The 63,168-nt window shown below is 38.7% G+C and overlaps 2 protein-coding genes and 1 non-coding gene across 4 annotated transcripts; 1 reads left to right on the top strand and 2 right to left on the bottom strand.

Annotated features, from left to right (window-relative positions):
* Positions 1-6,343: 6,343 nt before the first annotated feature.
* CTR9 (CTR9 homolog, Paf1/RNA polymerase II complex component) lies at positions 6,344-28,823 on the top strand. 2 transcript variants are annotated; one of them, XM_050897858.1, is made up of 25 exons: positions 6,344-6,402; positions 8,546-8,644; positions 9,222-9,461; positions 9,900-10,017; positions 10,671-10,760; positions 12,101-12,249; positions 14,626-14,733; positions 15,202-15,309; positions 15,428-15,664; positions 16,427-16,516; positions 16,629-16,757; positions 16,862-17,045; positions 18,100-18,188; positions 18,453-18,638; positions 18,819-18,906; positions 19,155-19,303; positions 21,372-21,488; positions 21,668-21,813; positions 23,388-23,459; positions 25,253-25,388; positions 25,918-26,064; positions 26,476-26,633; positions 26,918-27,014; positions 27,344-27,456; positions 27,730-28,823. In XM_050897858.1, exons 1-25 carry the CDS (start codon positions 6,358-6,360, stop codon positions 28,136-28,138), a joined length of 3,504 nt encoding a protein of 1,167 aa, XP_050753815.1. In that variant the 5' UTR covers positions 6,344-6,357; the 3' UTR covers positions 28,139-28,823. The 2 variants fall into 2 exon arrangements, with proteins under 2 accessions (XP_050753815.1, XP_050753816.1); XM_050897859.1 differs by lacking the exon at positions 23,388-23,459.
* Positions 28,824-48,695: 19,872 nt separating this feature from the next.
* EIF4G2 (eukaryotic translation initiation factor 4 gamma 2) lies at positions 48,696-60,758 on the bottom strand. Its single transcript, XM_050897015.1, has 23 exons — positions 60,612-60,758; positions 60,069-60,124; positions 58,379-58,489; positions 58,158-58,223; positions 57,599-57,724; positions 57,099-57,201; positions 56,267-56,398; positions 56,107-56,173; positions 55,872-56,023; positions 55,320-55,430; positions 54,640-54,723; positions 54,455-54,553; positions 54,069-54,210; positions 53,822-53,982; positions 53,281-53,394; positions 52,378-52,503; positions 52,026-52,130; positions 51,726-51,941; positions 51,151-51,409; positions 50,727-50,931; positions 50,052-50,263; positions 49,780-49,901; positions 48,696-49,524 (listed from the first exon to the last, which is right to left on the bottom strand). Exons 1-23 carry the CDS (start codon positions 60,756-60,758, stop codon positions 49,459-49,461), a joined length of 2,982 nt encoding a protein of 993 aa, XP_050752972.1. The 3' UTR covers positions 48,696-49,458.
* On the bottom strand, positions 53,081-53,239 carry LOC127017464 (small nucleolar RNA SNORD97). The gene has a single exon (XR_007766598.1). It is a non-coding gene; the product is annotated as a small nucleolar RNA SNORD97 (small nucleolar RNA).
* Positions 60,759-63,168: the final 2,410 nt, after the last annotated feature.

The following is a 63,168-nucleotide window of genomic DNA, read 5'->3' as shown; positions in this document are numbered from 1 at the left end:
AAAAAAGGGGAGACAGAACAAAAGTAAATCATCAGAGAAGAAACTATAGATGTTAGAGACATGAAAATGAATTGCTTTTTCTATTTAATTTCTATGTATAGAAGTCAGTATACAGTTTATATTATAAATCACGTTAACGAAAAGGACATTGAAAGAAACCAGCCACCCCCAGGAAACAGAGAGATTTGTTGACATATTCCCAAAAGCTTTCTTCATCTTCAGACTGATTCTCAGGCTTCATCCTTCCTGAGAATTTCAGCACAAGTGTTCATTGTTATTTTTGGAACTGACTTCTACACTCAAGTACTTGCTTGTATAATGTGTTTTCCTTTCCTTAAACTTTCTGTTAAAAACGTGGTTTTTAGAGAGCATGCACAGATTTCAGAATGAAAAGAATTGTTTTAACAGTGATACAAAGCACGGAGGAGATATTTTAAATAAGATGTAGTCCCTCCAGTACTTTCATAACATTTTCAAAAGTGCAGTTATAGTAGCAGAAGACATTGATTTCTGTACCTATTCTGTAGTCTTTTCTTACCTTTGATTTTCAGTACACAAATAACATTCCACTGAATATGGAGAGCATATTTTATTTTAAGCTTTTTATTAAAAATAACTGTCATTATTAAATTTCATTATTTTATGTCAAAGTACCTGTCAAAAAAACATTTTATGAAAAATAATTTTATCAAAAAGACTAAAGGATGATGGAGATGCTAGATCTCAGTGTTCTTGGGTTAGCTACCAATATCTCTGTTAAAACATTAGGTAATTTAGATCTATGTGTTGAGCAATCTCATTTCAAAGAACATGGTATCAGAACTCAGGAGTCCTCCTGGAAGAAAGCTTTGGCAAAGAATAATCAGTGTAGTTTCCATCTCCAACTTTTTTTTTCTTTTTAAAACTTTTGCTCTGTTCAAGTGCAAGCTTTTGTAAAACCAAGTATTTTAAAATGAGATAGAATACAGAATGGCAAAACTCATGAAGTTCATCATAAGTTCAGAAAAAATTCATCTCTCTAGGTGTAAGTCTGATTAAAATCTTGAAGACACTAATTCTTCCTAGCAAACAATCTATACTAGAAATCAGTGATACTTTCATTCTTTACATTTCAGCACTGCAATTTCATCTAACACCTCTACAGTCTTGTGTATAATCCTTGCTTGTCCTATTAATTGCTGACATGCATTTTAAATCTGTAATGCTATTGCATAATCCCTGAAAAAGCCATCACCAGGAAGAGAAGGGGGGGGGGGGGGAATATCTGCCTTTGCTAAGTAGCTCTTTGTATATGAGGTGTTTATCATTCAAATAAAATTTATCACTGAACAATTAGGTGTTTATCAATCACAGCTTCCTGGGACAAGTAAGCTTATTTTTGACATGTTACTCCAACAGGAAAATGCAAGGCTGTGACTAGAAAAAATACTAAACTTAACTCCACAGTATAAGCCCAAACCCTCTGTAAACAGAATGCTGGATAGTGACTCTGAAAATGAATCATTCCTTTTGTTGCCTGAAGGTGGCAATAATGATACCGTACTTACAAAGCATTTCATTGACAGTTTTATATTTAGAAACTTTGTGAGTTTTTAAGCATTCAAAAATTAACTTTATAGAATTGCACTTGTACTGCTAACTTTTTATGGCACTACTCATTTTCCATTAGCCCCACAGAGGACAGAATGAAAATCTCCTGCATCCTACAGCTGCCTCTCTAGAGTTTTCTAAGAGAAACTATAAAGCAAAGCAAAACCAAGACTGTACTGTTTCTGTGATTTTTTTTTTTAAACCACACTTTCATACCTACTAATCAAAGCCAAACGCAATACACAGAAGACAGAAGGCTATCAGTGCAAAAACTACCAAAAAAAAAAAAATCATCCTTTGAAAACCAGCCATGAACTGTACCAGGGTCAGACCAGGTTCTGCATCCACAGAAAAATAAACAGAAACGCTTCCCCACACCCCACATGAAGAAGGACACTGAAAAGAAGTGCAGCTATAGTCTCAGATCCACAATATTCCTGAGTACAGAGATGTTAATTTTATGCAACCCAGGCAGACTACAACCAATGGTACAGTAAATAGAAGTAGACATGTACAAAGCTGAAATGCTTGGCATCCTAGTGCTAGGTAAGAGGATCTGCAGGGTAACAGTTTTAAGCCTCAGAGAATAAACTAGAGTATTTAGACTAAGTCTAGTGTTACACCAATTTTTGTGAAGTTACTCGCACCTTTCAGGTCTGCAGGGCACAAGATAAGTTTTTAAATGCTAGGTACTGATGTTACAAATTAAAATTCAAGTTACTTTGCTGTTGGTGTTTCTGACGCTAGGAATTCAAATAAGCATATGGTTAATAGAAATGAGGGTGCTAATAAAGGCTAGCAACCAGTTAATTGACAAATAAGGATTAGAAAAAAGTCAGTAGTACAGTTAAGCATGAAGTGTAAGCGTCTCACGGTTTTGTACCTTAAATACAAAAGCATTCTCTCTCCATCTTCAAATACACAACTTGCTTGCAAAACACAAGCTACCAGACACACCCCTTAAAGTTTGTGCTTACAAAACAATTCTTTAGATTTAGGTAGCTATCTAACTCAGCAGGACATAGTTTCATTTATCAGATAAATAAGGCAAATACAATCATGTGAAGAAGTGTGAACAACAAAAAAAAAAGTTACTAATCCTAGCAGCATAAAATAATACAGTTTTTAGTAGCTATACAAAATGTTTCCTGGTCTGTAAAAATACTACACCTTCAAGTAAAACATTAACATAAAGCAGTAAAGACCATTCATTCTTACAGCTCTGTCTTGTTACATTTCACATTGCTTCATTAAAAGAAAAAGAGCTAGTTTTGTAGGAAAAGAATACCTATAACATTACACAAATTACATTTAATAGAGCCTGCTTCAGCATTCCCTTATCAGGAGGATAGAAATTCCTGACTCCTTACTGTAGCAAGTTTGAGATGCACAGCTAATTCAATAGCCTGTGTAACTAGCACAATATTGAAGTATCTAATAAAATTATTTATATACCTATCCATTCCATTTTTAGCACTTTCCCAACCAACCAACTCAGCATTTTACTAAACCTGCTTACTACCTCTTCAAGACACACATACCATATCAGGGCCTTGAGTGCATTAATAAGCTTTAATGGCCCTGAACAGCCCCACCTGGCGCATCCTGCCACACCCCTGCCTACAGCCCAGGAGCCCCATTTAAGCTCAGCCCAGGACCCACAGTCCTGGCCTGAGTTACACTATAAAAGTATTGGTCCCTACCTAGCTATAGATACCCTCCTAGTCTTGACATTTGTCTAAGGACTGATCTCTACCTTGACCTTGGACTTGTCTTGTCAGTAGGGACCTTCCTGGCAATCACTAGGCTGCGTTAGACCCTGCCTCACTGACTGGCACTTCCAGCTTGATGTCAGACCTGCCTCATCACTGGGGACTTGTGTAATGTCTGCCCTGCTCAGGTACTCTTGGGTGGGTCTCAGCTGACAAAGCCCCTGCCCTGCTGGCTCTATGTGCTCAGCTCCTGGGTTCCCTTCCTGAGGGAGCAGCAGCCCTCACTGCTCCCTGATGCACAACACTGAGCTCTTCAAACCACCAATGTAGGATCTCTTTTTTTCACAGCTCAGAATGGGAAGATGAACAAGTGACTACTGGAATGATGATTCACACTGTTAGAATGGAATTAATTTGCACTCTGAAGATTTCTAAAACCATACCTATCTTTACTCTTAAAAAAACTCTGAAGAAAAAAGGGTTTTTATTTTAACAATCAAAAGTAAAATTTTGCTACGAAAATACCCTGCTCTGAGCACCCAACTGTTCTAAATGGAGGCTTATTTATTTAAGCATACACACCTCAAACATAAATGGTAATTTGCTTGCAAAGAGTAGTGGTCAGGTAAGTAGAGGCCTTTTTTATTATGTTATTAAAGTAGCTTAGTTGAGCTCAATTTTCATTCCTGAAAAAGGCTTATAATTATATGTGGTAATAAAGTTTTTAAATATTATTTTTCACTGTATATAACATATCACAAGTGGAAGTTCAATTTGCTATAGATTGCTTTCTGTTTATATCAGAAATACTGATATTGATAACAATCCAAGTTTAAAAGTAGTAATTTAAATTTTCATAAGAATAAATTCTAATGAAATAAAAACAAGACAGTAAGATAAAACAAGTGTCTTTTCTTGAAATGTTCCTAAGCACTCAGAAAGTAAAAAAAAAAACAAAACAACTTTTTTCACTCGAACAATATTTCATACATTAAAGAGGTTCTGCATACCCAATAGTGATTGTTATCAGTGTATATGGAAAAAAAGGAGTCTTCCTGCTTCAAACAATATAAAAGTCAATAGTTTGCATAGTACAGTAATAAAATTTTAAACAATTTAAAATGTTTCTAGTAGGTTTATACCAGGAAGCTTTTCCCTCTTTAACTTCGGTTTACTACTGACCCTATAAAATCTTTCATTTAAACTAGTTTTTGTTCCGTGAGGAAAGCTAGTTTACTACAGACACTAACTGGTGGACAAACACCTCAGGAACAGACTGCCTTTTCAGTCCAAATTGCTTCAACATTAATTAAAATATCTAAAAAGTAGTTTATTTCTGAAAAATCAGCCCATAAATCAGAAAAGTTGGCTTAGGAACTCTATTAATTAGCATCTTGCTCTGCATAACGTTGGTTTTGGCATGTTTTTAATGAAAAAAAGCACACTCTCTCACTCCTATTAATTTCAATGTCACTCCACTTTCCTGCCACATGCAAAAGTTTCTCTACAAAAGGTATTTACGGCATGTACCTACTCAAAGACCTATACGAGTAGGAAAAATACTAGTTACACTTCATTGGACCAGGTAACTCAGTTCAGAATAATTAGTGCATAAATAAAAATCAAAAGTTGAGATTCAAAATGTTAAGTAATTAGAAATACTACTTGCTTCAGCTTCAGAGAACAGGTGACACTGCAAGTAAGCCAGTCATTGCTACTATAATATATGCTATTATAATAATTCATAGTTTTTAAAATCAAATTTAGTAATTTAATGCTTTATAGTTATGACTATAAAGTTCAGTCAAAATTCTGTATTCTGTGGATGGTTAGCTATAGGACAAAACTAAGTTTGTTTTAGGGTTTAATAGGCTGTGTAAGTAATATATCACAGATTTAATTTTTTTTTTAAATCTTCTTAGTAGAAATGTGCCAGAGGATCATTTAGTCTTACTACCCCTTTTTTTCCTTGGTACAGCTGCAAAAATAACTAAGATTGGTCATATGTTACTATGCATGCTGTGTTTTATCCAAACTCATCAGTGCATCTGCCATCATAGTTGGAAAAAAACAATTTAGGATCCCAATTTTGTAGTTTCTTCTTTACTTGTGCACCTCCATGTGGCTGAACGCCTCACACAAAACAAGTTCCAGGATCAGGGCCTAGGTTCAGGATTCAGAATTTTATCAGATTTGTAATTAGAAACACTTAATTTGAAAATAGTCGGCCAAGCTGTGGCTAAAAAACTGTAAATATGTATTAACAATATTATACCACCTAAGCTAGTCGGATAATATGTATTTGGATTTACACATTATTTCTTTTTCCACAAAGATAGGGAAAATCCACACATTTTAAGGCATTTGGTTGGAAATCTTAAACGATTTTAAAATGACATGAGAAGAGGCATAGCCTGAGGGAGTCGTGGTCTCAAGACCAGAGAGCAACCAGGTGCAAATCTATTCAATTTATCAGTGTGTGCGTGTATAATTACACAGCATTATCTCTTGGTATTTTATATATATATTTCTATAGGTAAGTATGTGATATATATGTATAAATTAGCGGGACTAATACCTGTCTGCAAGTCCCCAGTAAGCCCTCACTCTGTCCTGAGCAGACTGCTCACGTTTTAAAAGGCCACCACACGGAAGACCGCTGCGAACAGCCCTACAAGAGGTCACACAGCGCAACGCGAAGTGCTCCAGCCTGAGGTGGGGACAGGGCTGGCGGCTCCCGCCGCCCTCCCGGCCCCGGTGCCCCGGCCCGGCCCGCTGGTGCCTCGCCGCTCGCTGAGGGGCGCCCGCGAGGCCGCCGTTGCCGCAGCAACACGGCCGCGCGCGCACTGCCTCGAAGCCCTCCTTCCTTCTCACGCACGGGCGCCTCGAGGCTCGTGCGTCGCTGGGATTGGCTCGTTGCGCCTCGGGGGCGGAGCCAGCCCGCCTCCCCCGCACTTTGCCCGAGCACGTCCGGGTCAGTCGGTGTTTGTGAGGGGAAGTGCGCGCGCGGCGGTCGTTGTGTGCTCGCGGCTCGGCGGACAGCGGTGTCGCCATCATGTCGCGGGGGTCTATTGAGATCCCTCTCCGGGACACCGATGAGGCGAGTCGGGGGCTGGGAGGCGGCGGCGCGGCCTGGTCCTGGGGGGGGGAAGGAAAGGGTACGCTGTATGGTGCGTGCCGGGGCGCGGGCGTTTGTCCCTTGCTCTCGTAGTTTTGTCCCAGGCTCGAGGGGGAGTGTCGCTCCCTTCCTTGAGCGGAATAAGTTGCTGGGGTCACAGGCGTATCACTTTGCGGAAAGAAACCCAAACCTGCCTTCGCCGGTGCCCCTCGGCGAACGGTGTCTGCCCTCTGCTAGCCGTAACCTCCCTGTCCTTGCCTAGTGGCTTGCTGGTGAAGGAGAGCCGCTGGGGACAGTCACGCAGCCTGTCAGGGGTCCTTCGGTACCACGTCTGTGAAGAAGGGGCAGCCTCTTCCACAATATATGCTTCAAGCATATGCAACCCTCAGGAGTGAAGACCCTGCTGGGAACAATATCTAATCTTTAGTTTGTGCTTCTGTACGGTGGCCTTGTCCAGCTGAATTCTCTCCTTAGTTCGTTAGGCGCTGATTTTTCTGACTGCACTGATTTGTAAACAGCATGCATGTTCCTAAATCAGCATATAGACACAGGTGGGGCAGTTGGTCCACTCTGTAAAGTTATTTCAGTGTGGATTTAGAAATGTATTTAACTTTATTTAAGGTAGACTGTCACAAGCTAAGGTTAAAAAGATTTAAGAGAAGTATTTGGAAATTTACAGGGTATTACAAAGTTTGAAGTTAAATCATTCCATAGCAGATACTAAATTAATACCGTAGCTAAATAAGGTATTGAAACATAGTGCTCATAGGTTGAAGAATGGTTTTTGTGAACATATGTATCCATACGCTAACAAATTTCCATATAACTGCTATTGAGTTTTTAAGTCTCACAAAGGTACTTTGCTCTCTGTAGGTTACATGTTGGAGGGCTTTTTTCTCTGTGACAGAAATTTCTGTCTGAGGTGTCAACATGAATAGTTGATCTTGGTGCTGCTGTTCACGTTATGGCTAGGAGTATCTGGATCCTGAAGTTCTGAATTAATCACTAAGAATTGCTATAAAATATGCTTTTTTTTTTTTACTGCCCTTTTTTACTTCTGTATTTATTTGCTGTGTTGGTAATATCTATTTCTCATTAATAACTATTTTAGTTTGTGGATGAGGGTTGCCCAAATTTAAAAACATCATTATGCACAGGAGACACTGTGCAAGACAAACTCGAACTAAAAATAACAGTAGTAGCAGAAATATTTTTGCTGGTACTCTCAAGTTTTGCGTAGTCAAAACTATAAGCCTTTATAAACTGGATTGCTCTAATCCGGTCTTCAGAGAAAGAGTCTCTGCATTGGTAATCAGGGGACAAGCCTGGGTACAACAACTGCACCTCTTCCTTGCTGTAAAATTAAATTGTAACGTAGATGACTAATATTAAAGGCAGCATGACTGAGTAGCAAGTGAACTAACAGGCAGTTAAATTGTGTTCCCAAACATCCCACCTCGGGAGTATCTGTTCCTTTTTCCTCATTTTCCATATCAGAAGAGTAGATCAACATGGGAAAATAGTACTTGCAAAATAATGCTTGCATGATGAAAAGTTGTTGATGTCATTTGCTCATGATGACTATGGCTGTTAATATTCAGAAATTTAGTCTGTTCTTTATAATGTTTGCCACTTCAATAGTCTCTTAATTTTCTGGGGCATAAAGATGACTTTACGAAATTTCAGGGCTCTGAGATAAGTCTTAGGTATTGATTCTCTGACACCCGATTACTTCGAAGATTTTGCCTGTATCCTAGATCTTTGTATTACCTGTAGGAAAAGTTTTAGAAATTCCAGTGTGCAGTCAAATTGGTTATTAGCTGAACTGTAAAAATTCCGAGCCTGAAGTCTATAGTGAAAGAAGTTGAATTAGCATCTCTGCTTATTCTCCCTGACTAGTATCCCAAACATTGGGCTGTCTTTTCTCTGATATTTGTGAGAGGGCATCACTTTTGTCTTGTACAGAATACAATACATTATCACTTCTTTCTTTGTCCATAACCTTGTTTAAACACAAATAATTATTTACGTTTTGTGCTCTGAAATGTCCAGCTTCCTTTGAGCTTAATGATAGATAACATTGTTAATGCTTTGTGAAAAGAAAATCTGTATTGTTTGGTTCTAGGTGATTGAGCTTGACTTCGATCAGTTACCTGAGGGTGATGAAGTTATAAGTATACTGAAACAGGAACACACTCAACTGCACATATGGATTGCTTTAGCGGTTAGTATATATACAAATTGTATATTTAAATATAATATTCAGATAATCAAATAATAATTTCCACTTCCTTACTTTTATGACCAGGGATAACTGAATTCTGAACAGGAACTTAATGGGGTTATTCAGTCACTGATTCTAGGCCAGATATTTCTGATTTGACAAGTGCATATTAAGATTTTAATTTTATCTTTTTTCATGAAACAATGCTACTTGAAGCCTGCTTTGTAAGTTGTTTTTTTTTTCTTAGACCATAGTTTTCCTGGTTTGTGCCTTTGATTATGCACTTCATAAAAAATGAGGGGGCAGTATCTGTACTATGGAAAGTATGGTGAAATGTGCAAAAAGTCAAAGAAGTTCAGAGGAAAAACAGTTGATTCTTCACTTATAAATAGCTGTAAGACTTTGTTTTAATGTAAAAATACTAAACTGGGATGATGACAGAAAAATATTTGGCAGTATCAGAATGCCTGATTTTTTCCCTACATTCTGGAAAAAGAATCTGTGTGACACCTAAAGCATCAACTTGATATGTTACTTGCTGGGGTAGTATTGTCTGTTAAAACTGTATGTTTTATAGCTGGAATACTACAAACAAGGAAAAACAGAAGACTTTGTGAAGCTGTTGGAAGCTGCACGCATAGATGGTAACTTGGACTATAGAGACCATGAAAAAGATCAGATGACGTGTCTGGATACTCTGGCAGCATACTATGTACAGCAGGCTCGAAAGGAGAAGAACAAAGATAACAAGAAGGAGCTCATTACACAAGCTACCTTGTTGTATACTATGGCTGACAAAATTATCATGTACGATCAGGTAAAAACAAAATCTGTTTAAAAATCCGTATTTGTAAATTATTTAGTGATTGTAAAGAAAACAAGTATCTTCACTAAAGGGAAGATAGAAACTGCTCAGGCTTTAAAGTCCGTTAGTGTAGTACACGTAAGCAAAACTTGCAAGTATCTGAAATGTGTGCGATGCCACCAGGAATAATTATCTCTAGTTTGGGACACCTGATAGAACTATGTCATTCAACTTTTGGGGGCTGGGAAGGAAGGATTGGTTGTTACTCTCTTGCTTGATAACATGTGAACTTTAGAAGTGGATGATAAAGACCCTTTTTGTTTTATTTTTCATCCTGGTGTAAGATAATCGTAGAAAGCATTGTAGCATAGCCAGTTAATCTTTCGCATAGTCTAATCTTCATATTTTACAAAGATAAATGTATTGCAAATTTTTTTTTTCCTTATCTAGAATCACTTGTTGGGAAGAGCCTGCTTTTGTCTGCTTGAAGGTGATAAGATGGACCAAGCTGATGCACAGTTCCACTTTGTGCTCAACCAGTCTCCAAATAATATTCCTGCCCTTCTCGGTATGAGTTTATGGGTATTTGTGTAAAAACCTGGTCTATCCAGATGAGTTTTGGAATGAATTATGTGCTTAAGAAGAGGGTGCATACGTGAGTAGAGAGAAAGAATGTGATAAAGAAGTGTGCACTTTTGACCAGAAACACATGACAGAGATTACTGTAAACTTGGGAAGTATACGTAGGTGGAAGAGCTAGGAAAAAGTATAATGCTAGCTAGCATCTTCTGAGACCTGTGGGCATACATCCAGTCCAACTACTTATATTTCCCTGATGATGCCAATGAAGCTGTGTACTCTGTTGAAGGTGAAGATACCAGTAGTGAGGGATCAGTGGGCTGTAACACTTGTATTTTAATTTGTTCGCTAATTAATCTAGTCTTAGTAAGTGTCTTTCCTCTGGACCAGGAAAGAATTAAGTTTCTGCAGAAAATCATGAAAATGTAAATTTAATGTGTTCCCATATTTGATTTTTTTTTCATATACTTGACATCATCAAAGATAATAGAAGTTGTAGTTGTCTGAATTTTCTGTTAGTTTTTAACTGTAACTTTTGAAAATCAGCACAGCCCAAGTTTACCAAATAATACTTAAGAGTTTCTGATTTATAATTGCTTTGTTTATATTTCTGATTTATTCATAACTGGTATGTTATAACAGGTAAAGCATGCATTTCTTTCAACAAGAAAGATTATAGAGGAGCCCTTGCCTACTACAAGAAAGCATTGCGTACCAATCCAGGTTGCCCTGGTAAGACAGAAAGTATTTGCTAGTGGAGGTATTTGGTGTGCTTGCAGACTAACTCAAGTCTTCTTAATTCAAATACCTAAGGGCTTTTTTGTGATCTATATCTGTCAAAAGAACCCCAGCTCTCATTATAGAGGAGTTCAGGTGTTTGTTGACTTGAAGTGTTCCTTAATTATTAGAGACAGAAATTGTGTTTAGGAAAATACTTTTCATTTTTTCTAATTATTACCTTTTAAAGAGCTATTAGAAAATGAGAAGTTGCATGTAAGAGAAGTTAAAATTGTATGGGGAGGAGGGCAACTGTTCAAGACTGTTGCAGAACCTATCTGTGAGCTCTTGGAATAAGGGTTAAGAAAATTATGTCTTAGCATTAATAATGAAGTAAGACATGAAAAGTAAAATTCTACCTATAGTGCATTATGTGAGTTTTCCTGGTGTTGTATGATTTTCTTAATGCAAAAATCTGGGAAAGCTATCAGTAACAGCTGTAAAAGCGATGCATGTGATTTAGAGATATTAGTTCAGGGTATTTGCATTAGAATCATAAATACTCTAAAGTCTCTTGAGAGAAGTGGTATACTTTGCCATAAGCTATCTGAAAAAGAATTTATTACAAAGTTGATGTGTATTCTGTAGTCTGGTTTAGCATAAGAATCATTGCTGCAAAAGTGGATTTAGAAATGCAAGCCTTACTTTTAAACAAACATCTTTCATTCCCTCCCCTTTTTCACACAGACACAGATTTGAAATTGCTGTAGATAAATGTCTCTGTATTCTTAGTTCACGGGCAGCCTGAAAGGGCAATATGATGTGAGTTCTGGATATTAGTTCATCTGTACATGATCATGGAAGTCAGAGGATGATAAACAGCATTTTGTTAGCAGTGAATCAGTTGATCATTTGAGGAGGAATGTCTAGCTAACTTGTTTATTCGTCTGTGTTTTCTGAAGGCCTGCTAGTCTCAGGTGAACTTACCTTGCCTAAGAAATTTCCAGCCCTTTCATCTGGCAATTTTTTAATGCCTTTCTCTATTATTTTTTAATACATTTCCATGAAAGTAATTTTTTATTTGTTTAGTATCAGAGTCTTTTGGAGATACAGACCAATGTTCTGGGGTGTATGAAGAAATAAAGTCTTACTAATCTGTTAAAGTTAGTTTTGCTGCCAAGTGTGGGAGGCTGCCTTTAAAAACAGCAAATCGTTAGATGGCTTTACAGGTTTTAAAGGAATATTAAAAATTCTGCTTTCACTTTAATTGATGTCCAGAATGTAAAAAAAAAAAAAAAAAAAAAGTCATAAAGTTGAAATTTTGGGATTCTGAATGGTATCATCTTGTTCTCTAGCTGAGGTTCGATTAGGTATGGGCCACTGCTTCGTGAAACTGAACAAGTTGGAAAAAGCTCGCTTAGCATTCAGCAGGGCTCTGGAGCTAAATTCAAAATGCGTAGGGGCTTTGGTTGGACTGGCTGTTCTGGAACTCAATAATAAAGAGGTGGGTCTGACTTAACAAGAATCCATACTCAGTTTACTTTCTTCTTATCTGAAAAAGCGAACTTTTTATCCTTTGAAAGGTTTTCCATTTTTTAAAAGGGGTAATAACTTTTGTGGTTAAATCATTTTAAGTCTGTGTCACTATTGAATGATGTTATAGATATGTACTTGTGATGTGAGCAGCACATCCTGAATAACTTTCTTCTATTGTTAAAAATCTTCAACTCTGTTGCTTATAGAGGTGTTAAGTACAGAAAAACAGTGCTAGGTTAACTGTTTTAATTAAAATAGTAAAAATCCGTGGTGAGATTTGTGAGTGCCTGTCCAATCACTTAAAAAAACCAAAAGTGCTGATTTCAAAATCTTACTTTAATGAGCAATAGTTATAATATGTATAATAGCCAGCCTTACTTAGTCATTTGTGACTCTGTGAAGGTTAACTAAATCAGTTTGTACTCAGGATGCTCTGAAAGTCCTCAAATACTTGGAGACCTCACTTGCAATGGCAACTGTATTCCAGAGCATCAGGATTTTTTTTTGAAAGAGCATCAGGCTAACAGGAAGGTCAAGGTAAAAGCCATACTCCCAGGAGATTAGTCCTGGGTTTTAAGGAACATAAGCTTTCAAACAAGTGTTAAAGTTGTATTCAAGCTACCTTGGCTTGCATGCCACAGGGGACCTTTAACTGTTTAAAAAAAAAAAAAAAATTGTTACATGATTGTATGTTGCTAAAATTCAGTGTTATTCAATCTATAGAACACGTAGCTCACTAGAAGGATCTTTTGTTAGCACAGAATGTCTGAAAATTACTTAGTTTACTACGTCATGGGAAAAACAACCTGTTAAGACTTCCATGAAGAATTCCAAAAAATCTGGGCACGAGAGTTTTCTTTCCTAAAACTACAGAGACAACCAAAAATATTCTAAAGCCCATGGAATTATTTATTAAAATTTGATGAGAAACTAATGAAACCTGATATCTTTCTTTTTTTTTCCTGAAGGTCTTTTGACTAAAGTCAAGGGATAAGCCCACTCACCAAGCTTCAAAAACCTGTGATTAAAAGCTGACCCACTCCAATATGTTTTTTGATCTTTGTAAGAAATGTATCATCTGTGCTTTACTTCAAACTGTTTTCACAACTTGCACTGCAAAGTTAGTATAACATTGAAGAGTTGACATGGTGGGAGGAGAACACTTTCTCTGGGGAGAAGATTCTCTCTGAGCTGCAAACTACGAATTGACATCTTTTCTGTGCTTAGATATTTCTAATGTTTCTCTCTCCTAGAAGATGTTATGATGTCAAATCAAGGTTGAGATTACACTGTGTTCTTATTGAGGTCTGTCTTATCTCTGGTTTTCTTTAATGAAAGTGCTTAGGAGCTTTGAGACCTCTAACCATCTATTGGATTTGGTTGATTGGATTGGATCTCTCTCAAATTATCAGAGAACTCGGACATATACGTAGTGTGATTATAAAACCTTTGCCTTTGAAAATTAAACCAAGAATGATTCAATATCTCCTAATCAAGGTATATTGTTATGCTCGGTTTGGAAAGACAGTGCCTTTTCAAACTGGAATTATGTTTTTTAGCTGCCTATTGGACTTAATCTTATGTCTAAACTTCATAAAACCTAATCTGTTCAATAAGATAGCTTTCTGCTAATTGCAAAGCACAGATGTTACATGATTACTAGATACCATTTTTTGTGTTTCTGTTCAGAAATAAATACAGATTTAAATTGACGTGCTTATGATACAGATTTCATGGGTGTCCCAAATAAATAGCAATTATTTTATCAGTTATGGATTTGAACTTGTAGGTAAGTCAAATTTGTACCCATGGAAAACTTCCTTTGAACTGTAAAGTTTCTTTAGAAAAGAGTATATCCCTATGTAAACACAGCAAACTTCTATCATTTTTTAAATTAGAACTTAAGTTCTAGTAGCTCTTAATTCAACATCTGAACTTCTTGTTTAGAATTTGAACATGAGAATATTTTCATTTTGCTGTTGAACAAATTGTATAAAAGGTTGAAACCTAAACCAAGCGGGAACTGGGGACATTGAACAGTAGAAGGAAGGCTATCAGGGTGTGAGTGTGAAATGTCAAAGGACACCAAGACTAAGGGGTTGGTTTTTTTTCCTAGAAAGTCCTGCTCTGCTTTTTTCCATCCCTGTGTGGTGGCTTCATTTCCCATTTTCCATGTGTATGCTGCAGGGAGAAAAGCTAGTAGCTGAATTTACTTTTTTTTTCTGTGAGCCCAGCAGGGTTTTGTCAGAGTTCCTGCAGCAGCCTAGACTGAAGAATAGTTTTGAAGATGTTAATAAGATAGAGCTATTGAGATGCTGCTGATAGCTGTCAATGTTTCATTTAGGCTGATTCCATCAAGAATGGTGTTCAACTCCTCTCTAGAGCTTACACAATTGATCCCAGTAATCCAATGGTGTTGAATCACTTGGCTAATCACTTCTTCTTCAAGAAGGTAAGAGATCTATGGAATTTTACAGTTAAATACTGGATAACCTCTGAACAGCAAGGATTCCAGTGTTAGATTCAATCTCATTTCATCAGGCTAAGTGGTGCCTAATATGGAACTGTTAATCTAGATGAACAAGTGTAAAGTTTTTGACTTAAATTTTGTATAAACTTTTCTCAAGAAAGCCAAGAAAAGTTACACTTATTTCTTAAGTCAAGGTCACCTTTGTGTCCTGAAGGCTGTTGGGTTTTTTTTTCCCCTCCCCTTCCAAGCTTTAAAATATGAAGTAGAGAAAACACTGAACCACTAAAACCACTTTAGTAACCACTAAAACTAAATCTGTTGTTATTAGTTTAGTCAGTGCTATGGCTAAAGCTTTCTTGTATTTTCCAGCTATCCTTGTTTAAGTAATAAATCACTTGGCCATAAATAAAGTGAAGGCTTTCAAATTTCATTTAACTTCCTTTTTTTCAGGACTATGGTAAAGTACAACACTTGGCTCTTCATGCTTTCCATAATACAGAAGTTGAAGCAATGCAGGCAGAGAGTTGTTACCAGCTGGCTAGGTCTTTTCATGTACAGGTAGGGCAGTCTTTAAAAGCCCCCTTTGATATTACACTTAAAATCTGTGTTATGAAAGTTCATACAAAGCTTACCTGTGAAAACACTACCTGTTCTTTATTTACTTCTTTTTAATTAGGAAGATTATGATCAAGCTTTCCAGTATTATTACCAGGCCACTCAGTTTGCCTCATCTTCTTTTGTACTTCCGTTTTTTGGATTGGGCCAAATGTACATTTATCGAGGGGACAAAGAGAATGCATCACAATGCTTTGAAAAAGTTTTGAAAGCCTATCCTAACAATTATGAGACTATGAAAATCCTTGGATCTCTTTACGCGGCTTCAGAAGACCAGGAGAAACGGGATATTGCAAAGGTGAGTTTTGCTTCTGCCAGCATCATACTTTTACATACAAGAGTAGAACTTGGAAATCAGACTTGAAATCAGACTGCACCTTAAGTTGCATAAAAATCAGGGTTACTTGGCTGTAGGTATAGAATATTTAATATTGGCTATCATGAGAGATCATCCTAACTGTGGAAAGTCACAACTTCTGGACAGAGCTGAGATTCCTACTGGGCTCTGGCTAAAGCAAGTCCAGGAATTTAGAGGAGCTCCAGCCTCACATTTGTATTTGGTACTATGAAAAGGGCAAAATTCTTCCCATATATGTTAAAAATCTCTGAAGATGGTAAGTTAGCTACTGATTTCCTGAAGATTGCAAGTTAGCTAGTGATTTCTAGAAAACACTTGTCTTAGCTTATCTGGAAGGACAATGTTATGTATGTTTGTTTGTTTTTAAATGAAAGGGTTTTTAAATCTAATGTTGGGTAAATAAATGCAAAAAATGTTAGCCATCACTTTTCTAGCTTCTCGTGTTGGTGTAATAGTTTCTGCTTCTCTAAGACTTCAAGCAGCTGTTACATTCTACAGAAAAATACAATAATGAAGGCAGGAAACTAATGCAATTTTTTGGGAACCAAATTGTGCAGGTGTTCAGGATGTTTTCTTTTGCTGTATGGTGTAGCTTTCTAGTGTTAAGGTTAATACCTTCGCTCTTTCTTTTGATTTTATTTATATTTTTTAAACAGTTTGTGTGTCCACAAAGAGGCATAATTATTTTCTGCTGTTTTTCAGGGACATCTAAAGAAAGTCACAGAACAATATCCTGATGATGTAGAGGCATGGATTGAGCTAGCCCAAATTCTAGAACAGACTGATATACAGGTATTATTAGTATATGCTTGGTGAGTTATGTATGTGCTTTTCATAAGAGCACATAGAGCTCATTCCCTTATTTCTTTCATTTTGTAATGAAACTTTCTCTTTCTTTGTAAAGGGTGCACTGTCAGCCTATGGTACAGCCACACGCATTCTGCAAGAGAAGGTACAGGCTGATGTCCCACCAGAGATTTTGAATAATGTGGGTGCTCTGCACTTCAGGCTGGGAAACCTAGGAGAAGCGAAGGTATGTAATTACTCAAAGTTTGAATTGAGTTTCTTGATCACCCAGAAGTTTTCCTTTAAGAATATTCTGGAGTGCTTTATTCCTTTTTTCTTTTTATACTTTAGAAATATTTTTTGGCATCACTGGATCGTGCAAAAGCAGAAGCTGAACATGATGAGCATTATTACAATGCTATCTCTGTAACAACGTCCTATAACCTTGCCAGACTATATGAGGCGATGTGTGAATTTCATGAAGCGGAAAAGCTGTATAAAAACATTTTAAGAGAACATCCTAATTACGTTGATTGTAAGAAACATTTGGTATTTTAGTTCCACAGTCCTCCTTATAGTACCAAAAATCTTCCCGTTTACAGTGTCTTCTGGTCTCCCTATATCTATCTTCACTTCTTTTCATAGTAGTTTTGGGGCCTGCTTACCTACCTGCTATTTTCCCTACCTTTTTTTTTTTTTTTTTTTAAGGCCTGCATCATCCTTATAGTCCAATCTCCAGCTTTAAGCCTTCTAATTATTGGTAAATCATATGGTACTCCAAAAATCTAGCAAAATTAGCTTGTCTAGACTTGCATGCCTTTGCTCACTTGCTCCCTACCCCCACCAGAGCCTTAGCACCTCAGCACTCAGGTGCAATCAAGGCCATCCACTTGATATGCCCAGGCTCTGCATCTCTCCCTATGTGGGTGGAGACAGAGACCCTTTGGGAGAATCACTTTATCTTGGATCTTGGCCTTACTCCAGGGAAGAAGGGCTGTTGAGAGCGTTAGCACAGCTTCTATGGCACATCCTGTTTTTTCTCCTCACTCTGCTCTTCCTCCTGCCCCCAAGTAGCTGACCTGTGATATTTGCCGCAAAGGCGAGGTGGTAGCCCTTGCTCAGCAAGCTGCAGCACACAGCATGCCCCAGCCTAATCTATAGCCTTTTCCCTGCTTGTTTTCCATTGTCACCTGCTAACTGATACTCTTCCCAAAGCTTGCAGAGACGGCAGAGGTGTTTAAAGTGGAGGGAGGGGAATTGTGTAACTGATGTTCCTTCTTTCTTTGAGGTTTCTCAGTTGTCTTTAACTTATGAAACCAATTAAAACATTTACGTTACTTTAGCTGTTAGAAATCTGCAATTTCTGTATCACTATTGTGGATGGACATTCCTCTTCACATGGTGTGTCTCATTGTGAATAGAATATGAAAGGTGTCTTAATGTTTGCTGTCCTTAGCAGATCAAGAAAAAGATTGCCTTTGAAATTCATGCATGGCAAGTATTTTCTTTGTTTGAGATTACTTTAACCTGTTTCCTGACTTTTTTTTTATTTTTTTTTTTTTCCCCCCCTTTCCTATTTTTATTTTTAGGCTACTTGCGCTTGGGAGCTATGGCTCGGGATAAAGGAAATTTTTATGAGGCTTCTGATTGGTTTAAAGAAGCACTTCAGATAAATCAGGTTTGTAACCCTTTAAGTGTTTAAACACTTGAAATACTAACTTAACTTAAAATTTTATTTTCCTTTTGTTGCACTTCTATTTTGTTTGTTCACATAAACTAGGGGAAGAAGAGAAAACTACTGTAATCTGCTCTCTGTGTGTTTTGTTTGTTGGGTTTTTTAAAATATGGAATTCTATTTAAGAAAAATAGCATTTTATACTTGAAAAAGTAACCTTGCAAGGGAAAAGGATGCTTTTGCAACTTCCAGTGAATTTTTATTTAGGACCATCCGGATGCTTGGTCCCTGATTGGCAATCTTCATTTGGCTAAACAAGAGTGGGGTCCAGGACAGAAGAAATTTGAAAGAATATTGAAACAGCCCTCCACACAAAATGATACTTACTCCATGCTGGCTCTTGGCAATGTCTGGTTGCAGACTCTACATCAACCCACAAGAGACAGAGAAAAGGTAATGGGCATCTGTCTGCCCTGTGTGTGGTTTTATTTATTTAATTTTTGCATGCTCTTAGCTACTCAGAGCCTTTTCTTGATGCCTGTTTGGCATCTGATAGTCCGTAAAACTTCTGGGTAGATCTTTTAATACCCCATTATAGAAATGAACGATCAATTGGGATACTTCTTTCTGCAGGAGAAGCGTCATCAAGACCGTGCATTAGCGATCTACAAGCAAGTACTCAGAAATGATCCAAAGAATTTGTATGCTGCTAATGGCATAGGTGAATATTAGACTAGTTTTCCTTCAGAGGTGATATTCTTATGTTTCATGCTTTAATATAGAATTGTTTTTGCAGGGCCTGAATGCTAGTAGTATGCTAGCAGAATGCTAAGAATAGCTTTCCTATGGCAGCTATGTCACTTAGTTTTTAATGGGGAACTTTATTCAGGCAATATTTTGTTTTCTTTGGTAGGAGTACATAGTACATGAACCTGGAAGCTTACACTGTACATATTACTTTCCCCTTAGGAGCTGTCTTGGCGCATAAAGGATATTTCCGTGAAGCTCGTGATGTTTTTGCCCAAGTGAGAGAGGCAACAGCAGATATCAGTGATGTGTGGCTGAATTTGGCACATATCTACGTAGAACAGAAACAGTACATCAGTGCTGTGCAGATGGTAACATCTCTAAATTGAACTACATAATATGTTGGGTTAGATGACTTCTGGAGGTTTCTCTTCTGTCATAGCAACTGCAAAAGTTTCTGACTAATATTTTAACAAGTTATAGGTCTATTTCTAGCATGCTGTTGGCTGTCAAGTCTAGATTTAAAAACAAACTGCCAAATATGGGTAAGGGGTAACAAAGCACCTACCAACTTGTACACTTGTTTTTTTGGTAGCAGAGTTAAAACATAATTGGGTTAGAATTTTGGTCTTGGAATTAATTTTTAGTCAGAGAGGTTTCAGTCAGTGTAGTTACTGTATGTGATTTACATTCAGACGTTACTGAAGTAAGTAAATGCAATTTGTTGCTGGTTTTTTTTTAATAGCAACACTTCCTATTTTTGTTCTTGCAAATGATTCCATAAATAACAATCAGAGCTGTCTGAAAAGCTGATTGCCATGATTTCTTTCACTACAATTAACATCACAGGGTAGTTCATGTTGGAAGAAATCTGTTGAGGTCATCTAGTTCAACCTGCTCAAGCAAGCTAACTTCCAAGTGTCAACCTATTCTAACTAAATTGACTCAATTAGTTGATCAAAATTATACAAGTAAGCTAAAAAAAAAAAAGTATGTTGAACGGAACAGAAGCTCAGAACAAACTTGTTTCATTGAGATAGAGTCCACATTGCGACTCAAAAATACTTAATTCAGAGCTATCCTGAAGCTTTTTGTGATGGTTATAAGGAAGAGATACTGGGCCTTTCTTATCTGATCAAGACCTCAGTAGTTGCTGTCCTCCAGTGAACTACTGTTAAAAAGCTTTGGTAACACATCACATTCATTCTGTTGTGTTTGAATGGGGTCTGTTGTCTTTTGAACACCTTATCTGTTTTTATTGACAAAAAGCCTAACGAAAGTCTAATTTTAGCAATTGTTTAAGCAGTGAATTACAATGGGAAAATGGGTATCATTTTCACCTTTTGATCTGTCAGAAAAATATTGTACTCATTTGCTAATATATTTAAGTAAAGCTGTTGGCAGAAAGGTATTTACTGAAGCGTTTTAGTGTTCCCTGGGTTGTGCTATGCAGTCTGTACAAGCCCTGTATCTGAAATACGTGATGTTGGACTCAAAGGGAGACAAATTGAATTTAATAGCCTAGCTTACTGCAACCACAACAGTTATTCTAGTGAATTCTCTACCATAAAGCGTACAAATCCGAGGCAGACTTAAGCTAAATACAAAATCTTTGACTCTAAAGGTGAGTGAAAATCGGGTGCTCGCAACACAGTGTGATCCGAGAGTAGTGACTTCAGGCATTACAATTCAGGGCAGTTTCTGTATTTGAGCTGGAAATAAAAATTACTTTGTATTTCTTACTATTTTTGAGGTTTAGAAAGAGTAATGATCCCTTGAGAAAAGTGTGCCAAACAAAAGGCACTTGTTACCAAAAAGGATAAGTTTCATAACTGTTTGAAGTTTTAATTCTAGGCCCACAAAATCTGTAGTAACAAGTCATCTTTTACACTTTAGAACAACTAGATATCCCTTGGCATGCCATGTTATTCAGCTAGGTGGACAGAACAAATCTGACGTTATCTGAAAGGTGTGGATTTTTTTTAAACTAATTGCATCAGATATGTGGAATTACTACATTAAATATATTTCAATTTGTAAAATATCTTGTATGAATAAAGAAAATAGTTGTTGGTTCCCCCCCAACCCCCCATACTGCAGAGAATAATTGAGTGCTCTTAAAATGAGTCACGTTTGTTGGACTTCGTTACAATAAATGGTACTTGCAAAGTATTCTGTTGTATTTTAAGACCTACAGAGCCTCCTGGACTGCTGCGATTTTCCAGAAAAATCAAGTACTTGCTATGGAATAGCAGAAAGAATTTTCTGATTTGGTGAAAAGGAGGCATCCATGTCGCATGACACACTTCTTTAAAAAACAAAAAGCATATTAGCAATAATGCTTTTTAGGAATAGAAACATTTGCTGGACTTAGCTAACAAAAATACCTAACCATTGTCACTTCTTAATTTGATTTTTTTTTCCCCCCCCCCATTTCAGTATGAAAACTGTCTCAGAAAGTTCTATAAGCATCAAAATACTGAAGTATTGTTATATTTGGCCCGGGCGCTCTTCAAATGTGGCAAATTACAGGAATGCAAACAAACTTTGTTGAAGGTATGAATATAAAACATTATATATGACAGAATAAAATTACTCTAAGTTGATGCATGTTTGTGTCTCTTTAAATTCGGTAGTCTGGGATTGAAATAATGGTGCTTATTCTCTGTATGGCACTTCAGTATACCTCTGTATCACGTTGTAGCATATCTTAAAAACATGCTTTTTATTTACAGGCCAGGCACGTAGCGCCAAGTGATACAGTCCTTATGTTTAATGTGGCTTTAGTGCTACAACGACTAGCTACCTCTGTCCTGAAAGATGAAAAAAGCAATCTAAAGGAGGTGCTTAACGCTGTGAAGGAACTGGAGTTAGCCCACAGGTAAAGATGATTTATTTTTAATCATTATAATCTATTTTGTTGTTCCCTTACAGTAAATTTGCAGTATAGGTCACAAATCTGGTTAGAGCAATCATCTCCTATAAGCACTGTATGTGATTCTACAGTTCCTAATAGAAAACAAAGATTGGGCCTGACAAAACTACGTATTCAGACTTTGCTCCAGAGCCAGTTTTGTTTGGCCAGGTGGCCAATATGTATTTCTCAAAGGGTTTTGTATTACTATGACCACGATGCACTTCTTCCTGGAAGAGCATAGTTGAAAAAAAATGTTGAAAATTATTCTATGATTTTAATACTTTTTTTGGATTATTTCTTTCAAAACAACCTATAAGGCTCAAAAGCAAATCTATTTATGTTATATGAGCCTAGTTAATGACTAGTAGTCCTTGAAAACTAATTTCACCCTCCTGTTGGCAAGTAAAGCCTTAAGTACTCTCATGGCTTAAGAACAGAAGTAGTTTCTTAAGTGAGTTTGAGATCTTTTAGTTCTCTCTCTCTCTCTCTCTCTCGTTTTTTTTTTTTTTTAAAATTCTGGGTAGAAAACAGTGTGATTAATCTGATCCAATCATCACCATCTTTGAACAGAAAGCTTTCAACCATTTATTCTGCTCCTAGGTGTTGGTGGTGTAGCTGGTGCTTGCTTTATGCATTCCTCACTCTCCTGTTATGTCGAGGATAGATGTTGCCTTTCAGTAATTTTGTCAACTAAAGCAAGCCTTTCATACAAGCAAGCATTTCACAATTCTAGTGCTTTACATAATGCAAACTAAACATTCAAACACAAAGTCTAACTTAAATTCAGTTAGAAGCTTGTTACTGTCTTGAGAAAGTTGCATGAAAGCCTTTATTTTTACCCATTAGATAAAAATTCAGATGTCTATCACATTTTGGAAAATATTTTCCATAATCTAAAACTTGAGCAAGGGATTACTTTCTTCATATACACAAGAATTTTTAGTTCAGTCTGGCACAAAACCACTTCATTTAGAATGCCTCTGGAATATGGGAAGAAACTGTGGCCACCTTGAAAGTTAGAAAGTCATTTTCCTTTAAGTGAATTGGAGAAACTGTTTTCAAAACACTGATCATCGTAGCTTACCCATCTACTTGAAGGTTTGTTGTGTTCACAAGGGCCTGTCAACTAGGTTCAAGGAGGCTGTTCTGGAAGGATTTTTAAAAAATAAGTTTTCTTTCCTTATGCTGGTTTCAAGCACTTAGGCTGTGACAGATAAGGAATAAATCTACTGGGGTCAGCAATGTACTTATTCCTAGGAGCCAGTAAATGAAATCTTAGAACTCTCTTTAGAATTTTTCTGGGTTTTTGTTCTGCTCTAGAGTGGTTTTAGAATGTTTTAAATTTGGAGAACTCTGAATGTAGTTTTATACTGTTGTATTAAAAGGCGCTGCACACAGAAAACTGGTGAGATTTCCTCATCTGTTGAGTTTTATAGGATTGTAATTCAGGAGTAAATGCTTTGTTGTAAGGCAAAATTACAATAAATATGTAAGTAATGCCATATTTGCTTAGTTTTGTTTGTTGTTTTTTCCTCCAGGTACTTCAGTTACTTGAGTAAAGTAGGTGATAAGATGAGATTTGACTTGGCACTTGCTGCTACAGAAGCCAGGTAAAAAAAAAAAAAAAAAACAAAACAAAAACCAAACCAAAGCCACAAACAAATCCTTCATTCAGATACCAAGTGGAATATTTTTGTCTTGTTCTTTCATACTAAAACTGGATTCCAAAATTTCAACTGACAATTTCCTAGAACAGTAGAAATACAAGTGCGGGGTTACTCCCTATTACTGTTTCATTCTTTTCCTGTCTTTGCTTTCTAATGTTTTTGTGTAGTCTAAAACTCTCAACATGTGGTATCTGCCATTAGCTGGAGCCTGCAAAACTTTAGTTGTTTTAATGGCAAATTTTCCATCAGTGAGTGTGCAGTGACGTGTATTTAAACATCTCTAGCTCTCACTGTTTTGACTTTAAACATAATAATGTAACAACAGGTTTGCTTTCCTGGAGATTTTTTGAGGTAGGTCATGAATGAATAGCATGGGTCATTTATTGAAACACGATAAACTTTTGTTTTGCAGTATCTAGTCTGCTTTAACTTTTGCTCAGGGTAATGAGCTTGTACACAAGCCTATTCAAATCAGTTTCCTTGTAAGCTTATTTCTTAGGTTTTCAATCAGTATGCCCTGTGTTTCATTTCTTGCACATTCTTCTAAGATTTTCATAGCCATATACAAATAACATCTGTTGGCCATCATGTACTGTACATCTTAAATGGGTATCATTAAAGCACTTTGTACAGAGAAGAAAATTTTAATCTTAATATTAAAAGATGTGTCATTGTAACATTAGCTAAGGAGGTGTCGTGGTTTAACCCCAGCCAGCAACTAAGCACCACACAGCCCCTCCCCCTCCCAGTGGGGTGGGGAGGAGGAAAGGGGAAAAAAAAGTAAAACTCATGGGTTGAGATAAGAACAGTTTAATAACTAAAGTAAAAATAAAAATACACTACTAACTAAGAATAATAATAATTGTAATGAAAAAGAATACAACAACAACAACAAAAAGAAATAAGAAACCAATGATGCACGATGCAATTGCTCACCACCCGCTGACCGATGCCTGAGCAGCGATCCACGCCTCCCAGCCAACTCCCCCCCCTGTTTATATACTGGGCATGACGTTCCATGGGATGGAATACCCCTTTGGCTAGTTCAGCTCAGCTGCCCTGGCTCTGCTCCCTCCCAGCTTCTTGTACACCTGCTTGCTGGCAGAGCATGGGAAACTGAAAAATCCTTAACTTAGGATAAGCGCTACTTAGCAACAACTAAAACATCAGTGTGTTATCAACAGTATACTCACACTAAATCCAAAACACAGCACTGTACCAGCTACTAAGAGAGTTAACTCTATCCCAGCCGAAACCAGGATAGAGGGTATTGAAAGCGCCTTGCTTTAATGTTTCATGAGACTTGAAGAATACATTATGCAACCTTAACTCTTACACAGTTGGGTTTTTTAAGATAGAATTTCTACCTGCCTTTCCGATTAGGTGTGCTAGTATGTTGTGATTAAATACAAGTTCTTATTAACCATACTTCTGAAGCTGTCCAAATTAGTTGGGATGATTCCTTTTATGTTCATGTGGGGTTTTTTGTATATGAATTGGCTAAATTTTAAGTGTGAAGCAATATGTTCTGAAATTGTGTATTGCAAGACAAATTAGCTTACTAGAAAGTGCTTTAGTTTACTCAAAAATCTGTACTACTCTTCTATTGTGCTATTTCAAGTAGCTTTTTTTCTTTGTCTGTGATATGAACATAGTGTGATAACAGTTTATAAAACTGTTCCTTCTTGTAGTATGTGTCTGCCACTTCCTTTACTTGAAAACATTGCATGTTACAGGCAATGCTCTGACTTACTGAGTCAAGCCCAGTATCATGTGGCTCGGGCACGCAAGCAGGATGAAGAAGAGAGGGAGCTGCGTGCGAAGCAAGAGCAAGAAAAGGAGCTGCTTCGCCAAAAACTACTTAAAGAACAGGTTTTATTCTGTTATAGTCTGTGTACTATATTTCAAAAAACTTATTTTTTATTTTTAAAAAGTGTACATATCAACAATATATATACTCCTGTTGCTCTGTGGTGGTACCTGGTGTTACTGATAAAATGTCTCGTAGCTATTTTTCTTAGTTATAGTAAGCGCTAGCTTACTATTATTACTGTGTTATTGCTCACAGGTGATACTCATTCTTTCTTCCCCATAGTCTCAGAAATAGATTTTTATTTTTATAATGAAATAAAATTTGTGCCCCAGAAGGTCTGCCATCAAATTTCTGTACTGACAGGCTGGATGAGGAAGCACTTGGTACAACAGTTCTTTCGGACTTTTGCCTACTCTAGCATAGGCTTGTAGAAAACTTTTTTTTTTTGCCATGTGGACCTTCTGCTATGACATAGACTGTCAAAAGTCATTTTTCCAGTTACTTCTCAGCAAATAATTTATACGTCTGTGATTATAATCACCGCGATGCTGCAAATACAATAGTAATTGTTATTTTTTTCTGTTTCAGGAAGAGAAGCGCCTAAGAGAAAAAGAAGAACAGAAGAAACTTCTGGAACAGAGAGCTCAATATGTGGAGAAAACGAAGAATATTCTGATGTTCACTGGTGAAGTAGAAGGATCAAAGGAGAAAAAACGGGGTGGCGGTGGAGGCAGGGTAGAACGGAATTTTTTTTTTTTATATCTCCTTCATATTCCCTTTTGATATATGGTCTCTTGCAGTAGCACAGGTTTTTAATTTCAAGCTCCTAGGCTCCACTGAGTGAAATTGCACAGGTTTAATACTCAAATGTAAAAGTTGAAAGCTAATACTTAAAAGTTCCAAGCATGGTGGCATCACCAAAATCCATTCTATTCAATTGTTAAAATAACAGAAGAAGATTATTTTATTTTGTGCAAATTTGGAATCAGTTTCTAAATGATATCAATCTAGAGATTATGAGAAAGCTGGCACAAGATCTGTATTTTCATATCTTAGAAACTTTATCTGAAAATGTTTTCAATGTTGAATTGTTTTCTGGTAGCTTTTTAACTGGAAGGTGGATAATAGGGCTTTTATTTATTATAGCGTTCCAAAAAAGGAGCAGGGGAATTTGATGAGTTCGTCAATGATGACAGTGATGAAGATCTGCCCATGTCTAGAAAGAAAAAGAAGAGGAAGGGCAGTGGTAGTGAACAAGATGGGGAAGAAGAGGAGGGTGAGAGGAAGAAGAAGAAGAGGAGGAGGTAACTGATACTCTAATGTTAGACCTCCTTGGGAAATAGTATAGCTTTTAAGTATATTCTTATGCAGTCTTTCATAACAGTTTAAAAAATGAACTGTAGTCAAGAGGTCATATGATTAATTTTTATTTACACGTGCACATTATAAGACTTAAACAGCCACTCTGCAAAAGAAGTATGAGTAACACTTGATAAACTGGACATTTCTTGAGACTGATATTTTTGCATGTGTTAAGTTTTTTTGTGATGATATGCTTTCATCATATGCAATATGTTTCTCTTTTAAGACCCCAGAAGGCAGATGAGGGGAGTGATGATGAAGAACATGAAAATGGTCCAAGACCTAAAAAACGACGTCCACCCAAAGCAGAGAAAAAGAAGGCTGTAAGTTAAATTCTGAGTAACTGCATCAATTTCTAAATATGCATTTAGAGTTCAGCATTACCCTAGTGAAGAGAGATTTATTAATGTTGAAAATTACAACAAAACTTCTTGTAGCAAACTGCCTTTGAGCTTATTTTTATCCTCCTCCCCTGTTGCTATTGCTGCTTCAAGGATGAAAAGGATATTTCCAAAGCCATCTAGAATTAAGTGATAGCGAATGGAAAATTTTTTAAAAGCATATCTGGTTTTCTGAATATGTTTCTATGTTTGGGCACTATGCTTTAACCAGCCACATGAACAAGCAACCCTTTTGTTTTTCCCCTTTACAGCCCAAACAAGAACGTCTGCCTCCTTCAATGAAAGGAAAGATCAAATCAAAAGCCATCATTTCATCAAGCGATGATTCTTCTGACGAGGATAAACTCAAAATTGCTGATGATGGGTAAGAACCTTAATTAACTTTGTATGTACTAAAGTTTCGATGCATGCTTTCAAGAGAAACTGCGGTGTTAATAATAATGAGATAATGCGAAGATAATGAGAAGCCTTTCATTGTACTCACAACATCACTTTCCATTGCAAATTAATTCCACTCATTCTTCTTATTCTGATAATGCTAGTATTACTCAAATCCTGGTGTCTCATTTTATTTTTAAGCTAAGGATAGCATCTTTTAATACTGTTGTTCTTGTTTTTGTTTTTTTTTTCCCTACAGACATGCTAGGAATAGCAACAGTGATTCAGATGATGGGGAACAGCAGCACAGTAAACGCATTGTTTCTGATAGTGATTCTGATAACAGAAACAAATCTGGTAGTGAGGCAGGTAGTCCGAGGAGGTCCAGTGTTCACCCGTCTGAGGAAGATTCTGACAGCGACAGGTCGGCTAGAAAAAGGAGGCGATCAGATTCAGACCAGTCAGACAACGAGTCTGTACAGTCGGGGAGAAGTCGTTCTGGTGGTTCAGAAAATGAATCTCGCCCAGCTTCTCGCAGTGCTGACTCAGACAGAGATTCTGAGAGAGGTTCTGACAATGAGGGTTCTGGCAGAGCATCTGGTAACGAATCTGAACCAGAAGGATCCAACGATGAGGGATCTGAAGGTGGTTCAGATGACAGTGATTAGATCTAAATTACAGACCATCTTTTTAAAATGTTCATGTAAATATATTTCAGTTATAGGCAAAATCCAATTTTTATATTTGAAAACTGTGATTTAAAAAAAACCTTAATGTTTTAGTAAACTGTTGTGAGACCTTCCTGTGATTCTTTCTATTAGCAACTAATGGATGTTTCTCTAAGTTGGCTTATGGTGTATTCTTAAATTGAAACTGCTGTAGATGAAGAACAGAATCTCTGTACTATAATCAGCACACCAAGGATGGAATGCACGTAAAAACTATGGAACATAAAATCTCTGTTTAGGTGGTTCCAGTGTGGCTAAAACTGTGTGTTCTGTGCTTACACATGCATAGATGGATCTTAAAATCCTACCAAATGGAACAAAGAGCTGTGGATATTTATCTTTTTCCTCATTCTGAATAAAGGTCAGTAGGGAGGTTTTTCTTACTTTCTATTAAAGAAAACATTTGCCATGATGCAACTCCTTATGTTTCCAAGAGTTTGTTCTTTTGCTTTTGTTTTTGTGTTAAATCAGGTGAAAAGATGCAGATATTAAAGAAATTTTATAAAGTAATGATGTGGATGTAGATGAAATATTTAAATTGGCAGGTAAAAAAAAAAATTCAGAGAACTCCGTATTACTTGAGAAAGGTAAAGCTGCCAGTGTCACAATAAACTGTTCCTGCTTATTTGCTTGGAGTGATTTATTTTGCCCCTTAAAAGGTATAAGCAGAAAACCTGAAAATGTTAAATTTGACAAAGGAATCTGTTTTGAGGAAGTAGTCTTAACATTATTTTAGCTTAAGTACATGGCTTTTGGAATTAAGTCCTTTTATATAATGTGTTCAGGAACAACAAAGAAAAATTGCTGTGTTGTAGACTAAAGTGAATCTGATTTCTCACTGCAGTTCTGAAAAAATCAGTGTTTTGCACCAGTTCAAAATATTTTTTTCTAACTTTTTTTCATGGGTCATCAAGCCTTATGTTAAGCATTTGCTAAGAGAAGATTATGTAGATCTGGATAGTGTATTACTACTGTTTTTAATAGACTGTATAGCCTAAATTATGTTGCTTTGTTTTTTAGAAGGTCCGGATTGTCACTACTGATAGTTCACTTCAAGTACTAACTGAAAGTTAAGTTTCCCATGCTGCTATTTCTGGTTTGCTGTGAGCATTAGCTGTTCTCATTGTGTATGTTTTTTTTCATGTGTTTATGGGCTGTTGGTAACCACAGCAGACAAAGCAGAATGTAGAACAGTTGAGATGTCTCTTTTTGTGGCTCAGTTAGGTAAGACCACATATAGAAACTTGATACCAAAAACTTATATGCTTGGTAACATTCAGAGTAGAAGAACAGCTATCATGCTTGTTGGGTTAGAGCAAAGCTGAATCTTAACTCAGTCTTCTTGTTGATGTAGTCGCTTAGGTGGAAGACTTGCGACAGTCCAAAACTGGAAGCTAGATAGCTTTGAAAACATGCACTTGAGGAAAATTTGTGGCCCTTGTAGGAAATGATTCTCCTATCAAGAGAATCATGACCCAGGTGCTCACCTCTTTCAGAATCACAAGGAAGCAGTGGATAGATGAGGTATGTACGCTTGATGTGACTCTGCTTCACTTATGAAGCTATGAAGAAGTGTGAGAAAATTAATGCAACTAAGGAAAACTAATACATGCAAGGTGAAACAAATGGAGCACTGGCAGAAATGGCAAGTATGAGAGTAACAAGCTTTTAACAATAGGAAGGAAAAAGAAAATGTACAGCACTTAGTATGGGATCTTAGAAACTTTTTTTCTCCCTCAGATACATCTCCACTGTCATAACCTCTGTATCATGTTATTGTATCTTTCTTACGAAAGATCTTAAGGTCTTGGTTTGGTGTTGTATGTAGCAAAATCTATTTTCTGTAGGTAAAAGCTCTAGTAAAGTGCTGAGTGGGTCTTCAGATCTAACATCCAGTTGGACAGAAATATTTTCAGTAAGTGTAAAATAAAAGGGGTTTCCATACATTTATTCTTTAAGGAGTAAGTGCATTTTTTGAGCTTTCCACAGTCAGAAAGGAGGCTTGTAAGAAGAGCTATGACTTGAAAGGGCTTGAAATGCATGATATACAAAAGGCCGATCAGCAGGGAAAGGAAAGGGAAGGGATGCTTTTGCTTCTCTCTTCCCCTGCTTTTACTGAGCAAAAGGGGGGGAAAAAACCCCAGGAGTCAACTCTTCTTTTTTTCTTCCCTTTGATTAGGAGGGTTAATGGGAGGATTAAGGTTATATTTAAAAGGTCACATGTTGCTGTAATTGGAGAGAAAGCTGTGTTTTAGCTTAATTCATATTTTCTAATGCTTGTTTTTTGAAAGTGCAGTGGTGGAATAATGTTGCAGTCATTCTCTCTTGGCAGCATTCCTTGCCTTCTGAAGTAGGTGGTTGGCTTGCAGCTATTAAATTCCTTTATTTATAGCAGTAATCTATTCCAGAATAAAATACAGGGAGTTAGAAGTGTAGTACTGCATTGCTATAGAAGTGTTTTATTCCTAGTTTCTGTTATACATCCACTAACAAGTTGCATGACTATGAAAAGAGCGTTTCCTATTGAGCTCTGTTGCAGCCTAGCATTTTACTCTCCTCACATGTGAGCATGTCTTCTCTAGAATAATGTAGAAAAGGATCGCATAGAGTTTGCTGTTAGCAAGCAGTTGATTTAAAAAAAAAAAAAATTTACCTCATTCCTGAAATTTATAGGCTAGGCCCTTCACAGAACAAACACTTCAAATGTAATTCAAAAATAATTAAAGTCGCTGAGTTGTTGCATGGTTTTGGGGTTTTTGTTTTGTTATTTTAATCCACCTACTCAAGTTTCTCTTCCAGAAACTTTTCCAGGTCAGTATTTGGTGGGAAGGAGTAGCTGTCACTGCTGAATAACAAGGCATCTGCATAACGAGGCATTGATTCATTCTCTTTCTAAATATCCACTTCTGCTAATTTAACTCTGAAAACAACAGTGGTCTATCCACATAGAAGCAAGGTGCAGGAATATATTTGGGAATGTGCTGCCAAGGAATACTTTGGACAAGGCAAGACCTATGGTAGGAGCGCTACAGCTAAAATTATATCAGTTCTTTTTATTAGGAAGGGCCTCTTTCTGGGAATAAGTTGCTTTTCATGTTAAATATTTCACTGTTTAGAGCAATGTTTGTTGTAGCAAGGCATTTCCTCCTGCACAGATTTAAACACATTAGGGGTTGATTAATGCTGTTGACATCTTATGTTAAAACTTGCAAACTTTCTGAAACAAGTTTCCTCCCTACTTTGTTTTGTGCGGTTTATTTGCTCTTACGATGTAGTGCTCTGATGATCTACTTGTTTGATAGTAGTAGCTAACTTACAGTAAATGAATCTTGAATTCAGAAGTTACGTAGAAAAATTCCTACAGCTGGAGCTGCAGTCAGCAAGGGCAAATTCAGTATCAATATGGGTAACAAAACAAGTTGACAAAATGGATGTGAAAAAGGGTATGTAACCAAATACTTACTGTTCTCATAGCTAGTCGTACTTGCCACTCTCCTAATAATAGTCTTTTATTATTTAGCTGAACACTGTAGTTGCTCTACAGAAGAGCGTTTGAATTGGAGACAGAATCTAAGGGAATACCAAATATGGGAATACTTGGAGAAATTCAAAGTAAGTATACTGAAAATGTGTAGTATTTCTATCCTATCTGTGAATTGCAGTCCACATCTGCTCAAACTTTGTGTGGGTTATACTAGAAATACTTGAAACTTTAGGATTTTTTAGTCTTGGCAGAACCTATAGAAGTACAGTTGTATAGTCATGCAGCTCATAACAGATCTTTTTTTTCCCTTTGGTCCGTAACTACTAGAGAAGTTAAGAATGCTCATCATAGTTATGTTCTTCTTTGAATTAAGCTTATTTTATTGTCAGGGATAGAGCTGTCCCTCTGGGTTGTTCTCTTCCCCTTTTTAATTTTTCCTTTACCCTTAAGCAGAAACTCTTGCTTTCTCTGCAACCTCCAGACCTTGGGACTGGCTAAGTATTTGGCCTGCAAACTATGTCATATTGGCACGCTTGATTGTGTTTACCTTTTTCTTATAGCTCTATTTGAAATGATACATGCTAAAGAGTCCATATTGCTGCTTCTAAATGTGTATCATCCTTATCTTATGCATGTCCCTGTATCTGACTGTTTGGACATGCCCCCAGCATTGTTACGGTGTTGCTGGAACTCCAGATGTGCTGTGTTTGGCTCAATAGCATACAAGAGTCTTACACCTTTCCACCCATTCCTTGTTGATTAAAATACAAATACCCTGCTTTAGCCAAAGAAACAGTTTCTGTTTAGCACCTTAGAGCGAGTGTCATGTGGCATTGACTTCAGTGGTGTTTTCTGTTGCCTTAAAAGGGTCAAAGCAATGCTCTGGCTCTTTAAACGTTTTTGAACCCTTCAGAGTTCTTAGCAGATGAATCTGCTCTCTTGCCTCTCTTAAAGGCTGTGCAAATACCATATGCTAATTGCAACAGCCAAAGCATTCTTGGACACATTGAAGGAGTATCATGGGTCCACTCCGGTTTTTAGGGCTCAGATCACTGGCCTCCTGTCAAAGGTGCAGTTCACTTGTCACGCAATACCTTCAGTGACAGATATAGTCTGGAATGTTCTGGCTTAGACCTATTTTCTAATGCATAAGTGACTTTCTAATTTAGGTCACAGAGCTAGTAGTAGAGAACTTAATCTTTGCTAGCTGCTCATTCTGTAACAATAGGACAGAGGAGGTTGTAGTTTAAGAAGAATCTCTTGCAATGCTACATTTCTTCTGGCTGTTTCCACAAATCTATTCAGAGGAAATTGTCTTAAGAGTCTTCTCCCCTTTGCACCTGAAGGTTCTGGCTATACTGGCACTGCTAAATCACCAGACTGCTTTAAGCAGGACTCTTCCGAGCAGAGGCAAGATACTAATAAATACCGCTCTTGACTTTCCTTGCACTGGTGGCAGTTTACTACCAATTTTGAAGATGCATCAGAGAATATGAAACATCTCTTCATCCATCTCTACTCTTTCAAGATAGATAACTCTGTTTTGTTCCAACTTTCAATAGAGTTCAAACTGCTCTAAACTGGCTCTTCTGTCTGTATCTGCCATGCTGTACTAAATTATGTCTAGTACATGTCCCATTCTCATGGGAGTCTGTCTAAGCAAAAAGTAACGTTCTTTTTTCTTGTGGGAAGCTGTCCTGGACCAGCTGGAGAAGAAGAATTATTGTCAGCAGCTATTTTCTAACACTAAAAAGGAAAAAGGAATTATGTCTCATTTGGGTTTGCAGGAACTAAGCATATTCATGCACAAATTCACGTTGGTGGTTTTAGTCAAAATGATCTTGACTTTCCAGGCACATGTATTTTTAACCTCCAGCGTACCTATTTCTAAATTTCAGGAAGGACATACTTGTTAAGAATACTTGCACTTAGTGGTGGGTATAGACTGCTGCTGGGACATATTTGTCTGCTTTTGATGATGTCCTAACAGAGGTACTCAACTTGTTCACTCTCCTGATGAGCTACAAGAAGTTGGAATTTGTCTCTCAATATCAGAGCTACTACTTCTGGTCAGACCTTCTCTCTTTCAGATTATTATCACTTTGCTGAGTTTCTATTAAATGCTCCTTGTAGATGAAGACTGTGCTGGTTAGACAGTAAAAAGTATTTCCGTAGATGTATACCTGGATGCGCTGGGTTTTCCACCTAGTATTCATACAGACTAGTCCCTCTCATCTTCATGCATCTGTTTTGTTTTATGGTCACTGCATCAGGGGAATGAATGTGTACTTGCAGGAGTCTTAACCCATAACTCTTTCTTGAAGTGTTCCTCGTTTCTTTCTTCAGTCTGTAGGCTGTTCATGGTTTGTGCAAGGCAAAAGAGCCTTACAGGCACTAGCTGAGTTACGGATATAAGGTAATTAGGTGTTGCCATATAAACAAAATGGTATTACTGGAAGGGACAGGGAAGGAAAGAAACAAAAAGAAACAATGTGTCAGATTAGTGCTTAAAATAGATATTATTTATGGTCTTGCTACTTAATTACTTGGGTCTCCCTATTTTGAACTTCGATCTTCTATTTTGGCTTTCTTTTGCTCTACACTTACTTATTCATAATTAATGCCCAAAGAGACACTCACTTTGCCCATGAGTGTTTCAATTTCCATTGTCTTTAAACAGTGCAGGGGAAAGGATGTTTTTTTTCAGTGCATATGCAAGAATATTGATCTATCCAACTGTAAAACCAGAGAGTGGAAATTGTAACAGTAAAATCAAGAAAAAATATACATAAAAAAATAGAAAAAAATACATCACAAAACACATAATCTAGAGACAGAGTGTCAGTCACACATAAGAACAGCACTCCATGGTTGCAGTTGCAGAGGTACTTTCTTGTATAAGCCGCCGCATTATCAGTGGAGTTATGAGCATTCCTAAGGGAAAGTTAAGTTTAAATGGACCATGCGGTGAAAAATATGCCTTGACCACCTCTCTCAACTGCCATGGTTTATCTACGTCATGGATCTAAGCTGATTTGTCCAGTTCAATCAAATTGTGCTGTGATCCAAGAAGAACCCGAGGCTCACATCAGCTGGCTGCAATGCAAGCTTGTACAAAAGAAAAAGGTTGGTAGTATCTATACTATTTACATAGAAATTATTCTCAGTAAACAAGAATTGCAAATTTTAAACTTCTCACTGTCTTGGTCTAAATTGCCTACAAACATTAGCGGTTACCTTCAATTGTACTTTTGTAGAATGTCCCGTTTCTTTATTCCAGCTGAAGTGATGTAGTGTTTCTTACTGTTTTCATACATTTTTGTCTTTGATGTTACTTTTAAGAAATGTGTAAGAAAGCATAGTGGCCAAGGACATGGGCAAAGAGGTGGGCTACAAATTGTCTATCGGGAGACCTGAATTTCACGTAGCATATTCTCACTGATACCTATGTGTGGAGGAACAATCACTCAGTCTTTTTATCGCTTTCACAATTTGGGTGACTTGAATAGAATTTAAGCTGCTTTGGGCCAGGATGATTTCTTACTGGGTTGTACAGTACCTAAAATACTGGAACCCAGACTTGTTCAGATCTCCAGCTAGTGTTTTAAAATCTTATTTATTATTTCTTTAACTTTTATTGTTGTTGTTTTTAATAATAATGCAATAACATGTTTTGCTAAACTATTGTACTGTTTGTAACCATTTTATTTTCTTGTATTTAATTAGACTAGTGAAAGCACATATAATCATTACTGTGGGAAAAAAATCACTTTCTCACTATCTAAAAAACAGAATAATACAGATTGGGTCAATGTTTTTCACTCAAATTCTAAGATGACTTACCCTTTTTTAGCCATTAACTCACAACAGGAGAATATAGTCTCCTATACGTCATGTCAGACCCTTTTTGTCTGATCTACAAGGTCCTTGGAGCATAAATTGTATCTTACTTGATTATAAAATGGCAAGCATTGTTGCTTGATTAATAATAGGATCCTGTCTCCAACATGTACAACAGCCTCTTTCTCCTCCTTCATAGCGGAAAGGCTAGTGAAATGGTCTGGTTTTGGTTTTGAATGGTTTAATTTAAAAAGAGAAGAATATAAACACATAATTTTACTATTAGAAAGGTTGAAATCCTGGCCAAGAGTATGACTTGCAAACAAATTACGGCCAGAGTTGCCTTACAGAATTAAACCTTTATTGCAAAAAGCTAATCTTCATTGTTGATCTCCACATTGAAGAGCTAGGGTTTGGGCCAGGCATGCCTTGATTCAATTCCTGTCTTAAGTAAACTGCTACAAAGCTGCTTTGCTTTTACAAAGTACTTTCTGTAGGCAATTAATCAATATCTTCTGGAAAGCTTCAACATAGGCTGTGGTCATAGTTGCACAATCGTTGAGGTTGCCAAATAATCACATGCTTTTATTTTGTTTGTGGAAACTTTCCATGACGTTTTAAAAAAAAAAAAAAACCAAACAAAAAAACAGCCAAAAAACCCCCCAAAAACCAACCAACCAACCAACAACCCCCCAAAACCAACCCACAAACCAATCATTGGGAGGGGATGGGATGCAGAACCTAGACCTGCAAAAAACCTCCCAAAACCCAGATGAGTGTAAGTCAGCAGCTTGTAAATCACTTCAAGACTGACAGCTAACTTACTCTAACAGAATTATCATGCTGTAGTTAGCTTTTCTAGTGTAGAGGGAAAAAAGAAGATACTTTCCTGGTGCCTGAAGCATACTGTATTGGGTTTGTGTGGCAAGGTTTTGGTAGTGCGGGCGCTACAGCGGTGGCTTCTGTGAGAAACTGCTGGAAGCTTCCCCTATGTCTGATAAAGTTAATGCCAGCGGGTTCCAAGTCGGACCCGCCGCTGGCCAAGGCCGAGCCAATCAGCAATGGTGGTAGCGCCTCTGGGATAACATATTTAAGAAGGGGGGAAAAAGTTACTGTGCAGCAGCAGTTGCAGCCAGAGAGAGGAGTGAGAATATGTGAGAGAAAGAACTCTGCAGACACCAAGGTCAGTGAAGAAGGAGGGGGAGGAGGTGCTCCAGGTGCCCCAGCAGAGATTCCCCTGCAGCCCATAGTGAAGACCATGGTGAGGCAGGCTGTCCCCCTGCAGCCCATGGAGGTCCACGGTGGAGCAGATATCCACCTGCAGCCCATGGAGGACCCCACGCCGGAGCAGGTGGATGCCCGAAGGAGGCTGTGACCCTGTGGGAAGCCTGCGCTGGAGCAGGCTCCTGGCAGGACCTGTGGCCCCGTGGCCCCGTGGAGAGAGGAGCCCAGGCTGGAGCAGGTTTGCTGGCAGGACTTGTGACCCTGCGGGGGACCCACGCTGGAGCAGTCTGTTCCTGAAGGACTGCACCCTGTGGAAGGGGCCCATGCTGGAGCAGTTCGTGAAGAACTGTAGCCCATGGGAAGGACTCATGTTGGAGAAGTTTGTGGAGGACTGTCTCCCGTGGGAGGGACCCCAAGCGGGAGCAGGGGAAGAGTGTGAGGAGTCCTCTCCCTGAGGAGGAAGGAGTGGCAGAAACAACCTGTGATGAACTGACCGCAACCCCCATTCCCTGTCCCCCTGCACCACTTGGGAGGAGGAGGTAGAGAAAAATCAGGAGTAAAGTTAAGCCCAGGAAGAAGGAGGGGTGGGGGGAAGGTGTTTTTAAGGTTTGGTTTTATTTCTCATTACCCTACTCTGATTTGCCTAGTAATAAATTAATTTTTTTGCCAAGTCAAGTCTGTTTTGCCCGTGATGGTAACTGGTGAGTGATCTCCCTGTCTTTATCTTGACCCATGAGCCTTTTGTTATATTTTCTCTCCCCTGTCCAGTTGAGGAGGGGAGCGATAGAGCGGCTTTGGTGGGCACCTGGCATCCAGCTGGGGTCAACCCAGCACACATACTAAGACTCACCTGGTGCCTGAGGTAACTAAGACTTGTAAGGTTCCAGTTCCTCTGGTACTGGCGCCTGTAGTGCTCTGAATCACTTCAGAGGTAGCTAGTACAAAGGGTTCCAGTCATGCCTGAGTAACCCACATTCCCTGACAGCAGGGGACATGACAGACATCTTTCAGCTTAGATGTTTCTTTCAGAATTTCTTGAAAAGCTTCACTAGACAAACCTACAAGCTCACGGATGATATCATAATCAGTGAATCAGAACTACATTAGATGCAGTCTAGTGAATGTATCTCTCCAGCCTTATGGGCTTATCTTAATATTTAGTATCCTTCCCCCTGCCTTCCAATTTGATTTAGTTTAATGCCCAATTGTAATCTTCTTCGCTGTGAACTCACTGGTCAACTGTCTTATGATGCTGTTAATTGCTACAAATGCAGACATCACTTCTATTAATAGTTATGAGGATGCATTTTTATGATCTATTTTTAAGAATTAGTAAATCTGATATGACTAAAATGAGCTAGTGTTATAACTTTTGGGTTATGGAGTAAAGGTACAGCAAGGCTGGTTATTCCATAGCCAATAGATTTCTTTTTCTGAAAGTAGAAATCCTTCAGATTTGCAATTCTCTGATGGGGATGACAATTTTGATCAACACGTGGAATATACTTTCTTGTATATGCTCTAAGTAGCTCATGGGATATATATTTAACCAAAACCAACCAACCAAAAAATGAACACTGTGAGCAGGATTCAACTGCAGTTTTTCTTTTGAGGGGGCGGGGGGAGGAGGAGGACGAGGTTAGAGGAAGGCATGCACTGATTAAGCTTCTTCCCTTTCATGTGAACTGGTATGCACGCTGCCTTGAGAGGCAAAGAGTACTACTACACATGGTAGTAAATATGGTAAAGCCACACTTATTCTGGGATCAGATGTTTAGAATGGGAATGATGTTTAGAAACTTGTTACTTGGCAATTCTTTTAACAAAAGCAGTCAATAACAGTGATTTGACAACTAAATTGCTACTGTGTAACTTCACATTAACCTATGAAGTTTAGAGATGCAAAAGGGAATGCTCTTGTCACTTTAGTTAAAGGAATTACAGCCATGATTCATGTCAAGTGGAAAAGAATTATTTAGAAAGCAAATTGGAATTGCACAGAATAACCATGAAAACAGTTATCTTAGAGAACAGTCATGTAGAACATGAAAAGAATAAGCTAAAAATCTGGCTGAGAGAATCAAGGGAGGACAATTCTAAATTTAAAGAAAATTAAGCTTCTTAATTAAAAGGTATCAATATATATCTAGTGATTTTTGTCAGATTACAAGACTTCTTTACCTACTGTCTACTTCACAGGAGTTACTTTTGATTAACACAACTGTACCTGAGAAACAGAGCATCAAGCTTCTGTATTGCCAGTATTGCCAGCTTGTTTGATCCTGATTCTTGTTTTACCTGGTGCTTTCGCTAAACCTCAGCTGCAAGAATAATAAAAACTAACACTCTTCGGTGTTTTGGAGGGTTTTTTGTTTGTTTTGTTCTGTTTGGTTGGGGTTTTTTTGTTTGTTTGGTTGTTGTTCGGGTTTTTTAAGTGTTTAGCCCTTGTGGTTGCAGTGAAAAGTTTGAATTTCTGAAGCAAAGTCCCCCAGAGATATGAAACTGGAAAAGCAAATAAAAACAAACCAGTATTTACTATGTGTCAAGATTTCTAATTCGAACCTTCTGGATTTAGGTTTTGATGGACCCATCTCACATATTTGAATGGCTAGGATTGAAAGTGAGAGAGGAGGAAGGAGATAGCACATATACAGGGTGATGCATGGAGAAGTATGCGTGGATTTCTTTTCCTTTATGGTGATTCTGAATTTCCTAATAACTGTCTCCCTTGGACTTACAGAGAACTGTCTCAAAGATACAGGGCCGCAGCAGCTGAAGAGGCTGTAGAGAAAGCTAGGGGGCTGACGGGAGGCTGAAAGGCAGAAACGCTTACTTTAATAGAGCAAAGAAGAGAAGGGGAAAGAATGTGGGTTATAGATGTGGAAATACAGTGTTTTTGGAGAAACTCCCGAAGTCTCCAGAAGAAGAAAAATCAAGAAGGAAAAACAAAAAGACAAAATAAATCTGTATATAATGATTACCAATTTGATAAAATGAGCATTTGAAAGGAGACATTTAAAAATATTAGAGACCTTGAGAGACATTATGGTCAAGATTTTCTTTATGTGTATTGCTATTTTTGTTTTCCTCATGTAGATGTATGTATTTCCTGCATCACATCTCATTTTTCTTACAGGTCACATATCTAAATTTAAAATGCTAATTAAATGGGTTACTGTAAGTGCTGTACAGAGAACATTCCCACGTTGATTTCTAAGTTTCTTTCCCAAAGATGAGTCAATCTAAGACTGTGATCAGCAAAAAGAAGAGAAATTTAAGGTTGGATCAATCCAATTCCTAAATGTTCCTCTAACAACAAAAGCAAGACAAGATTCAGTGACTAAAAGTTGAAGATAGATAACTTCACTTAACCAGGAACTAAGGCATAAATTTTTGATAATGAAAGTAATAATTGAAAATTGGTGGGGATTGCCCAAGTATGAAAGTCTCAGTGTTCCTAGCCAGTCCCCAGAGCGGGGCTTAGGTTTTCTGTCTGGGGCACAAACTAAAAAAAAAAAAGACTAACTAACTCAAACAATTTGAACTTCTAGCAATTCTAGAAATCTAGACATTTGTATTTCTAGAACACTGCTAGAAACAGGTGGTTTAGCTGGTTCCACCAATACAGTTTGAAACTGGGTTTCGATGTATATTCTTCCCCATGATGTTCTCGCACTTTATTTTGTCCTATCAAAACACAATAAACGTTATTTTTTAAAACTTCGTCTTGATGAACCAACAGGCACCTATTAATGCTAATGCTTTTCGGGGACAGTTGTGCTATGCCTTCAGCAGGTGTCAGAACATGGCCGGGCCTAGTCATGGCACAGCACTGGGACAGCACACGATTTGTGTACAATGCAATTATGTGTTAATATGGAATTATGGCAAATTTTATTTCAGTGTTATATGGCCAGGTGACTTCTTAGATGAATTTCATTTATCTTCAGACATCTAAAAATTAGCAGTCTAGACGCCTTGTACAGGCCCATGGACTGGCATCCTCAGAGGGCAAATCATCCTATCCTAAGATAATTATCTACGGTAGGTGGAATGAATCACTTTCTGAGGAACCTGCTTCTGTCTGTTGCCTAAGGAGCGTATAGATGTCTAGACACTCAACATTTGGATAGTTTAAGTAAGAGAAATCCCACCCGGCAAAACAGTAGCTCAGACATTATCTTTGGAAACCAATTCAAATGAATAACAATTTTAGACGTAATTTACCCCTCTCCTTCCCCCCCAAGAACAATCGGGTAGGACGATGTTTTTGTGAGCCTTGATCACACTCTAAAACTTAAAGGGAGATTTCCAAGAACAGGCTTGCATACAGTTGGTGTCCATCTATCAGTTCCCTTCATATTTTGGCTTTTATGAGTTGTCCTTTTCGTCACATTTAGGGTTCTTTCCAAATTGTATTTTAGGTCTGCTATTTCAGCAAATGTCAACAGCAAGCTTTTTCTCATAGTGGCAGCTAAACTTAAGAATTACTTCTTGTGCATCTGTGAAGTATCTAGCAAATCAGCATCTGAGAAATCAAGATGGAACTCTCAGAAGTTTTGCAGTAAGTATGCAAAGACAGTACAGTGTATAACTCTCTTTCTTATCCAAATTTTTAGTGCTGCAGTGAGTGGGGGACTCTTCCTCTATGGGTGTATGTACTGGTATCAGAGGTCTCAGGCAGACATATGTATAAGATTGAGCTGTTCTAATGCATGCACTATGTTCTATAGAAGAGTCTGTACTTATTGTAGTGTTTCCAGGGTGTAGTGTCCAATTTCTCAGCTGCTGGTTATGTATTTTACTGCACAGATAATAGGTGGATTACCAGGATTCAACTCAATCTTTTTTATTATCATCTTGAATGTTCTCTATTTAAAGATGAAATAACAGTATTACCTGAATGTATATAGTTTGACTGAGGAACAGTCTGTTTATAAAAGCAAGAGGGAAAGGAAGAGTGTGAATCAATGAAATTTCCTCTTATAAACCAGATTAAGTGTGCAGAGTCTTCTAGGAAAATATGTAAAATACTAAATTATTTGCATGTTGGTGCACTTCCTGAATTGAGTTCTTTTTCAGTCCTTCATGATGATTACTATGGAATTTGCATTGGCAAGAATTCAGTAAGGATAGTTGATAAAGAATACGTTATTCTAATATGCCTTATACTACTGATATATTTTATCAGAGATATTCTAGCCCCTGGACTGCTGCAGTCAGTGTACTCCCACTGATAGCAGTGGGCCTCCACAGGTTTAACCTATTGAAGATAGGTGCCAAAACGCAGAGACAGGAGTGGTTTTTTGCTTTACTGCGTTATGATCCCTACCAACCTTGTAAATCTACTAAGCTATTTATCTAATTGAATTTATAAATGGCCTTTCATCATATCCAAATACCTCATGGTCTTGGAAGTTAATCAAGTTGGTACTGTCATTACATTAATTCCATAGATAGAAAACTATGGGAAATTGCAGGTCACCATGGAAATGTTCACTGGAGCAGGAAATGAAACTGATGTACTGATCTAGTGAGTAATCAGTTATCTGTGTCCTCCTGAAAGGAGTGCAGTACACCTACCCTAGCTTTCACTACTTCGGCATGCTTGGCACTTCCTCTAGAAGTCTGGCTAGGGCTCTACTTTAACAGTTTTCTTTGTATGAAATTGAGGCAGTCCTACACTTCTCAGATTGGCTCACCACAGCACCTGTTTTGAGAATATTTAAGGTTAAAATGTCAGCTGTACCCGAGTACAGTTCCTGTTGTTTTGTTGTGTCGATACTGGGAAGGGGGATGAATATTAATGCTTCTACTATTAATCAGAATCTGAAATACTAACTCAGCAAGCAATGTAAACTTAAAATAATTGAGTAACTGAATAGCATTTGTCTAAAAGGAACAAAAGGAATACAAGTAAATGGAGATATGTGTAATATGTATATAATGTGCACATACAAAATATACATGTATTTGTGTATATATACATATAGAAAAAACAAGGCCTTAAGTACTTCCCTTGCTTTATGCATCTGGCTTGGAAAGAATGCAGAGCTGGCCTAACGCACATGCTTGGCACCTTGTTTATTACTTTGCTGTGGAGAGCAACTGTTTTCTAAAGGAGCAGCTGTGAACCGATTCTCCAGACTTCTATTTGTATGACGTCACCTTATCGCTGAATCATAATGGCAGTGTAGTATCACAGGAATCTGCAAAGTTCACTTCCTCAGAATGTAAATTCCCAACACAAGTGTATTAGACTTTAGGTTTATAATTTGACTAATACATAGGAAAAATGTTAAGAGACCAATTCCAATTATTTTCAAATACCTGATCATACCATGGGTCCCTGAGCCGATGCAGATGACAGTACTAGCTCTGGCTAACAGCAGAAACAAAGCAAGCCTCTACCACAGTGAACCCTAACTTTGGTGTAATTTAGTATTATTTTGAATATTTAATTCAAATCTGCAAGATTCCTCTCCGAGAAAGGAAGGCCAGTCACCCAGTATTCTGCACTCTAAAGTGATTAGATCTTCAACTGTCTATGAAGTCTGAAAAAATATGCAATCATTCGTTAAAGGGTTAAGCAAAATCACCATAGAAATACAAATCAAACTCACCCATATTTCAACTCTAACATTCTTGCTAACTTACCCTTCATTTCTCAATGAAAATTACCTTACCCTTCTTCTTTTCACTTTGTCCTACCAAAAACATTTATTTTATAACAGAACAAATTCTATAAACTCTTCATCCTCCACATACTTTATCAAACCAGCTAGAGATTCCTTCTCCTTTCACAAACTTAGTGTTTTGCATAGCTTCTTAGATAATAAAATTCTGGGAATACTTTACACATCAGATCCTTCAGGCACTTCCACTGCTAACATAAACAAAATGTAAGATTTATGTTGTTATAAACTTCAAAATATTTGAAGATAAAAATCACACTCAGATAGTTGCTTTCCTCACTCCAGCCATGTATTTATGCCAAATGTAACTCTGTTGTCATGGCTGCCTAGTCAACTCATTAAAAATAACATTTCACTAGTCTGCAACTACCAGCTGTATGGAATTTGTTAGAGGAAATGGATGGGGGCTCTATAAAGTGAATCCAGATGAGCCTGTACCACTTTAACATCACCACATTAAAAGCCACACTATCCGAGGAACTCCCTCTATCTGAAGATTCTTATTCAGGCCCTGAACCTCAGAGGTAAAGGCCTGATTTTGTTCCAGAGGATTCCTGGTCATTTAGAAGTGAAGCTTATTCTGTAATACCTGGATAGGAGTGGATCCAGGGAGATACTGGAACTGGTTTGTATATCTTACCTGAGAGCGAAGTTGCTGCATGCAGCTACTTTCAAAGCAATGGCAAGCTTGCTTTGGAGGTCTTGTCTTGGTTGGTGTGGAAGCAGATACAGAACACTGCAGAAATCTCAAAGCCATATTGATACAGTCTCCTTTAAATTACTAGTTCTATTGAAGCCTAATATCTGCAACTATAGATCTGCCATACAATTATTTTCTTCCTTTCCTGTTACAGTGAGCAGCTTAAGTCTCAGCTGCATATGTTTATTTCTATTTTGCTTTTGAAGATACAACATATAGGCACATCTATAAATTGGTACAGTTACTCATAAGCAGGCTTTGCCCCCCTGAACTGAGACTGTATCTGCCTGTACAGGCAAGACAACTGCTGAATACTTCTGGTCTCTGCCTAACATCATTCAAGATAGAAAACAGCAACAATAAGGTCACAAGAAGATACAGCAACTTACGTGAGGGAAAAAACTAGCTTCACATAAGCGCATTTGATAATTGAATACTCTGTGTGTGACATCTTGACGCATTCTGCCACTAGTCTCACATTCTAATTTCCATTTTCCATATTTGTTCAAATTATAATTGTATGAAATCACTGGCTTCCAAACTGGTTTGTATTCAATGCAAATAATTACTTAAGCAACTCTTAAACATTAACATATGGGTCTCCCATGATGAGATTAAAAAAAAAAAATACTTGAGCCCAGGCCCTGTTTTAACCATGGTCTACTTTATGCCTCAGCAATTCTGTATTACTTCATCATAAGGTGGCATACATCACCCTCCTTTTCTTCTATAGCCTTCCCCCTCCTTCCAGGAGGGTGCAAAGCATTTATTGCTGCTTTGTTCTCTCCCAAACACACCCCATTATCACGCTTGCTTCCCTCGCTCAGTATGGTACTGTGCCCCACCCAGCCCTTCAGCTGTTAACCTCAGCCAGAGACACAAGAGCTGCAGGGAACTCCTGTAATAGCCCCACATCAGTTCCCCACCCTAAAGTGGGCATGGTGGAACAGGGGAGAACACAGGGAATCATAGGAGTTGCAGTATTGCTATTCCTCAACTTTCAAAGTATCAACCTCCCCCTCACGATTTGTTCTAGGTTAGGGGCATACTTGTGACATCAGTGATGCCACATACTCGTAACACCCTGCACACAGGACAATGGCAAGCCAATGTACTTGTTTGCCACAGTTAAGGCCTTAGATGAGCAGTATCTGAAGTAAGCACTGCAGCAAGCAACAGTTCATAAATGCAGGTTTCTCCAGGTACATGTAAGAGTAGGCTCTCCCCTTCAGTTTGCAGCACTAGCTCTGTGGTAACCGATTTTAGCGAATGAGCTTATTGCCAGTTCATGCTTATTTTTTAATCAGTCACTGCAGCTGCTAGCCTGGATTGCAACATATGAATTATTATAGCTTGTTTCAGACACTTTCTAAAAATTTAGAGCAACCATTATTAAGATTGTACTGAAGTTATCTAATCATTGTTTGGATTTATTCACAGCTCTAGAAAAAACTCCACATCTAAATAGCATTCAGGTGGAAGCTTCCATCTGCTAAAAGCAGGTCAGGTAAGCCACACTCACAAAAATTCTGTTCTGTACCCAACCTCCCCCCCCCCCCCCCGTAAGGCTTCTTCCTGTAATTTTCCCCCAAGAAAAATGATGCCCGTGCAGAGTTACAAAGATGTTTTGACTCTTTGAAACTTTGATCAGAATACTTTCCTGAAATATCTAAGTTTAACATAACTAAGCACCAGGGACAATTGCAGCTTGCAAAAGACATCTAGTCTTCTACCGGTATAAACAGTGACAATGAATAGCAGTCCAACAATTATCCTTATTTATTGGAAAAGGTGAGAATTCACCGTGACTGCTGATTTTCAATAACCCGTAACTTCTCTTGCCAGAACCTTTAAATCTGATATGGATCAACTCATTTAAATGGACATGCTTTTCAGCACTTTGCTGCCAAGTACACCAGGCAACTCCAACACGTCAAAGTCATTTCCTGAATGGTAACCACAACCTAGTTCAACATTTCAGAAGGTAAACTTCATGACCATAACAGGTATGAAATGTGTTTAATATGCAATTTTTTTCCAGTCCTCCTGTGAGTGTTGTTATAACTAACATTCAACAAAATACTAATAAAAGCCATTATCATTGATCAGTTATATTGGTTTAATTTTGACTGACTTTACTATTTAAAATGGAGTATGCTCTATTGACATTTAAAGTACAATGCAACTCATAGCTAAAACCTACACAGAAGTCAGATCAACTGAACACCCATCCCCTTTTCCAGATTGGCTTAATCACAAGCACTGCAGTCAAGCACTAAAAACAAGTAGCTCAAGTTAAGATGCTCCCATTCCTCAGCTATAGAAATACCATTTTGATATATACACTGCCATTAGAAGAGCTGTTTCTATACCAGTTTCAAGAAACCAGATCTGTTCACACTAACTGCATGTAAATTTTGCAAGGGTCTCATGATGGAGATTAATTCTACAGTTTAGTGATATTTTCTACTGCATATGTTCTATTCCACATTTTTGGTCATGGCTCTTAATAGTTCTACTCTTCTCTAACAGAGTTCCTAACTCAGTGACTACTTACAAACAAACCAAGCAGCGAAGCCTCCATGCACAAGTACTTACTATAGTAATTACATTTTAGACTGGGCAAGAATACAAGGCTTAGTTATGCTATTCAAAATCTACAGCTGCCAGCTTAACCTTCTCCAGAACTTTGGCAAAAAAGTTAGTTGCAGGTTATGGTTCTATTCTCCAAGTTTTGACTAGGAATTGTTTTACTTGCACCTCCTTCTTCTACTATTGCTTTTCTCGCACCTTTACAGTAAATTTAGTTGGGAACTGCTGGTTAGGACTCTTCTTTCATGACTTGTGGTTCCTCCCTGTCTTCAGCTTTGCAGCACACAGGAATGAAGTGCATTGTTTATCTAATAACCTATAACTGAAGTACAAAAAATAGTAGTATTATGGTGCCATGCACCACTAAACTGATCAGCTGTAACAGCAGAGTTTAAACACAAATGAAACCAACATACTTAGAGAAACACAACCCTGTTATTGAAACAACGCTAAATTTCACTACGCTCCATCTTACTACACTCAAACCTGCACTTCTCAAACAGCAGAATTTGGAATTAATTAGGAGTAAATGAACCTTGAAACTGTACTTACGTTCCTCTATCCCAATAAAGGGTATTTAACTGCAGAACCTTAATGAGTATAAAGGACATCCACTTGAGAAGCATCTTTAGCTACCTGAGAACAGACATGAAGCAAGGGGTAAACCCAGCAGCCCCTGTAGATCTAGCATCAACTATATTACTCTACAGATAGGAAATACTCTCATAAATTGAAGACTACTCTGCATCATGACTGGGAACAAGACACCATTAAGAACTTTTTTGGAGAACCTATGATGTTGCTGCTTGCCACTGTTACACAGAAGTTGCAGCTACATCAAAAGCAGCCAGCTCCTGACCTCAAGCTGCTTAAGTGTAGTTAGTGCTTTCCTTTCTCTCTTAATTGGAGTCCACAGAAATATCCTGCTCTGTTTACTGCTAGATACACCACATATCTGAAATGCAGAGACAGTGTTTTAAGCGTCATGGAATTTTTGTTAACATTTCAAGAAGCTAAATACCTTTTATGAATGTCATTTGGTTTACAGATGCACAGTACCTTGATTTACTAGGCTACACATTGTACAGCAAGTTACTGAGGCATCTGAAGAAACTCGCTGAAGGAATTTAACTTCCAAATATACAACAGGCCACTACTCATAACTGTAGATTAGGAAACCTGCCTTTCACAGCAAACTGCCAGCAAAATGAGAGAAGCAGATCTGCTCCCCCAGCCACAGCACTCTAAGGTGCATAAATGCAAACTATCCCTTCTCCTCAAAGCAAGCCCTTTTATGATCTCTAGTAGTTTTCTCGTGCTCTACTTTTTCATCTCCCATGACGCAGAAGACAGTATGTAGTCTAAAGCACTTCCATCACTGGCAAAAACAAGTTTCAGTCAAGGAGACACTACTGTTTTGCCATTACAAATACATCACCTTTCAACAGTGATCAGATCTTTCAAGTCTGAGTATCAACGGGGAAAAAAACAATTTCACTAGGGACAAGGTTCTAGGAAGTAAGGTATTTTGAGTATTTAATAGGTGACATTTCAAGCCTGTACAATGCAACATCATTACACCCTTTTGTGGGTTTTTTTTTTTTTTTGCCAATTTCATTTGAGAAACAGGCAGCTGATAGTCAGTGCCACTTGATTAAAGAACACAACATGTGACCCGGGGAAAGTTCAAAAGCACATACTCACTGATAAAGCATACATTGGACCACAAGGCAAACTCCTACCATTTCTTCAGAATTTCTTAATTTTCCTCCTGTCACAGCAAATCTGTAGTGTCTAATCTTGTCTGCAACCTTATTTAGAATTCATTTGCATGTTAAGACAATTATCATAAAAACAATCTTACGATGGTCCCAGTCTAAGTCGACTCCCACTGTTGTTTCCTTCCATAAGTAAACTAGTTGTCAGTCAAAGCTTTTCTACTGGGAGACATTCAGAAACAGGTCAAGTATCACAATGTTTATTGATAGATACAAGTATATAAAATCAGGGCATGAACATGTCTTGATAAATTAAGTAGACTTAATTTCAGTACTATAATAGAGGGACCAATTCCAATTTCTCACCATGTCATGTTTCACACCCACAAAAGGGCACCTCTTCCAAAGGGCATTAAACCATCTCTTCAGCTGATCAGTTTTTGTGCAAGTAAACTGTTTCTTTTAAAAAGACTTGTGCACTTGCCCAGGCTCAAGGATATTAAAACCTAGCACATAAAGCCCATTACTAGAGGTAGAAATACAGGCAATATACTATTACGGCAACAACCATCGATTACAGTTAAGGATTCTCTGTAACAACCAAATGGATAATCAAATATTGCAACAACTCAAGTATTACACTGAGCAAAGTGCATTTCTACAGTATTCAGTGTTGCTATTCAGTTTTCTAACTTAAAAACAGCCTATGATAACTGGCAGCAAAGAAGACCCTTGCAACAGACTGCTTCTGCTCGAGAACTTATGATGTAATTATTGCATGCTGCTAATACACTGTTATCTAAACATTAAAGATACTCTAAAATATTTTTATTGTAGACTATTAAGACATACTACAAAAACCTTTTGCAGAGGATATCCTATTGACATACTTCTGCTTTAAATATTGTGAAACATTACAGCGGAATGAATTTTCGCAGTGGTTAGGTCAAATGCAGTTACATCATAGCAACAGTATGTTTGCACAATTTAAGGCTTTGGCTGGTTCTTTAGTCAGCTTCTTCTTCAGATTCTTCTTCTTCAGCAGTTTCCAGCCAGGTTAGCCACTGGTTTACCTGCAGTTACATAAAACTAGTTTAAGGGAGCAGGAATTATTTCCCCACTATGTACTTCTGCAGAATACTGCTTTCTTCCCAAACTGATTTTAAAAATCTTTCAGCCACACTTTGCACTAAGTGTAGGTCTTAGTGAAATACCCCATGAAGTTTCTAGATATTAACAAGTCTTAAACACTGTCTGAAAGTGTTCTCAACACTCCAGTGCAGCAGAGATCAAACAGCAAATCTCTATTCTAATGTTAGCAAATTTACCTGGAATAAAGCTTTGCCTTTCCCTGGAAACTCTTGAGTAATATCTTCTTTCCATGCCAAGAAGGCTTCTTCTTCAATGATCTCCATGTCATAGAAATGAACAAAGAAGCGCAGTAACATGCCTACAGAATTAAATTTAAACTTCATTAGCTTTACAACCTTCCGAACAGCTGACTTGTCACTACATTTCTTAAAGCCAAGCCTGAAAGCGACACACAGACACAAGCAAGCAGACACAAGTTAAGTTTTGGATAAGCTCTTGATGCACATACCTTTTGGGAAGTTATTGTTGTAGCAGTGCACCTGGAGCGCATATAAAGCACTCACTTGCAGATCAACATGGTCATGGAGGAACTTCTGCATTACCGGCTTGAAGGAAAGAAGCAGTTGTTTTTCCTGCTCTAGCTGCTCTTTAGATGGAGCAGATGAAGAATCTGATTCGTCACTAGGTGGGTTTACTTCACTAGAAATATACTGCAAGAAACTGGACAAAAGAAAGGTAAGTTCTGTAAACTAAGATATAGCAGCTAGGTTTCATGTTCGAAAACAGTAAGACAAGTACTCTCAAGTTCAGTTTGCTAGCTATTACTAAAAATACCCTCCAGCAGTTAGGTGCATGCACAGTGGATTAGTATTGTGGTTGACTGTGCACCACAAAAATCCTAGTTTTGCTTCTGTTACAGCTCCGAAACATTTTAGAAAATGAATACACAGGTCTAGACTTCTCCTTCCCAAGCAAAAACAACACTTCACACTGATGCAAGCCTGGAGACTTTTCTTCTCAAATACAATGGGTGTTTAATACAGGGGAGGTTCACTCAGAACAACTTATCTCCTTGTGCACTCTATCTTTTTCTGCACAGAGCTACATGTCAGCCTTTACAGTTAGTGACTTATTGGCAGCTTAACAAAACATGTGCCTGAACTACATCAAGATAGCATCTCACCTGGTCATCAATATATTCACAAATCCCTTATCTACATGAAGTTTGGGTGAAATGTTATCCTTAATCCACTTATAGATGGCTTGAGGGGATGGATCCGATTTTATTTGCTTTAGCAGTTCCTTCTCCAGTTTCAGAAGCGGAAACAAGAAGCTAAGCCCCTTCCCTTCCAAGATCTCCAGCATGCGGTCCTTGTTCTGGTCAATTTCTGACAAGTAAATAAGACAGACACACTTAAGTGCTGGTGCTAATCAAAAGCTATAATCAATGGTTCATGGGTCTAACCACCTCTTAAGAAACACCATTCTTAAGAATCATGACAGTTGATTGCATCAAAATAACCATGTATGTTATTTTACTCTGCTGCAAAAAAACATCTTGCATACACTAACATGAGGTGCCATAAGAGCTATGTGCTAACTCTTACCTGGTAACATTTTCTGCATATTCACTTTGCTTTGTTGGAACAATTCTGTTAGCCATTCACGATCTTGTAACTTAGCTAACTGCTGAAGGCAAAGCAGGAAGAGAGGGAAATGGGTGCCACTTTCCAGTGGTTGAGCCAGTTCGGAAATGCTCACCAGTTCTGAAATAATGGCACGGGCTGCAAACTGTGCTAAGTAGGATTTCACCAATGGGATGTCTACCTCCAGTTTGGGGCACTGGTCCAATACATTCAGGAATGCCTAAGAAACAGTAAACACACACAAGTTGACATTCTGAAGTAATTTTGTTATTGTGCACAGTAATACTCTTACTACGCTGGAGCCTCACTTTTCTTTTCTGCATTGAATCACTTGCCAAGAGATTCCCCATTTCCAGTTCCTGAAATCCTGTACCTACAGTCTTCTTCATCACTTCTTATGCCCCTTACAGGTTTATACAATATTTTTACCTCCTCAGATCAACAGGACTTAGAAAAATTTGTACACTGCCTGTACACAAGCTAAACACCATGAACAGCCAAGCAACAAGAACTGTGAGCCTATTAGATTGCCGTACCTGCATGAAGTTGTCACTTGTGGCTATTCCCTCCTGCTTGAGCAAGCTGATCAAAGTACTTGCTTTCTCTTTGTCTTCATCTGATCTATCTAGGGATTGAATGATTACTTTGCTCAGCATCTCAGGAATGAAGTGTTTTGGAGCTCTCATTTCTCTCACAGTATTGACAGCATCATTAGCATTTCCATTGTTCAGATATTCAGTCACAACCGCTTCCTAGAGGAAAAAAGTATAGTTAAACATTCATTTTTAAAGAGCATATACAGGGCTTCAGGAAGCACTATTACATACGTAACTTACAGTTTGTTTAAGTAGCTCTTCTTTAGAAGGAGGTGGTTTCTTGGTAGTCTTTGCAGGCTTTTCTTGTATAAGCGGTGGATTTGTTTTAAGACCAAGTTGAGGAGGCTGAAAAAGGTATCAGAATTTGTTTCTTTGTAGTACATCTACCTACATTTATATCAAGTTTAAGAACATTAAATACCTACAAAGGCAAACGGAAGTCAAATTAGGTTTTCATACATTCTTTTGATATATCCTGCTCTGTGCAAATGAAAGACTTCTCTCTCCCTTCCTATATTAGAAACTGGTCTAAGTTTTACATGCATGAAGAAATTAGTTATAGCCAACAATATACAGTAATTTTTATATTTACCTGTCCCAAAGGTGGCGTCTGAGTGCGTGGTGGTTGAGCACTGGGAGGAATCATAGTTATCTGGGGCTGAAGCTTTGGCACTTGGTTTTTATTCATTAGAAAAGACTGAGCAGGTCTCAGGCTAATCTGTAAACAGGTAAGTCAAAAAACTCAAAACTGTTTCAAGTATTCTAACCAAGAATACACAGCCATGGGTTCACACCAACTGATCCCACTGAAGCATGACTTTTCCATTTCTACAATGTTAACACTCAAATACAGATTAAGCCGCATGTGTACTGCAATTCCCCCAAAAGCACGACTCGATGAATCACAACTTCCTGCAAGTTACTGGTATTTAGTTCCACTGGTATCAAGATCTGGAATTGCTCCTTTTAGATGCAGTATGTTAGAGACCCAGGAAGATACTTAACGTGTTTGCTGATGTATTTTATAGCCAAGATAAAACTCTACCAGGATACAATTCTGATTAACACTCAAAACAACAATGCAGTTTACTCTGCATTTGACATTTTGCCTATTAGCCAGTTCTTAAAAAAAAAAAAGAAAAAAATTTAGCCTGGTCCAGCACTTCAGGGTTTCTAAAGTTCACGATTTTCTGAAGCTTTAATTAAATGTATTGTTCTCAATATGATGCATGGGAACTGATGTCAGAGTAGTGTTCTTGGGGAGGTGTGGGGGAAGGAAGGGACACCCCAAGAAATTGCCCTCATATCTCAGTCTTGCTCATAGGACGCTGGATACCCTAAGGAAAGGGAGGGGTAAGGTACAAAGAGGAAGGGATAAAGAAGGAGGAGGAGGAGGAGAAAGAGTTCCAGCATTAGTCCTCATAATAACGCGTCTTTCTATAATCATTGGGCAATATTTAGAATAGGCTTTAAGTAATGTAGGCATGTAATGTACCTCATCTGCATTAAGCTGTCCTTTCTTAGAAAACCGAGGTGGCATATCCTTCGACTGTCCTTGTTGCTGGGATAAGAGTCCCTGATTCTGGTTATGGTAGAGCTGGCTTTGCCCCTATTTCAGAAAGGGAGATATAGAGAAAGAAGTGCAGATGATGGAGTGGCGTACATCATATGGTAAGTAGTACCAGAGGGACCAGAGGAACAAAGATTCTATTTGCCAGGAAGGGAGAAAGAAGGAGCAGGGGTGGTGGGAGAGTAGCATCTATCCCTAAGAACATGGCTATCTTAAATAAAACACACCATTCTGACCCACCAAAGCCACATGCACCTTTTCTTGCAGCAAAAAAAGTGTATTCCCTGCATCTCTTGCACAATTTAAAGAGTGGTTTAAATTTTTTCTATCAGCTGAGCATCAGTTCTTATCAGAATCAAACCTGAGGAAGTCTTTCAACATAAGCAGACTATAATCCATAACATACGCATCTGTAGAAGAGCTTCTAAACAAGGTGAAGTCACCTTGTGAACAACATCTTCCTTACCTGACTTTTCAGAAAAGATTTGCCTAGTTCGCCAAACTGGGATTGAGCAGAAGGCATGAGGTGACCCCCATGGCCATTGAAAAGTTGGTTTGAACGATGGCGTCCCATGGTGGGTGAAAATCTATCCTGAATAACCCCTGGACCAGTACCAATTCCGCTACCTGTATTATTGAGACAAAAGAATTTTAGTTCTTGTTCAATACAGTACAGCCACAGTCATCACATTAGCCTCACCGTTTCAATGTACCTGGCATTTGTCCAAACATATCAGCAAGCCCTCCAAGTGGGTCCCTGTCAAGTTTCATCCTGGGTGGCATAAAGGGTCCCTCCAGAAAGAAGTCGCTTCTCATCCCTTGAGACATAGGAGCAGGAATAAAAACTCCCAGATCCTTTAAAACAGGAATTATAATTTTGGTCAGTTTAGAGTAACAGTCCCTGAGAAAGTAAAGTTTTTAGCTGTGAACTATAAAAGTCCATCTGATTTTAACCCTTAGCCCCTTACTGTCACACTCTGCTGCAAGAACTACTTGTAAGTGCACAGCATAAGTTTTGTGACATGGACTAAACAGCGTTAAGGATTCACTTTAACACTTAAGCAAAAGCCAAGCACAAGACTTCACATGCAACACTTACTTTTACTGCATCTTGACGGATTTGATTGATAGTCTTTGGTCCATTGTCAAGAAAAGCTTTGCGAGGAACCCAGTTGTGTTCTCTCAACTCCACAGTATCCTTAGAACATAATGAATTCATTATTAGGAATGGATTCAAGGCAACTTTGTGAGAAAAGGAAGCAGTAAGCCACTTTATCATCATACCTGCAGCAGGAAACGAATCCTTGCTGGCAATTCCTTACTTGACATCAAGGAGCGCATACGGGCAAAGTACTGATCCATTAAGGACTGCAGGAACAAAAGTGATGTTACAAGTGAGGGCTAACTCTATCAAGGTCTTGAGTATTTTCAGGAAAGGTGACCACATTCAAGACATCTAAGATCAAATAATAGAACAGACTGCCCTTTCCTGCCATCTCAATCTCCTTGATGGCACTAGAGCTTAGGGAAAGCTAATGCATCATGACATCTCATCTGAGTCAGATGAAAACCTGCCAAAATTCTCATTACTGTAACACCATTTCAAGTTTACATTCAGAACTTGAAAGTCAAGGTCCAAAATACATTGTCAGATCACCTACTTGTGTTCAGAATAGACTTCCTCACCACATCTTTTCAAGCAGCACTTAGAGAAACAACATTCTTGCCTTCATGACTTCTAATGACCCTAACTGCATTCTGGAAAAACATTTAAAACCATTTCAAAGATTGGCTCCTTTTGCTATCAAGCGATTTGATGCAGGAGCAATAGTTGGCACTCTTGCTCTCTGAAAGTCAGACCTCAGTTTTGTACTTATGAACACTGAATACAGAAGGTTCAGGCAAGTAGAAGTCTTAGCCATAGGATTTAACTAGTTTAATGACTGCAGTAGGTATGCACATACCTTGGCTTTTGCATGGTCTAATCTAGGTCCCACTGTCCTCATTATCTGACAGAGGCACTCCAAATCCTCCCCCATATCTTTGAGTTGGACTCTCTTCTTCTTTTCCAAAAGCTGAAATATTAAAGGGGAATTGGGTATTTCAATGTATTATAAATTACAATTTATAGTAAGAGACAACTTTGTACACAGGCACATGCAGAAACATTTCATTTTGTTCTGAAGACAAATGGTCTTGAAAATTAGTTTTTAAGAATTGCTAATTGAAGTACTTATTACTCCTAAGGGCATGTACTTTTTGAAGTACCTGTGGTACTTCTGTCTAGGCCAAACTACATCTTCACTTGGAGACAATTCCCATGACTATGAACAAAGCCAATTTTACTTCTTACTCACACCAGAAGACTGTATTTCAAACGGGGGGGGTAGATATTTAACAGGAAACTTTTTTGTGGTATTTTATGCTCCAAGATTCCCAAAGCAGCATAAACATTTATGGTTTTTAGTTTAGAGGTCCTGTTTTGCTCTTAGCCCCCACCCGATCTGAATACTCACTGTTTTGATGCACTTATGAAGGATAGATTCATGAATAAGATCAAGCTTGCCAAGTTCTCCAATGAATTTGATGTTCCCCAGCATCTTGATCTTGGCAATGGCTCTCTGTTCCTCCTCCTCAGGGAGGAGGGGACCATCATGCTTATCATAGACTGGAAAACAAAGAAGCCTGTTTAACATGGCTGTGAAAAGAGAAGATAAGTAAGTTCTGTATTAAAGTGGTTTTAAAGCTTACTATCAACATTTCTGGTTCGGTTTTCAAATTCATCTTGAAGTTTAGATATTAGGAGGCGTCTGAATGTCTAAGAAAAGAGAACAAACAAAATAATTAAGCTAATGAATGCAACCATAGATGCTAACAAAATTTATCATTCCAGATTGAGAGATATACTCACTGTGCTTTGCTTCTGTCCTGGATGACTCTCTGCTGATGGGCCATCAAAGTTGGGTGCATCTTCTGCCAGTCGCAGACATAGTTGAGCATACAGTGAGCTATACTTGGGCTCTTCAAGGGCTTTGTCTACGATCTAAATAAATTTCAGTAAGGTAGCATGTAGCAGGATGCAAACGTTATTAGGAAAGTGAGTTGCAAGACACAATAGAATATTACCGCTCTACATCATCTAGAACATCTAACTACTTTTTGCTATTTCAAACATACAGAAATAACAGATTCTGTTTTAGCACCAGTCTTAATGCTGAGGCAAAGGAAAAAAGCTACTCTATGCTACCAAAGAGCTTCTATAATCCTTAGCCAACAAATGGGACAACTTTGAAGTTCATCATCAGAACACCGAAGTTAGTACCACCAACCTGATCTCAGATTAAACAAAGTGACATGATAGCTAAATCAGTGTACCAAGAGGTCACCTTCGGTAGCTTTTCCAAGACCATTAGGCTTGTTTGTCAGGAGAACGGGAAGAAGGGGACCAGGGAAGTAAGATTGCTAACTAGCATCTTGGATTATTAAAAAAACCAAACAAACAAAAAATCCCCAATCACATTTAGTAATTCTTGAGACTTCTAAAACAGAAAGTTAGAGCATTAAGTCTACTTCTTCCCCAATATATCCTTTTTACACAAAAGGCAGGAATGGTATTTCTGTATGTTTGGATTATCAAACATCACATTAGCCATGTTATTTCTGTATCCCATCAAAACCAGCCAACCTCTTTATTTTTAACATGCAAGAAAGCTAGTAGTTAAAAAGAAATGCAGCCAGCTTACCAGCAGTATGACCCCTTTTAGGATGAGCTTAGATTCTACACCCACATTGAGGAGCTCAAGGCATAGCTTGTCAAACTTTTCAGGAGTAAGCTTATTTAGTATGCTGAAGAGCAACAAACAAAATAAAAATCCAGATTACAGATATTGTAAGCATACTACAAATAATTTTAGACCCAAGTTTACCTTTACTTTTTAAGTCTATTAAATAAAAATTAAATAGTGCAATTTCATTCAACTATTTTTTGGGAGATCTTTAGAACGTAAAGTATTATTGAAAAGATTAATCCTCTCACAAGAATTACTTCTCAAGTGTTTGCTGCTGGCCTATCAGTTTCTACCTCCTTCCCTCCAAAGGACACCACATGCCCTGCCCACCCCACCTCCTCCCCCCACAACTCAAGACCCACATGTCTTCCTTTCCTCTAGCCTATTTATTACAGATATACATTACTGAAGAAAACCATAAGGAAAGAAAAAAAAATATCTTACGAAGAACTTACCCTCTTACTTTCCTGAAGATTGCATCATGTCGTTCTTTGTCATTTGCGGAGTCGTCATCTCGTCTAGTGCTTCGTGAAGGAATCCATTTCTGAGCGTTTTGCCCTGGGGTTTTCCCCAGGAACTCGCTGTACAATTTTTAAAAATATGATTGTTAAACAGAAACAATTTCAAGAACTGGCCTTTTAACCTTTCAGTATTGCCTTACTTACGCCAATTCTGTTACTAGCCTTAAGAGCACGCACTTACCCCTCCCAACATTGCAAGATCTGTTGCATAGTAAAGTATTCACTCAACAGTAATAATAAAGAAAAGACACCCAAAAGAACTCTCTAAACTTTAAGTGAAATGCACAAAGTGTCTGTGCACCTCATATCACTCATGATGCGCACTTTCAAGATTATATGCTATCCTGCCACAGACTGGAGAACATTAACATGTCGTGAACTCAGTATGTATTCCTTGTACAACTTTAAAGATACTCCATTTTCAACTCAGTATTCACCATTGAGCATCCTCTGCCTTTCATATAATGCCAAATCGAAGAGCAAGATGACATACCTGTTGCTGGCAGTCTTGGGATAGTGCTGAGGTGCACCCCTACCACCTCCTCCGCCTGAAGAAGCACTGTCGAAAACAACCACGTAATTTTGTGTTAAGTTCAAAATCCCAATACTTTCAATTACATTAGTTTTGATATAAATACAAGACAAATTTAAATTCTTCTCAAAGGACAGCTTCCACTGCTAAGTGTTCGTCAAACAACAAAAAAGCACTTGTACCTGAAACGAGAAGCACCCCCTTCTGCAATCGCACTCTCCACTTTGGCGGCTTGACAACGAAGAATCTTCAAAAGAATAAAATTAAATTGACGGGGTGGGGAAAAACAAAACCTAGAAAGACAAATCAAGCATTCATATTATAGTTGTTTTACTAGTAACCATAGTATCTAACTCACAATAAAAGTACAAATGTTTGTTAGAGAAGGGGAGCCCTCAAACACTAAACTTCATAAAAGGTAAGAAAACTCTTATTTATGCAATACTCAGGACACTCACAGAAAGGCCAATTTCATCATTATAGCCATGTTTTCCAATGGGGGTGAGGGAGGAGATAAGGGAATCATGAACTGAGAAAGTAATAGCCTCAAATTTACGCTGTCAACCCCCCAAAAACACTTGCAGAAAAAAAAAGGTGTTTTTTTTCTGCTAGTACAGCATAATTAAATGAATCTTTTATTGATATGCCTTACAAACTACAATTAATTATGGCAAGACAAAGTAGTCAAGTTTTAAAGTGAGAAGTACCAGACCACAAAATGCACACTTCATATAGTAAAAGGGATGTATCTACATCCAAGTCCAAACGGCTAATTAAGCTACTAAGTAATGAAAAAAACATCACCCCTCCCCACCTCCAATTCTAGCTTGCAAGACAGCAGCAGGAAGAAAAATTTCACTGCACTGCTCATGTAGCAGAAAGCTAATCACGGGGATAAAAACTCCTGGGGAGCACGTAAAAAACCCACAGGCATTTTGAGGCTCCACCACAGATCTGCTCCGAGACATTATAGTACTGAGCACACAGTCACCTCCTCGGAAAACCAGCCTGAGAAACGCCCAACAGAACGCACCTCCCCCCATTAAGGCGGCGGCCGTGACCACCGCGCCCCAGCTGCCCTCCGCACCCCGCCACCGGCCGCTCGCCGAGGCGGAGGAGCCAGCGCGGGCACGAGGAACGGCTCCCAACATGGCTGCCGCCGAACAAAAGGGCTGCGGGAGCGGGAGGGGCGCCCCCCGCAGGAGGCAGGCGCTACCCTGCCGCATGGAGCTGGCGGCTCCGGGCGCACCGAGCCGCCTCCCCTTCCCCCACCGGGCGCCGCCCGTTTCCAGGCTCAGGCGCCGCCAGGAGCCCGGCCGGCTCTTTGTTCTCTGCGACTGAGGTGAGCGGGCTCTGCTCCTTCGCCGCCGGCGCAAAACGGCGCCCTCCACCCGCGACACTCCCCCCGGTCAGCCCGGAAAGGGAGGGAGCGGGGAAGCAGTCGGTACCCCCCCGCTCAAGCAGCGCCTTCGCTTTCCTCGCCACCCAAGCCTGAACAGGAAACATACGCGAGGCTGCTGTCGACAGACACGGCTTCTCGGTAGTCCGCTCTCCCTTCCACGAGGAAGTGAGACAAAAATAAATGAACGAAAAAACCAACCCTCTCGCCACCGACTCTTGAGAACAAACAACTTCCCGCTCACTCCCCCCCCCCCCCCCCAGCAATGTGGATCCTAAAAGATCCTAAGACTGCAGCCCGCTACGTGTACCGAGGCTACTCCTCTCCAAGGGCAAACCTCTCGGGCACCCGGGGCCGCCAGAGACCGCAGGCAGAGACAACGATCCTGCAGCCAGTCTGATACCCCGAGAGGCATAGCTACGCACCGGCACTACCCGACCCCATCCCCCTCGCTGCAGATATGCGGCTCTAACCTCAAACGCTCCTGCTTAGCTTCCCTTCCGCGCCTAGCGGGGGCTGCCGATCTCCTCTACCCCTTCGCTTAGCATCCGCGGTAACCGCACAGCAGACAGCAGGACCAGCCATCGACCCGAGCCGCCATTTTGTGCGGAAGAAAGCGAGAAGCCGACGACGAGAAAATGGCGGCCACTTCGGGTAGCCGCCATTTTAAGCGGCAGCTGCAGCACTACCCGTTCCCTCCCGGCCCCGTATCACCCTCCCACCACTCCCGCATTTCTCACCTTCCCTAAGGCCTTGTCAGCTTCCCCGGGTCCCGGCGGCTACCAAGGGCAGGGGAAAAGGCAAGAGAAGGGGGGGGAGGGGAAGGGAGCCGGGGACCGGGGCTGGGGAGGGGAAGGGGGGAGCGCGCGAGGCAGGGCGAGTCTCCGAGTCACCACAGCAGGAGCAGCAACGGCCCAACACTTCCCTCCGCCACCTCCATAGAGAGCCGACTCGCTGCCGCGTCTAAAGCGCACCGAGGCAGCCCCACTAACTTTATTACCCTTCACGCAACCTACCCCACCTCCCTCAAGCAGCCGCCAATCGCCGCGAAGGGCTCCGCCCGTCTTGCCAATCACAACCGAGAAAGGAGGTGGCCTTAACGTCGAAGTGGGCGGAGGAGGGAGGAGGTTTGGTTGAACTGTGCCATCGCCGCAGTGCAGCATCCGTATTCGCGAAAGCCGTTACGCCACATGGTTGGCGGTAGGGCCCAGGAGAGAACGGAAATTTGCGCAAGTGGCGTACCCCGTTAATGGCGGCTGCTTGGCTGTCTCTTTACTTCGCTGTTTGCTCCTGTGCTTCAACCATCACAGAGCCCCAGTTCTAGAGGCCTAGAGTGTGAGTTATAGTTGATTCTGGCACGTTCATAGAAGAGTACTTTAACATATATGTATTCTCATAAGGTTTTCTGGTTTGAGGTTTTTTTTATTTAATAGATTTATTTAACCCTAGGTTTCCCTTCAGTTAGGGCACATTTCAAATTTGGTTGAGGTAAAAAAATTAGCTGATTATAGACTGTAGTCCTGAGCTTGCAATCAGATCCGAAGGAGGAGACTAGCCATTTGAGCTCCAGGAGCCTGTCAGTACAGATCCAATTTCAGGTTTGCTTTCTGGGTTTGGAAACTATTTCTATCTCTGCATGTGCTTTAAGCTATTAACTGGCCCATCCGTGGCAGGGCGTCCTGCAGGCAACCCATGGACGACCAGGATTCTTGAGAGATGTTTTTATGTATTTATCATGCTAACCACACACCTGGTGGGGTTTTTTTTGCTCCTCAGTAAAACAAAACAAAGATGGCCAGGCTTTTAGCTGTAGGTGGAAGTTTGAGTCATGGGAGACTTCCAGAGGCTTTTACCAGTGTGAGGTTTTATCCTTTTAACAGTCAGGTCTCAGTCCCAGATTGTCGCTGAGGTAGCAACTACGTGGACTTGCCAAAGATTTGAACTTACTTGCCCTAGATGGGGCAGGACAGAAAACAAGAGCTAAGTAAACCTGACAACAAACTCCACAAACATCCACATCTGCTTTGTTCACATATATACCTTCCGCTTTCGGTTTGTATGACTCATAATTCAGATGACTGGGAGAAAGTGATACGTGTAATAACTCTTGAACCATATAGACAGCAAGTCCGAACAAATGATACTGCAGAACTGCCAGTTTCCCAGAGCCAACCTCATTCCTAATGCTTTCAACACACTGTGCCACAATGTCCCAAGGGTTACATAAGGCCTAAAGGGTGCTGTCATGTTCTTATGTAGTTCTTATGTCACATCTTATCTGGGATGAAGTTTGTTCAAGATAGGTTTCCCCATCTCATACCCGTAAGCATTAAGGACAGTTTACTTATCAGATTGTGTTACGGAAAATCTTGAATAAACTACCTGAAAGTAAGTTTTGAGCACATACGTGTTGCATAAGGGTGAACATAACTGTGACAGGTACTTGTCATACCAGAATTTTTATATAATGACACTTTGCTGCATTTAACAGTAGTCGTATCACTGCAAGAGCTTGGACCTCACATGTGAATCTGCAAGAACAGAACCGTGCAGAACTCCATGGAAATCAATGGAATCCAGTTTGAAAGAAGGGGTCAATGGGCACAGAGGCAACAGCAAAGTCAACAAGATTTAAACCAATATTAAAACCAGTTAATATTATTGAAATAAACATTCTCAGAGTAAAAATAATAAAAAGTAACAAAAATACTTGCAAATCTTAAGAACTGAAGTGAAAGCAAGGATTTTGTTTTGCATTGGATGGCAGAATATTCTCGTGCAGTGTTTCCAGCATAAGCATTCCAACACTGTTTAGGGCAGAGACCCCATAAGTGAAAGTTAAGGAAAATTTATCTTTTTTGGAGGGGAGGGAGGGAGGGAAGAGTAGAGAATGGAAAACCTGCAAAACATGGTAGGTACATATTGACAGACTAAAGTATCACCTTTTTTGTTTATTTTAAAGCATACTATAAAATACTTATTACTATAACAACAGGAAAAACCCCAACATTTGGTCGGTAAGAGAACAGCAGCAAATGATCACTGTTTTCTTAAAAGTGTGATTGTTTTTTTAGGACTCAATCCTGCATTATATTAAGACCAGCAGGATATATGCTATTCCATAGCTCACACTGACTTTGGCAGGTGGGAACCTAAGAAGTTTCTGCGCTTGGCTGCTCATAGCTTTCCTTCACATCTGTGCCACACTTTGTCAGCCTCATAGACCAGCTGCACTACTACAATTGATGAAGGCAATGAACTGTAGTACAGAGGACAAAAAAGATTGTGAAATGCTTTCTATTTTATACATCTCACCTACTTCTTAAATTCCATAAACTAATGTGGAAGACACCATTATTCATGTCTGAGAATGTAGCAGCCCAATTGTTTATATGATTATTCAGTAACGAATTTACCTAAAGAATTTTTTTAAATTTGTCCCCTTGACTTCACAAAAAAAAAAAAAAAAAAAATCAGCAAATGGAATTTAATAGCTATCGGTTTCAGTATCACCTTGGACCCATGCAGTCACCTTTCACCGTCAGTGCATTGTCCAAATTCCCCCCCCCCTTT

This window comes from Gymnogyps californianus, chromosome 5 (assembly GCF_018139145.2).
Source record: "Gymnogyps californianus isolate 813 chromosome 5, ASM1813914v2, whole genome shotgun sequence".
Lineage (NCBI taxonomy): Eukaryota > Metazoa > Chordata > Aves > Accipitriformes > Cathartidae > Gymnogyps > Gymnogyps californianus.
Note: the sequence above shows the minus strand (reverse complement) of the source record. Positions and strands in the feature narration are given on the sequence as shown.

Bases quoted from the DNA above. Each gene is read 5' to 3' on its own strand.
- EIF4G2 (XM_050897015.1), bottom strand. From the start codon at position 60,758: ATGCTGCACTGCGGCGATGGCACAGTTCAACCAAACCTCCTCCCTCCT. The intron at 54,554-54,639 runs GTATGATGATAA...TTATGTTCTAAG, and splicing joins GGATTCGTTTCCTGCTGCAG to GATACTGTGGAGTTGAGAGA. The intron at 49,902-50,051 runs GTATGTGCATCA...TTAATTCTGTAG, and splicing joins CAACAATAACTTCCCAAAAG to GCATGTTACTGCGCTTCTTT.
- CTR9 (XM_050897858.1), top strand. From the start codon at position 6,358: ATGTCGCGGGGGTCTATTGAGATCCCTCTCCGGGACACCGATGAG. The intron at 6,403-8,545 runs GCGAGTCGGGGG...GTTTGGTTCTAG, and splicing joins CTCTCCGGGACACCGATGAG to GTGATTGAGCTTGACTTCGA. The intron at 12,250-14,625 runs GTGGGTCTGACT...TGTTTCATTTAG, and splicing joins TGGAACTCAATAATAAAGAG to GCTGATTCCATCAAGAATGG.